Source organism: Musca autumnalis, unplaced genomic scaffold, assembly GCF_047663935.1.
Source record: "Musca autumnalis isolate F117 unplaced genomic scaffold, ASM4766393v1 scaffold_4, whole genome shotgun sequence".
Classification (NCBI taxonomy): Eukaryota; Metazoa; Arthropoda; class Insecta; order Diptera; family Muscidae; genus Musca; species Musca autumnalis.
Window position 1 is genome coordinate 25,160,316 of NW_027411977.1, and position 72,089 is coordinate 25,232,404.

The 72,089-nt window shown below is 36.5% G+C and overlaps 2 protein-coding genes across 3 annotated transcripts in view; one reads left to right on the top strand and one right to left on the bottom strand.

Annotated features, from left to right (window-relative positions):
- Window positions 1-3,061: 3,061 nt before the first annotated feature.
- MFS9 (major facilitator superfamily transporter 9) lies at window positions 3,062-53,458 on the bottom strand. 2 transcript variants are annotated; one of them, XM_073982224.1, is made up of 7 exons: window positions 52,888-53,458; window positions 31,321-31,554; window positions 9,804-10,107; window positions 9,628-9,741; window positions 8,962-9,397; window positions 8,622-8,898; window positions 3,062-3,957 (listed from the first exon to the last, which is right to left on the bottom strand). In XM_073982224.1, the coding sequence occupies exons 2-7, from the start codon at window positions 31,371-31,373 to the stop codon at window positions 3,615-3,617; spliced, it is 1,527 nt and encodes a 508-aa protein (XP_073838325.1). In that variant the 5' UTR covers window positions 31,374-31,554; window positions 52,888-53,458; the 3' UTR covers window positions 3,062-3,614. The 2 variants fall into 2 exon arrangements, with proteins under 2 accessions (XP_073838325.1, XP_073838326.1); XM_073982225.1 differs by having other exon boundaries at window positions 53,121-53,406.
- Window positions 53,459-71,132: 17,674 nt separating this feature from the next.
- The window catches only part of LOC141401237 (dynein regulatory complex subunit 2), a 14,285-nt gene continuing 13,328 nt past the window's right edge, over window positions 71,133-72,089 (top strand). The window contains exons 1-4 of the mRNA XM_073981308.1: window positions 71,133-71,360; window positions 71,420-71,533; window positions 71,593-71,731; window positions 71,842-72,089. The exon at window positions 71,842-72,089 is cut by the window's right edge and continues 375 nt beyond it. Coding sequence (XP_073837409.1) covers window positions 71,208-71,360; window positions 71,420-71,533; window positions 71,593-71,731; window positions 71,842-72,089 — 654 coding nt within the window. The 5' untranslated portion in view covers window positions 71,133-71,207. The remainder of the gene's footprint in view (window positions 71,361-71,419; window positions 71,534-71,592; window positions 71,732-71,841) is intronic.

The following is a 72,089-nucleotide window of genomic DNA, read 5'->3' on the forward strand; positions in this document are numbered from 1 at the left end:
TGATCAAAAAAGTGGCTGGTGTTATCGTGCCAACCTTAAGAAAGAACCTTTGCATGTTGTAATATTTCTCTCAAACTTAAATCATGTTCGAAGATGGACTATATCGGATAACAAGTTGCATAGTTAAGGCAGCTGAGTTTAAGGTAAGTAACGAGCGGTTGAAGGTGTGATGATATCCCAGAAAAATCTTTCACCTACCAGCAGAATCGAACAGGTCTATGATGGTTGAATCTTCCCATGATTCAGCAGAGTACGGCGATCTCAGATTATAAACTCGGACTAGGAGGAATCTGCCAACATGGAGGAATCTGCGACCGTCACTTCGTGCTTGAACTTTTGTGAGGGAGATACCGGAAGTGATGTGATATCTTTTACCACATTTGCGAGCTATCGTGCTAATCAACCACCCTGAAAGCCACACAAATGATTTCTACACTGTCTGAAGAAGATTTGGCCTTAATATAAATATGAAGAAGGTCTTCTTAGAAGATCTTATGCTCATAGAAGGCCTCTAGAAGGTCTTCTACCCATTGAAGACTTTTATACCCATAGAAGACCTTTAGAAAGTCATCTGCCTATAGAATACCTTTATAAGTTCATTTACCCATATAAGACTGTAGGACTGTCTTCTACCCACAGACCTAAAGAAAGTCCTCTGCACATAGAAAATCTTTACAAACCCCTCTGCCCATAGAATATCTTTAAAAGGTCTTCTACCCACAGAAGACCTTTAGAAGGTCTTCTACCCACAAAGGAATATTCAACGGAAGACCTACATTTGAGGCTTCTATAGTATGGAGGACCTCCGTGGGAGACTTGTATAGAATAAAGGTTCTCCAAAGGAGGTTTCTATAGAATAGGAAAAAAGAACCTAAGAAGGAGTCTTCTGAAAAGTGTAGGACCTTCTATAGAAGAAAGGAGCTCCCCATGTTGCTTCAGTAAAATGGAAAACCTCCGTAGAAGGAGATCTGCTTAGACTTCTAAAGGAATAGAAGATTCCGTAGAACAGAAACCTTCTATGGAGACCTTCTATTTCTTAAAGGTCTTCCTTTGTATAGAAGTCTCCTACGGAGCTCTTCTATTCTATAGAAGTCTCCTGCTGATGTCTTCTATTCTGTAGAAGTCCCCTACGGAGGTCTTTTTTTGTATGGAAGTCTCCTAAGGAGGTCTTCTATTCCACAGAATTCTCCTACGGAGGTCATCTATTCTATAGAAGTCTCCTGCTGATGTCTTCTATTCTATAGAAGTCTCCTACGGAGGTCTCCTATTCTATATAAGTCTCCTACGGAGATCTTCTATTCTATAGAAGTCTCCTACGGAGGTCTTCTATTCTATAGAAGTCTCCTACGGAGGTCTTCTATTCTATAGAAGTCTCCTACGGAGGTCTTCTATTCTATAGAAGAAGTCTCCTACGGAGGTCTTTTATTCTATAGAAGTCTCCTACGGAGGTCGTCTATTCGACATAAGTCTCCCAAGGAGGTCTTCTATTCCATGGAAGTCTCCTACGGAGGTCTTCTATTCTATAAAAGTATCCAACGGAGGACTTAAATTCTATAGAAGTCTCCTACGGAGGTCTTCTATTCTATAGAAGTCTCCTACGGAGGTCTTCTATTCTATAAAAGTATCCAACGGGGGACTTAAATTCTATAGAAGTCTCCTACGGAGGTCTTCTATTCTATAGAAGTCTCCTACGGAGTTCTTCTATTCTATAGAAGTATCCTACGGAGGTCTTCTATTCTGTAAAATTCTCCTACGGAGGACTTCTATTCTGTAAAATTCTCCTACGGAGGACTTCTATTCTATAGAAGTCTCCTACAGAGGTCTTCTATTCTATAGAAGTCTCCTACGAAGGACTTCTATTCTATAAAAGTATCCTACGGAGGACTTATAGAAGTCTCCTACGGAGGTCTTCTATTTTATAGAAGTTTCCTACGGAGGTCTTCTATTCTATAAAAGTTTCCTACGGAGGTCTTCTATTCTATAGAAGTTTCCTACGGAGGTCTTCTATTCTATAGAAGTCTCCTACGGAGGTCTTCTATTCAATAGAAGTTTCCTACGGAGGTCTTCTATTCAATAGAAGTTTCCTACGGAGGTCTTCTATTCTATAGAAGTCTCCTACGGAGGTCTTCTATTCAATAGAAGTCTCCTACGGAGGTCTTCTATTCAATAGAAGTCTCCTACGGAGGTCTTCTATTCTATAGAAGTCTCCTACGTAGGTCTACTATTCTATAGAAGTCTCCTACGGAGGTCTTCTATGTATACTATAGAAGTCTCGTACGGAGGTCTTCTATGTATACTATAGAAGTCTCCTACGGAGGTCTTCTATACTATAGAAGTCTCGTACGGAGTTCTTCTATACTATAGAAGTCTCCTACGGAGGTCTTCTATACTATAGAAGTCTCCTACGGAGGTCTTCTATACTATCGAAGTCTCCTACGGAGGTCTTCTATACTATCGAAGTCTCCTACGGAGGTCTTCTATACTATAGAAGTCTCCTACGGAGGTCTTCTATACTATAGAAGTCTCCTACGGAGGTCTTCTATACTATAGAAGTCTCCTACGGAGGTCTTCTATACTAAAGAAGTCTCCTACGGAGGTCTTAAAATGACATTTAGATGACCTACAGAAGGTATTCTACCCACAGAAGCTCCTCAGTCCATAGAAGACTTTTAGAATATCTTGTACCCATAGAAGACCTGAAGAAAGTCCTCTGCATATAGAAGACTTTTACAGGCTCCTCTGCCCATAAATGAAATTTAGAAAGCTTTAGAAGGTTATCTACTTATATAAAACCTTAAAAAAGTCCTCTGCATACAGAAGACCTTTAGAAGCTCCGCTGTCCATAGAAGACCTTTATAAGATATTCTACCTATAAATTACCTTAAGAAGGTGTTCTATACATAGAAGACCTTTAAAAGGTCTTTGACCCATAGAAGACCTTTAGAAACTCTTCTGCAGATAGGTCCTTCAGAAGACCTTCAACCTCAAAACCTCAGAGACACCATCCAAATTTGTTTAATTTTGTTGCCCAGTGTAATCACCCCCCAAAAAAGTATATTAATTCTCGTACTTAGCTAATGTTTTATTTATTCATTATTATTTATTTGTTTTGGTCTAATAACAAATTGAGCAACATCTGACTACGATGGCAGACAGTGTATTGCCCCAAAACACAAGCGGCGAAATGTGCCATAACAACAAACATTGAAATTTTTGTACATTATATTTTAGCACAAAGGCCGATGGACAAACGATACACTATAGAGAATACAGACAGACATTGAACAAACATATATATGTACATCTACATATATATTTTAATATCCTATGTTTTGTTCTTATTCTCGCGGCTCATACAATAAGCGGAATGTGATTAAATAAATATTTACAAAATAGAAGAGTTCAAGCGAATAATACAATATGTGATAGTGGTTGTAATAGGCAATAATAATATTAATAATAAAAACGAAATAACACTGCCCGGCCCATTAGTTGTTTTAATCCGTAATGGTTTTACAGCAGACTTCTTGAGGAATGTGTGTGTATGTGTTGGTTGTACTTCTTTAACATTTCTCCAGATGTTGTTGACACTGGTGTGGTGACCAATGATCGCCTCACTTCATGTCTTCTTTGACATCCAATGCTTCATTGACGTAGGCAGAATTGCTGTTGGCATGATTGTTGCCATTCTCTTTGTGGGTCATTTCGAGGGCTTTCATTTCATCGGTCTTGGCCCATTCTTGCAATTCTCCCGAAGCCCACATCCAATAGATAACACAACCGATCAAATAAACACCAGCCGAAATAAAGAAGACAGTTTTCCATTCTTCACTGGTTTGATCCACCACCAAGTAACCAGTCAACATGGGACTGACAATACCGGGAATGGTGGCGAAGGTATTACCAATACCCATTAGGACACTGGCGTGTTGTGGAGCGATATCCAAGTGATTGACACTGCAATGAAAACAACAAAAAATTATTGGAGAAATTAAATAAAAATATTAAATAAAGTAATTCAAAATTAATTAAAAGAAGTAAAAAAGCCCGGCGAAATTTGTATACCCTCCACCATGAAACACATATTATTTAATTTTTCTTCCTGTCCACATTTTTGAATAGAGATATTTTGTGACCACAGAAACTCAAATGCCTATATAAGGTCAGAAAATGTATCAAAAATGAATTCTATCGGGCGGCAACTTATCATGGGGGCTATATCAAAGTGTGGACCTATGTTGACAATTTTTGGTGGAGACATTTTGTGACCACTCGAAACCTCATATGTCAAATTACAGATAGTTCGGTTAAAAAAAAGTTGCTAAAACTCTCAAAATACCGAAAATAGGGAGGCACCGCTACTCGTATATGGGATCCATACCGAAACATGTACCTATGTTGACACTTTTTGGTGGAGATGTTTTGTGACTTCTGGCAACTTGAAACGTTAAATTAGAGCTGGTCGGGTAAACATTTTAGCCAAAATCCTCAAAATACCGAAAATGGGGAGGTACTGTTATATGGGGGCTATACCAAAACATGGACTGGTGTTATCATTTTTTGTGGAGACGTGTTGTGAGCGCTAAGAACCTCAAATGTCAAATTATGTTTACGATATTAAGTGACGAAGTTTCGTCACCACTGAGAACCTCAAATGTCAAATTACAGATAGTTCGGTTAAAAATGTTGATGAAACCCTCAAAATAACGAAAATCGGGAGGTGCCGTTATCTGAAGACTATACCAAAACACTGACCTATGTCGACAATTTTTGTCAGAGACGTTTTGTGACTTCTGGGAACCTTAAACGTCAAATTACGGGTAGTTTGACCAAATAATGTTGATAAAACCCTCAAAATACCAAAAATCGTGAGGTACCATTATATGGGGGAGCTATACCAAAACATAGACCTATTTTTAAAATTTTTGGTGGAGATGTTTTGTAAACTTGGGAACCTCAAACGTCAAATTACAGGTAGTTCGGTCACAAAATATTGCTAAAACCCTCAAAAGGGAGGGACCGTTATATAGGGTCCATACCGAAACATGGACCTATGTGGAACATTTTTGGTGGAGATGTTGTGTGAACCTTGGGAACCTCAAGCGTCGAATTACTGGTAGTTCGGTCAAAAATGTTCGTATACCCCTCAAAATACCGAAAATAGGGAGGTACCATTATATGGGGGCTATACCAAAACATAGACCTATGTGGAAAATTTTTGGTGGAGATGTTTTGTGAACCTTGGGAACCTCAAACGTCGAATTATAGGTAGTTCGGTCAAAAAATGTTCGTATACCCCTCAAAATACCGAAAATGGGGAGGTACCGTTATATGGGGATATACCGAAATATGGACCTATGTTGAACATTTTTTGTGGAGATATTTTGTGACCTCGGAGAACCTTATTCGTCAAATTACAGGTAGTTCGGTCAAACAATTTTGCTAAAACCCTCAAAATACCGAAAATAGGGAGGTAACCTATATGGGGGCTATACCGAAATATGGATCAATGTCGACACATTTTGGTAGAGACATTTTGTGACTTCTGCGAACTTCAAACGTCAAATTATAGGTAGTTCAATCAAAAAATGTTACTAAAACCCTCAAAATACCGAAAATCGGGAGTTACCCTTATATGGGGGCTATACCGAAATATGGACCAATGTCAACAAATTTTTTGTGGAAATGTTTTGTGACTTCTGGGAACCTCAAACGTTAAATTACAGGTAGTTCGGTAAAACACATGTTGCTAAAACCTTAAAAATACCAAATATCGGGCGGTACCGTTATATGGATGCTATACCAAAACCTGGACCTATGTCTACAATTTTTGGTAGAGACGTTTTGTGACCTCTGGGAACCTCAAACGTCGAATTACAGATTGTTCGATCAAAAAATGTTGCTAAAGCCCTCAATATACAAAAAAGCGGGTGGTATAGTTATATGGGGCCTATACAAAAAGGTGGAACTTGTAACGTGACGTTATAATCATGTGCATATTACAACAAATACTATCGAGTAGCCCTTACACTAATGGGGAAGATCGTATTGACAACATTATCCAACATACATTACCTCTACCTGATGCTAGTACAATATCATGCCACACAATGGGAATTCTTACTCCAGTGTATTTTGGCAACCATCGTCGGCGCTACTTAAGGCGAATAATTCCCATTCACTTATACTACCGATTACTTATATATTTCAGAAATGGTTGCTGAAGGCGAGCTTACTACTGCAGGGAGTTTGCTACACGGGTTTGGAACAAAAGACTATTTTAAATCCGCCAACTTACACCTGGTGAAACAGTGTTGGAAATTATTTTTGGAAGCTACCACATTAAGTTGTGGTGGTTGATGCATTTTACAGGGCTTTCGTGCCAGCTGTTCCACAGGACATTTGTGCAAGCTGTTCCACAGGGCCTTCGGGTCAGCTGTTCCATAGGGCCTTCGAGTCAGCTGTTCCACAGGGCATTCGTGCCAGCTGTTCCACAGGGCCTTCGGATCAGCTGTTCCACAGGGCATCCGTGCCAGCTGTTCCACAGGGTGTTCGTGCCAGCTGTTCCACAGGGCCTTCAGGTCAGCTGTTCCACAGGGCATTTGTGCCAGCTGTTCCACAGGGCATTCGTGTCAGCTGTTCCACAGGGCCTTCGGGTCAGCTGTTTCGTACTTAGCACACAGCAGCGCATGGTAGATATTAGATCGTAGCCTAAACTAACTCCCGAACATCTGCAGTCGAACTCCGAATACATCGTATTCCCGAACATCAACAGCCGAAGCCGACATCCATCGTATACCGAACATCAACAGTCGAGCGCCGAAGCCGACATTCATCGTATTCCCGAACATCAACAGCCGAGCTCCGAAGCCGACATCCATCGTATTCAAGAACATCAACATCCGAGCACCGAAGCCGATATCCATCGCATTCCCGAATACCATATCCAACCGGGTTGTCAACAGACCGTCATCCCGGTGGTCCTCGACTGTCAGCCCGAATAACCACAAACCGTCACTCCGATTATCTAACGCAACCCGACTATCTTCCGATTTTCGACAAACCGTCATCCTGATAACCCACGACCGTCATCCTGATTATCTACGACCGTCAACCCGATTATCAACAAACCGTCATCCCGATTATCTACGACCGTCAACCCGATTGCCAACAAACCGTCATCCAGATTATCTACGACCGTCAACCCGATTAGCAACAAACCGTCATCCGATTATCTACGACGCTCACCCGACCGTCGTCCCGACCACCTTCAACCCGATTAGCTACGAACCACCAGCGAAAACCGCCCAGCAATCATCGTACCCGACGAGGCAACTGGTCACGCCGACTCATCCACCACGAGATTCCAGCCGCAAACACCTATCCAGTCTTTCTCTACCACCTTAACACCAAAGCTCGAATAGTAATCCATACCCATTGAACATTTTCTTATCGTATTTAATCCGAGTAGATTGTGAATTAATTTTTAAATCAATAAAAAACTAATTAAACCCCTAAGAAAGGTAGAATACAAGTCTTCTCATTTCATAAGGTTTAGTGGACCCTTATGGACGCCCTGCACGCGACTGAGCTTACCCCAGGCGACGAGAAAACTACGTTACAAACTATCTAGACCATCTTCGAACTTGACCTGCTTCCGGAAAAAAGATACTCGGGTGCAAAAAATTAGCTCTATAACTCAATTTTTGCGGACGCTAGAGTGATTACAACAGACAGACGGATATGGGCAGATCGAATCAGAATTTTATCCTGATCAAGAATATATATACTTTATAGGGTCGCAAATGATTATTTCAATGCGATACAAACGGGAAAGCAAACTTAATATACCATCCATACTATGGTGGAGGGTAGTGCATACTCCCTGCCATAATGACCCGAAAGCACTAAAAATCCTTCTGTGATCGACTGAAACTCCTGATGGGCGCGGTAACCATCTAAAGAAATGACTCCAAACGTAGATAAAAGTCCAAGGTAGACAGTTTGGCACATTTTTTCAGGTATATCCACCGTGCAATTGTATGTACACCCGCCTTGCACTCTGTAGGTTGTTCAATTCCCCGGTCAGGCAACGTCAAATTGTCAATGGTGGCAAAATACCTCTCAGTACTGTTGGCGACATTTTCTGAGTAATGCAGTCATGTAAAACTTCTCTCCACGTGGTGTCTTAGGACACGTCGTTTGGACTCGCTGATAAACTGTAGGTCCCATATCATTGAGCTGATGTGAATTGGGGATGCACTCATTGATATGAGAGAAGTCTCCCTTGTCCCTTCTGGGATGTTTGTGGAACAATTATTTAATGTATCTCTTCCACTCTTTTGTGCTCACATTCTGTTTACGGCCACTTTTCGGATTGTATTGAACATTTATAGGCGGTAGTAGTTGTGGGAATCCAACACTTCCCAACATATGGGCCTCGATATGTCCCAATATTTAACGCCATTCCATTACAAACAATCCGAAGGTTTTTGTTTTTACTGCCAAAAACCTTGCCAAATGGTGTTCTTGTAACAATTTCGAACAAGTCCACAAGTTTAAATGCACCGAAAATGATTTTTATATTTCTTAGAATAACAAATTATCAAGCTAACACTTACGCAAATCCAGACCAAGCAAAGGCGCCCAAACCCACAGCAATGGTAATACAAACGACCGACCATGTGGGATCCAACAGATAGGCGGTGAGTATCATGAAAACAGTTTGGGCCAAGAAGGCACCACAATTAAAGTTGCGTCTAACTTGGGTAGTGGTCCAAATGCCCTTGACTTGCAGCCAATCAGCCAAGTAACCAGAGACACCCAATAAAATACCCATGGCAAGATAAGGCACAGCAGACAAGAAGCCAGTTTTGTCCAAATTAAAGTTAAGGGAATCTGCAAAAAATACGAAAACGACATTAAAAATAAATTTTGAAAAATAATTTCAAATAAACTTACCCTTCAAGAACGAAGGCAATTGTGTCAGCAGAGTATAGAAACCCCAATTTTCCGAGAAATGAGATGCAATGATGGCATAAAATGGCAATGATGTGAAAATGGCCTTCCATGGATGTTTGATGTTGTGATGACTGTTGGAAGTATCGACACCAATGGATTTCATAATATAATCACGTTCATTTTGTGAACAGAAACGATCCTGATCAGGGCCGGAGCGAACAATCAACAACCATAGAACCAACCACAAACAACCAATAGCTCCGAAGACATAGAAAACACTTTCCCAACCATAAGCCGTTGCGAGGAGACCGGAAGAAGGCATAGCAATGACGGTACCAGCATAATTACCAGCAAAGGCTATGGAGGCCATGCGTGATCTTTCAAGGGGTGGCGACCAGCGCGACCATACAGCATGGATACAGGGGAAGGTTACGCCCTAAAAATAGGAAAAATTATTTTAGAGATTTTAGTCAATAATAAAGGAAAGAACAGTCGAGCTTCTCTATTACATGGCTGCAGGGTACAAAGAATTACAACGTTATAGAAAAAATTCGTTATAAGGAGACTATTTTGTGTAAGAAGGCCTATTTTTGGTTCTTTTTACATTACGTTTTAGGGATGTTCGTCATAGAGAAGTTTGACCGCGAATTGATTTTGAAGACTTACCTCGAAAAAGCCCTCAATAATGCGCACAGCCAACAACACCTCCAAACTTGTTTTGGCAGCCATCGGTGTGAAAAGGGTCAATATGGCGGTGGCTCCAATGCCCATACCAAAGACCTACAAGAAAATAATTTTTTCAATATTTTGAGATTCTATTAAAATGTGTTTTTTCCACTTACCAGATTACCACCAATTTTCGCCCCAATAAATCCACCCAGAAATTGTGTCAAAATATAACCATAGAAAAAGGAACTCAATATGAGACCTTTCTGTTTCGAGTCCCAGGGAAAATCTTGCTCCCATGATTCGTTGCCATTTTCATCGATAATTGTGCGATTTTCTGTCATCGCCACAATGGCCACACTCAAATTGACACGCAACGAATAGACATTGAAGAAACCAAAGAAAGCCATCAAGACCACAATGTAACGACGTTTCCGCCAAAATCTCCATGTTAGTGGTTCATCTTCGACAACCTCGGCGCTGGAAATAAAGTTGAAAAGAGGTGGAGAAAGGAGGAAATTAATTACAAAAAAAAACAAATATTGAATAAAATATGAAAGTGGTGGTGGTGGCTAAACTTTAAAGCAAAATGTTTAATAAGCAAAACCGCTCTTCCTTCCTTTGTTTTTTTTTTTCATTTAACAAATGTATGGGGTTTTCTTTCTTTTGTTTGGTCTCTATTTTCCTTTTATGGTGTGGTTTGTTTTAGCCATGTTTTCGCTAATATTAATAACAAGGTCAAATTACCCATTCACAGACCGTTGATTAATGTCTATAACACCACAAACATCATCCTTTTGCGTAAACTAACTACAGTTGTCAAACACTTCTCACTGTGAATCACTGCACAATGGGCTGTGAGTATATAGAAGAAAATTTTTCTTTTTTATACGATGGAGGGTATATTAAGTTTGTTTTGGCGTTTGTAACGCTAGGGCGCTATATTTTTGCACCCTAGTATATTTTGCCATAGGCAGGTTCGAAGATGGACTATATCGGCCCATGTTCTGGTATAACTTCCGATTTTCGGTATTTTGATTATTTTAGCTAAAATTTTTAATGGAACCAGCTGTAATTTGTCAACATAGGTCCGTGTTTAGGTATAGCCCACATATAGCGGTACTTCCCGATTTTCGGTATTATGAGAGTTTTAGTGACCCTCATATACTTTTTATCGAAATAATGGCTTTGGACGCCAATTATTTTTTTACAAAATCCATTTTAGACAATTTGGAGTCAATTTTGTCTTTCCGTCCGTCTGGGTGCAGGAGGTATCCCAAGGAGTGAGCCTATAAGACCCATCTTCGATTTTGGTCTTAGACTGGATAAAATTCTACGAGGTACAAAGTTTGGACCAAATCGGACCAATAATGTTGTCGCTAAGTACCAACAGTAGCGGTAGTCTAATCGAAATAATGGTTTTAGACTCTAAGTATGTTTGGGCGAAATCCGTTTCAGATAATTTGGAGTCGATTTAGCAATGTCCGTCCGTCTGTCTATCTGGCTGGCTGGTGCGCACGATAACTTTCGAACGATTCGAACTAAATATTGTGTATCGTAATATTTTGCCTAAACTTAGTTTAAGTACCGTCCACTCCTTCGGGTACCTCCCCTACAAAAGTTCGAAAATGTTTGAAAAATTTATGCGGACGATAACTCTTGAAGGGAGTTACCGATTTAGTCTATACTTTACACATCCTGAAATTTCTATCAGACTTAGACGAGGTTCCAATATGGACTCAATCGGGGCACTCCTTCGGGTACCTCCCACACAAAATTTCGGAAAAGTTCAGTTTAGGACCAGCTCTCGAATCTCTTTGATTTTTGTTGTAACAACTTGTATTCAATGACCCCCCATACGAGTCGTATGATACGATAGTACAAGTTTCATCAGGGGCAAGTAAATACTTCCTGAAAAAATAACCTGAAATTTGCAAAAAAAAACAAGTGAGCAAAGGCTATAGTCGGGACGGGGCCGACCATGTGATACCCTACACCACTACCCCTGTGCATAAACTTTTCACTGGTAAACATTTCTTTTAGGAAATATAATTCGACTACCACCAAAAATAATATGCCTCTTTCTCTCTGGGACCCCCATAAGCAACCAAAATTTCGTGGCCATCCGATCAAAATTACGACCTGTAGCTTGATTGCAAAAAATGGAAGAATTGGATGCATTACCGACTGCTTTACACCAATGTGAAGGTAATATTTTCTTCTTCCATTGACAGGCTTTGCCGTTGGAATACCCCTACTAGAAGCCGATATATTCACAAAGAATAAAACTTTGAATTTGTCTCCAAATGAGTTTTTCCCCATTCCGACCCCTAAATATTATCTGACTATCACCAAAATCAATAGGCTTCTTCCTCTGTGGGGCCCCCATCTACCCCCAAAAATTTCGTCACTATCCGATCAAAATTCCAACTTGTAGCGTGATTACAAAAAATGGAAATATTGGGTATACTACTGAATTTTGCAATATCTCGGTTTGCTCTCTTACGCCAACATACTTTGCATCAATATAAACGAGATTTTTTCTTCTTCCATTGACGGGTATTCCTTTTGGAATACTCCAACCAGAAGCGGAGATATTCGCTTAAAAGCGTTGACTTTTTTCCACATAAGCTTTTCGCTTAGTCCGACTCCTGAATATTATCCGACCATCACCAAACAAAATAGGCTTCTTCCTCTGTGGGACCCGCATCAACTCCCAAAAAATTCGTGACGATCCAATCAAAATTGCGACCTGTAGCGTGATTACAAAAAAATCGGAAAATGGGATGCATTATCGACTATTGCCATATCTCTGCTATTTGACCACCTACGACAACCTATTTTACATCCTTGTAAAGGTGATATTTTCTACTTTCCTTGCCAGGTTTTGCTTTAGATATACCTCTTAAAGAAACAGAGATATTGGCTTTGAAATAAGACGTTGACCTTTCTCCAAATAAGTGTTTGCCCATTCCGACCCCTGAATATTATCCGACCATCATCAAAATCAATAGGCTTCTTTCTCTTTGGGACCCCCATTAACCCCCAAAATTTCGTGACGATCAGATCAAAATTGCGACCTGTAGCGTGATTACAAAAAAATCGGAAAATGGGATGCATTATCGACTATTGCCATATCTCTGCTATTTGACCACCTACGACAACCTACTTTACATCCTTGTAAAGGTGATATTTTCTACTTTCCTTGCCATGTTTTGCTTTTGATAGACCTCTTAAAGAGACAGAGATATTGGCTTTAAAATAAAATGTTGACTTTTCTCCAAATAAGTGTTTGCCCAGTCCGACCCCTAATTATTATCCGACCATCACCAAAATCAATAGCCTTCTTCATCTATGAGACCCCCATTAACCCTCAAATCTTCGTGACGATCCGATCAAAATTGCGACCTGTAGCGTGATTTCCAGAAAAATAGAAAAATGGGATATATTACCGACTATTGCGATATCTCCGTTATTTGGTTACCAACGCCTAGTTTGCATCATTGTAAAGAGGGGATCTTCTACTTTCAGAGTCAGACTTTGCTTTTGGAAAGCTTTCAACCGAAGCCGTGATATTCGTCAATATAATTAAAATCGCAAAAATGAAAATTTGGGTTTTATTTGCTTCTATTGTGATATCTTCGTTGTTTGATCACCTACGAGCACCTGCTTTACATCATTACAAAGGTGATATTTTCTACTTTCATTGTCAGGTTTTGCTTTTGGTATACCCCATATAGATGCTGAAATATTCACTTTGAAAAAAACGTTGTCATTTTATCCACCTAAGTTTTTTGCCCTTTCCTACCCCTAAATATTATCCGATCATCACCAAAATCAATAGGCTTCTTCCCCTCCGGGACCCCTATCAACATGCAAAATTTCGTGACGATCCGATCAAAATTGCGACCTGTAGCGTGATTACAAGGTTTAGATGGACAGACGGACAGACGGACAGACGGACGGACGGACGGACTGACGGACGGACACACATAGCCAGATCGACTCAGCTCGTCGAGACATTCATTTTGGTATATATAAGTATGGGTCTGCGACCATTATTTCGATGCGTTACAAACTTTTTGGCCAAAACCAACTTATAATACCCTCCCCACATAGTGGTGTAGGGTATAAAAACCCTATGACACCGTGTGTAGTTGTTTTGCGTTTTAATTTTACAGATTTTTGTCGGTAACCAAAAAATAATTTACAGAATTCCACTACAGGTTCCCATACAAAATTTCAAAATTTGGCCCGAAACTGCGAACAACTCCGACGGTGTGCTAACTAAAATAGCTGGTTGCCACGATAACTATCGAAGAAATTTAATACCAAAGTTTCAAGATGGACCATGTCGGTTTATTACTTCAGGTACCTTCTCCCCCAAAAAAACAACACTATTGCGCTATAATCCAGGTTAATGCCGCTTCTCAGATCGTGTTGACATTTTAATAGAGGGTAGTCATTGTGTTTTGACAGGGGAGCATATAATTCCTGAGATTTGTGCCAAAAACATCCTTGAAGGGACAAGAGAAACATCTCTCTTATCAATGCATGAACCACGATTCATATTAGATCAAAGATATGGGATCTACGGTTTAACGCCGAGTCATAACTGCGGGTCTTAAGGCACCACTTTAAGAGAACCTCTACATGGCTAAAATAAATAGGAAATGTCACCAACATTACACAGGCAGGTATTTTGCCGCCGTTATAAATGTTATTTTGCCTGGCCTGGGAATCGAACCCGGGTATATAGCGTGCAAGGTGGCTGCTATCATTGCACCACGGTGACACACTCCTGTTACTATTTTTTGGGCTTCCATAGTCAGATAGAATTTTACGTTTTTTCCTTTTACGCATCTTAGAAGCATCTTCCCATGTAAGAAGGTTGTTTAAATTTAGATCTTGGATTATTGCTCATTGCCAGGTGTTTTTTGGTCCATCTCGATTCCGTATTTGATCTGGTATCGTAATGTTTTTTTACTGGTGTTAATTTCTATAGTTTTAGTTGTCTCTAGTCCAACATTGCAATCGAGCCTCTCCAGTTCTTCTACTGTGGAATGCATTTTGGATATTTTGTGTGCGAGAAGTCACATATCATTCGCATGGTCTAAGTCTTCGAGTTGTCGTGAAAGACTCCAGTTATACCTTCTCTGTGAGCAGTCTTCATTCCGTTCATTCAAAGGAAAAAATAATTATTGCCTTACGATTTTTTTATTATTTTACTAACCAGTTTCAATTAACAAAATTAATTTTATTTTAAATTTAAAATATTTTTTTAAAATAAAATAGGTATGTAAATTTTATTTACGACAACACGCATCTGTTTACATTTCTACTAACTAACCTATCCCAATGTGTTTTATTTTGTTCGTCCAACTGAGCTCATGGATGAATGGGTAGTTAACTCATAGTCGGTTAAGTCCGTTCGTCGTGTCAGTCATTCACTTTCGCTTTCACAATACGACGTCGGTTGCTGTTTGAATGTTGCATGGAAAAATATACTCTATGCGCGCTGGTTAGTTGTGTGTGGGATACTCTGTGACCGCAAACAAACGCTCTGTTGTGTTGGACAGCTGTTGTGCCATAGTCTACTCACTGTCTAAGTTCGAACACACGTGCCGGCTGTATGATAGCTACACTCAGAGAATATGTTCAGTTGAAATTTGAAAATAATTGAAGCAGTGACTAAAGCTAATATAAACGAACCTGAATAGCAATTCAACATAAACAAAAATGCTTTTGTATCTCACTAAGTTTTGTTTTTGTAGCTATGTGAACCATGATTTAAAAAACAAAATAAGAACAAGTAAAAAAGCGTTAAGTTCGGCCGGGCCGAACTTTTCATACCCTCCACCATAAAATATTCTGAACTAAAATGGAATAATTAGTTTTCATATTTTAATATGTCAGATAATGTACATAAAATGTTTCATTCGGTATGTATGTTGACAATTTGTGGGAGGTACCGTTATATAGGGGTTATAATAAAACATGGACCTATGTTGACAGTTTTTGATGGAAGCCTTTAATGTGAAATAACTCCTAATTCGGTTAAAAATTGTAGCTAGAATCCTCCAAATACCGAAAATCGGTACATAACGTGGGAACTTCAAATGTCATTAACAGCTAGTTCGGAGGTATGTGGGCTATACGAAAATATGAACTTAAATGAACAATTTTTGTTGGCTTTCAAATATCAAATTACATAAAGTTCGTCCAAAAATAAAGCTAAGGTGCGGAAAATCGGGAGGTTTGTTTTGGGGCTATACCAAAACATGGACCTACGTTCGGTTAAACATTTTAAGTAAAATCCTCAAAGTACCGAAAATCGGGAAGTATCGTTATATTGGGGCTATGTTGAAAATTGTTGATGCAGACGTGTGGTGACCACTACAACCTTCAAATGTCAAATTACAGTTAGTTCGGTTAAAAATTTTAGCTAAAATTGCCAATTACTGAAAATTGGGAGGCACCGTTATATTGGAGCTATATCCGAACATGGACCTATGTTGACAATTTTTTATGGAGAGGTGTTGTGACCACTAAGAACTTCAAATGTCAAATTACTGCTATTTCGGTTTAATATTGTAGTTAAAATCATCAAATTACAGAAAATCGGGAGGTACTTTTATATGGGAGCTTTATCAACACATCGACTTTTCTTGACCATTTTTGGTGGAGCGATGTGCTGACCACTAAGAAGTTCAAATATGAAATGTTCAAATTACAGATAATTCGGTTAAAACTTGTAGGTAACATTCTCAAAATACAGAAAATCCGTTATATGGGGATACCGAAATCCGTTATACCGAGGTACCGTTATATGGGGCTATACCAAAACATGTACCTATGTTCATAATTTTTTCGAATATAAGTTTTTTGGTCACTAAGAACCCTAAATATCAAATTATAGATAATTCGGTCTAGAAATGCGACTTCAACCGTCAAAATACCTGAAATCGTTTTGTTATATAAGTTTATTGACACTTAAAAACCCTAAATGTCAAATTATAGCTAAATCGAATATGGACCACACAACATTTGGGACAAGTTCAGTTTTTTTTCAAGGCAAGTCCATACTTCTTGAGAAAACAGCCCAAAAGGTGTAAAAGACCAAATTTAGTTTAACTAATGAAATAGCCCATAGCAGTCCTTTCTTTAGGGTACCTCCCCCATAAAAGTTCAACATTTGTGTCTATGTGCAGTTTAGGGTCTGTTCGAAGATCCTTTGGAAATGTATACCGATACTGTTCGTTGTGGTTCTGTTTACAGCGACATTATATTTTCGGTGGACAGGTCCATGCTACCTGGCATACTGGTCCAACAGTTATACGATGACCCACTAAAGTGACTAGTGGGCGCGATATCTATCGAAAAGATATGACTCTCAAAATAAGATCGACTTGCATAATGGACTATGTCGGTCCATTTATTTAATTACCTCCTCCACAACACTTTTGAACTTTAATCCTAATCCAAATTTTTTCGGCTAGTGCAAATGTCCAAGAAGGGCTACAAAATTCTGAAATTATCCTAAATACATTCGATCTATGAAAGTTTCAATTCACATAGGCTGAGGGTATATCTCTGTCCGCAAAGCCGACTGATACTTTTTTACTTGTTATCACAAAAAATAATGTCACCTGACTTTTTAAATCATCTGTTACACATACACAGATGTTCAAAAATAATTAATTTAAGAAAACAATAAAAATGAATGAATTCTCAGTGATGTGTGTCGGCAACTAATTAAGCTTATTCGTTTGATCTGTTAATAACCGAAGTGTCTGGGAGACAATTTTCACCAGACTATTATATAAAAATGCAAAAATTCATGTATGTATATACAAAGTATATATTATATTAAGCAATTTGTTTATAAAATAAATCATGTTTGCCTAAAGCTTAACGCCTTTTATGGCTGTCATCTGTCAAATTATATAAATACTCAAATGATAATGATAAATAGACAATAAAATAAATAGGTTGCTATTTTATTATGTTGAAATGGGTACTTAATTGATTTCAATTTTTAATGACAGTAAAACCTTTGATTATTCGGCAAATATTTTCTAACAAACACATCTACATATTGGTTTGCATATTAAAAAAACATCTATAAACTTGTAGCCTTTCAAGCTACATCCCTTTCCTTGCTTCCTACCAATCTTCAACTGACTTCACTGTACTTTATTTCGATTTTTTATGTATTTTTTCAATTATTTTTTTAATTTTTAAACATTCCCATGTCTTTTTGCATCACCAATTTAATGAAATGTTTGTTGTTGTTTGTTTTGTGGGTGATAATTTTGTTGTTTCTTTGCATCAGCTGTTCAATGATATCGGTTGTATCTCAACCTCTTTAACGGCTTGTCGTTGATTACTGTAATAACCAAAAATACAGGTTTTATTTTGTCTCCACAACCAGCTGCACAAAACAGCTTTTTCGTTTTGATTAATGAACTCCGACAAACCCAAACCGATGAGTTGTCGGCATTTTCTGGTATAAGAAGCAATACAAATGTTTCTTGTTTTGTACACTCAAAAAATATTAAAAGTGGAATAGTATTATAGCGAACTGTGATTATGTTGTAAAAAATACGTTAATATTAATTTACAAAACTAAGCTGAGATGGATGATTTTGGGAAAAACTTGCATGATTATGATCCCAATAAAGTAAAGACGAAGCATTGCCAATAGAGTTGTTTTAAATTTAAAACAAAATACACTACATTAAATATGTGTCATTTATATTGGTAATGAACTTAAAAATTTTCTACACATGTTTATAAACCCGTACATATTTACATATGTTTATGTACATGCATACCTATTGCAGCAGATGAACGTGAGCGAATTTTTGAATCTATGAACTGAGAAACCGATATGAAAGTTAAATTACTTAATGGTATTTTACAAGGTTTGACGAACTTAGGTTTTAATAGCAGTACCACCGACGAATAGCTTATTTGATCGTGTTTGGCCCAAAATATTGTAGTGCATTGATTGATATTATTACAGTTAATGTCTCGACATATTTTAAAACGTTTTGTAGGTCCATTCAGCAAAATCCTGTAGGGAAACTAGTAGAGCGATTTCGTTACGTATTATTTGGTTACCGATAAAATTAAAGGGCAAAATTATGAATGAAAAGTATAAATAAAAGTTGACATCACCCAGCAACAAAAAAAACTCTCAAAATAATTTATAGGGAAATTTGGATCCGTTAGTCATTAGTTAGTTAGTCATTACAACCCAGCAAAATAAATTGGAAGTAGTGCAATGTGGACTAGTTCTGTCACGGCATGTTTTGATGCAGTTCAACTGGAGTCGTGAAAAAGGCACTCCAGTCCTCACATTTTAACCGCATTTGGATGCAATCCAAAGAATCACATCCACTTGTCACATTTTAACAACATCCGGATGCAGTTCAACGGAGTCGTGAAAAGGCACTCCATTTCCTCACAATTTAACAGCATCCGGATGCAGTCCAAGCGGAGTCGTGAAAAAGGCACTCCGTTCGCTACATTTTATTAGCAGTTTATAGAGATCCCTATATGTACATAAATCAGATTGTACATCTCTACAGGCAGCGGCTTACATTTTCCAAAAAGAGATAAGCGTGTTAACATGTCCAAACATTTGTTAATACAAACTAAATAATATTTAATATTTAAATAATATTTAATTTGTGAACATTTTTCCGGCAACTCAGGAGAAGAAAATTTCCGAATGGAGTGCTGTTGGAGTACGTGTCGAAATCTTAACTGGTGATGGGAAGACAATATCAAACCCATTTAGCAGATAAAGCAAGAACAGTTCAGCTTGGATTAAATGGAGAGCGGAGGAAACACGCGTGGTCGCGTTGAATTCAGTGGAGAATTTTCATCTTCTTCTTTATTGCTTATTCGATTTTCGAATGTTAGCGATCATATTACAATTGTCAAAAAAATTACATGTTTATGTGTTTATAAATTATTAACAAAATAGGAAAATATATCTCTATTTCTCGCTATGCTTATTAAATTTTCGGCGTTCTGGAATTCTGTCCATTGTTGGATATTTTGTATCCATGACGTCTCTTTTCTTCCTCTGGTACGTCTTCCTTCTATGTTTGCTTGTAGTATTTCCTGGAGAATGATGTATTTACGGTTTCGCATAATGTGCCCTAGATATGCCGTTTTCCGTTTCTTTATGTTGTTTAATAATTCTCTTGTTGTATTCATTCTTCGCAATACTTCAGTATTTGATACATGCAGGACCCATGGTATTTTTAGTGCTCGACGGTACACCCACATCTCAAATGCTTCGAGTCGTTTGATATCTGCCGCTTTTAACGTCCACACTTCGACTGAATATAACAAGACTGGCCATATATACGCTTTTATTAAACGAGATTTTGTTGCAACATTTATATCATGGCTTATTAGAACTTTTTTATATTTATGAAATGCATCTCTTGCCATTTCTATGCGACATTTGATTTCTTTTGAGTAGTCCCATTGATCATTTAGCAAAACTCCCAGATATTTGAAACTTTGTACCCTCTCAATATGGAAATTTTGTATTTTTAAAATCAACTCGTTGTGAGCGTTGTTCTTACTTATTATCATAAATTTTGTTTTGAGGGTGTTTATTTTTAGACCATACAACTCACTACTTGATGTTAGTCTATCAACAAGATTTTGTAGGCCTGATATGCTGTCGGATATTAATGTAGTGTCATCAGCATATCTGATATTATTTATGTAATTGTTGTTTATCAATATACCTTCTTGGATGCCATCTACTGCTTCGTGAAAAATTTGTTGGGAGTAAATATTGAAGAGTAGTGGGGATAAAATGCATCCTTGTCGAACTCCTTTAGATATTGCTACATCTTCAGATAAATCTCCATTTATGTTGACTTGGGCAGTCTGGTGCCAGTACAAGCTTTTAATACACCTTATCTCTTTCTCATCGATTCCAATTGCTGTGAGAATTTCCATGAGCTTATCATGCTGCACAGTGTCGAATGCTTTTTCGTAATCTATAAAGCATAAAAATACGTCTTTGTGGACATTTCTACATTTTTGAACGAGTATTTGTATGCAGAATAAAGCCTCACGGGTTCCCTTTCCTTCCTTAAAACCAAATTGAGTTTCTCCCATTTCCTTTTCACATTTCTCATATATTCTCTTATGGATAATTTTAAGAAAAAAAAAGAATTTTCATAATTTGTGTTAATGTAATAAAGTTGTTAATATTTTTGTTTTACGCAAATAATAAATGCATTTTATTTGTTCTGGCATATTTTGTAATGGCTTGCACAATTTCCGCAGAATGCCTGTATCAAAACACGTGCTTTGGACTGCCTCCTATTCTACCCCAAAGGGTTAGTTAAAATGCTATGCCAAAGGGTCAGTTAAAATGCAGTGCCAGAGCGTCAGTTAAAATGCAGTGCCAAAGGGTCAGTTAAAATGCAGTGCAATGGAGTGCCTCTTTCCGCAGTCACGCTCTTGTAAAAATCATGAGTGAAAATGCATAATTTGATGCACTTCCAGATCACTTGTACATATCGTTTAACTGCCTCTTTGGAGGCAAACTTTTTGCTGGGAAAGTAATGTAAACAAAAATAACTACTTATATTACTCCTTACTAAGGTATGAGTACGGCGGCACGGAGCGTGGCCGTCCGACTACAAATCCTAGGGTTGTGTGTTCAACGCTCTTTTGTTGACAAAATAAAGAACAGATGATGGTGCACGTGTTAGCGTTTAAACAACCCTTAATATTTGTACGCGTGACCTAGTGTGTAGTGTGCGGCTACAAATCAGAAGTTCGCATGATCAAATCCAGCCGAGAGCAAATAAAATAATAATATGAAGTATGTTGAAATTGAGAACAAATTCCACCTCAACTGTGCTTAAAATAGAAATTTGTTTAGCTTATTTTTATACCCTCAGCATTTATGCTAACGAAAGTATATAAACTTTTATACTGGCAAAATGTGCCTCATCGAAATAATGGTTTTAGACCCCAAGTATGTTTGGACGAAATGTGTTTCAGACAATTTGGAGTCGATTGAGCAATGTCCGTCCGTCTGTCTGCCTGGCTGGCTAGAGCGCACGATAACTCTCGAACGGATGAACCGTTTCGGTTCAAATTTTGGCTTTCGTAATATTTTGCCCAAACTTAGTTTAAGTTCGAAGATGGGCTATATCGGTCCACTCCTTCCGGTACCTCCCACACAAAAGATCGAAAATGTTCTGAAAATTTGTGCGCACGATAACTCTTGAAGGGAGTTACCGATTTGGTTCATACTTTGCACATCCGGAAATGTGTACCAGACTTAGATAAGGTTTCAATATGGACGCAATCGGTGCACTCCTTCGGGTAGCTTCCACACAAAATTTCGGAAAAGTTTAGTTTAGGGCCATCTCTCGAATCGCTTCGATTTTGGTTTTAGCTACTTGTATTTACGGCCCCCAATACGACGGTACAAGCTTCATTAGGGGCAAGTCCATACTCCCTGAGAAAATAGCATGAAAGTTGCAAAAAAAAACGCCTATGACACCGAGTGAGGTGGTTGGAGCGCAAGATAACTCTAGAACGGATCTGCCGTTTCGGTCGAACATTTAGCTTTAGTAATATTTTGTCAAAACATAGTTTAAGTTCGAAGATAAGCCATATCGGTCCACTCCTTCAGGTACCTCCCCCACAAAAGTTCAAAAATGTTCGGAAAAATTGTTCCTACGGTAACTCTTGAAGGGAGTGGCCGAATTGGTCTATACTTTACACATCCTAATATATTTACCAGATATAGATCAGGTTCAAATATGGACTATATTTGTCCACTCCATCCGGTACCTCCCACTCAAAATTTCGGATACATGTTCACTTTAAGACCTGCTTTCGAATCACTTTGATTTTTGTTGAAGCAACTTGCATTCGCTGCCTCAATTGCGATGGTAAAAGTTGTTTCAGGGGCAAGTTCATACTTCTTGAGCAAACATCCCTGAAGTTCTAAAAAGCCCTTATGGTACCATATATAGTGGCTGGAGATCCATTCTTTTTAGTATCTCCTCGGCAAAACTTTTGATATTAAATCCTAATCAACATTTTTGTCAGTTCAAACGCCCAAAATTCTTAAAACTCCCTAAATACATGCGTTTTTTTGGAAAAAAATTGTTTCAATATACACAGGCTGAGGGTATATCTCTGTCGGCAAAGCCGACTGATACTTTTTTACTTGTTTTAAAGGCCTTTTGCTAAGCTACAGGCGTTTTTAAAGGAATATTGCTAACCCAGCAAAATGTTCGATGCCTAAGATGCCATTAAATCATGGGTGCATGCGATCTGGCATGTCATATTTTTAGCATCTTCATCGATGAGTTTTATATGAGCGTGTACCCCAAAAGATGCTATTCGTTTTTTGATCCAAAGCATGTCATTGACACCAATGCCTTGACATGTCATTTTCACCAATGCTTTGGCATATCATTTCCACCAATGCTTTGGCATGTCATTTTCACCAAACCTTTGCAATGACATTATCATTACGTTGTGATTTCGAGTCTCCGACAACATCAAGCCTATTGTAAATAATTAATCTTATATATTTAGAAAAATGTGTATAAATAAAAACACAAAATTCATCTCTATTGGATCGATGGAATGGGTTCAAATGCTGATGAAAATATCGGATCTTTCACGACTTCCTTTGCAGTGCTTCAAATGCTGATGAAAAGATCGGATCTTTCACGACTTTGTTTGAACCAATGCAAAAGATGCCATGAAATCACGTCATCGCATGGAACCCCTTCCTTCAAATTTTGCTGGGTAAGCTACATGCGTGGATTTATAATAATATTTTTAAAGGCCTATTGCTAAGCTACAGGCGTGGCCATAGAATAACTAGTAATTCAGTGCGACATGCCCTTGTTAAAATAATGGGTTATTAGGGGGTTTTGTAAATGGTTGCGACTCTCAAAAGTACTCTAAACACCAATTATTTAGAAATGATTTCTTTACTGAGAGCCCCCACTAAAGAAGGTTTTAGCCTTGTACTGGTCCACGTTTTAATATTGCATACATAGAACGGCACCGTCCGATTTTCGGTATTGTCAGTGTTTAGCTTCATTATCACACATCGAAATAACTGAAATTTAGTATTTAGTCTTCTTTAGGGCTATGAAACTTTTCCCTAGAAATATGCCTGTACAGGTCTACGTTTTAATACAGCCCCCATAGAACGATATTTTAAAGGTTTGAGTTTCATAATCTAACCGAACTGGCAGAAAATTGTTATTTAATCATCGATATGGGAATAAAACATTCCCACAAAAAATTGGGTGTATAGATGCAAGTATTAATATATGTATCTCCCATACAAGGGGTACCCCCATTTTCGGCATTTTTTACCCTCACTACAGAGGGTAAAGGTTAATGGAGTGCACGATAATTCTCGAACCATCTGTTAGAACCGGTTTAGTCTAATATTTGACACTCGTAATATTTTGTCCGAACTTAGTTGAAGTTCGGTCAACCCTTCTGGTACCTCCAATACATAAGTTCAAAACTTTTCGTTAAAATTGTGCGCACGATAACTCTCGAAGGCAGTTACCGAATTGGTCCATACACATCATTAAAGTTCTATCATGTTAAGATCAAAGTACTGTTCCTGGTACCTCCCACACAACATTTCGGAAAAGTGCAACAAGTTGTCCTCGGAGCACCTATTACGACGGTTTTTCAAGGCGCAAGTTTATTGTTCCTGCAAAATATTCCGAAAGCTGTAATAACACCTACGGCTATCATGAGTAGTGGTTGGAGCGCACGATAACTCTCGAACGTATCAACCGAGTTGGTCCAAAATTTGGCCCTCGGAATATATTTTCCAAACTTAGTTAAAGTTCGAATACGGGTCCAATATAGGTCCACACCTTTCGGTACCTCCCCCTCCAAGTACAAAAACTGTCGCTATCACTAAAATGGTACGCGCGATATATCTTGAACAGAGTAACCAAATTGGTCTAAACTTTGGATCTCCTAATATTTTGTCCAAATTTAGTTTAACGTCTAAAACGGTCTATATCGATCTTCTCTTTATGGTACCTCCCGCATAAAAGTTCAACAGTTTTTTGAGTGCAGTTTTAAGGTTTGTTCGAAGATCCTTTGGAAATTTAATCCGATGCTACTCCTTGTGTTCCTGATTACATCGATATTTTGTTTTTCGTGGGCAAGTCTATTCTTGCTGGCATAGTGATCCAAAAGCTCTAGTTTATATGGTGACCAACTGAAATGACTGACTGGTGGGCGCGATATCTGTCGAAAAAAAAATTACTTCCACAGTTAGATGCACTTCCAAAATAGACTATGTCGATCCATTCCTTCAGGTATCTCCTCCGCAACACTTTTGAGGTTTAATCGTAATCCAAATTTTTCTCGGCAAGTTCAAATGACTAAAAAGGCCACAAAATTCTAAAGTCCCTCTAAATACATAATTTTTAGGAAAAATAATTTTGGTTGTGTAGCCGGTTTCAATTCACAAGGGATGAGGGCAAAGCTAACTGATACTTTTTTACTTATTCACATAAACGTACATATATCATATCATTGCACTGACCTAAATAGCCCACGAGTTCTTAATTCTATGTTAAATCCCTAGCTAGGAGAATATTGGAAGGTATTAAAGTCATAGAAAAATAAGTGTGTGATAATTCCATATATATTTATGTATAAATGAATATGTACAATGCATTGCCTATTAGATTAAGTTAATTTTCACTTGCAGATTCATGTGGGTTTCCCCAGCATTATGACGTCGCCGGTACTTCCATTACTTTGCTTAACTAGATCTAATTTAATAAAATGCCACATGCCAATAATGACAATGACCGAGAAAATGGCTTTATTTGCGGCTCGTGTTGTATTAATCTAAACAAATAAACGCACTTTCCCAGCAGCCACCTACGTAAACTTTAAGCTACCGCTTCCTAATCTATCTGTTATGCTGATGATGACATTTCATAAAAACACAACAAAACATTATATGTTAAATCTTTTTTAAATTAAGTAATTGAATGTCAGTCACTCACTCATTAACTTACAGAGGAGAAGATAAGTGTTGTGATGAGTTATCGTAAATTCTGTAGCAGAAAAAGCTTGTGGGAGGGGGTTTGGCAGCGTGAACATAAATGTTATTTAGATTGCCTCCAATGAAAGTAGTATTTTATATATTTTGGAAGCGGAAAGCGGAAAAGTTGTTTTTTGTTATTCTTCACTAAAAAACACTTTAAGATAGTGGATGTAATCTAAAATCTACAACATTCCCCCCTTACATTACCCTCACCACACCTCTTTTGTTTACAGATAACATTTGTACGAAAATGCAAATTGCTATAAAAACTGTTGCTGTTGTTGTGGACTAATTGTGTTTATCTCCCTGCCAATGTGCCGTAACAAATGAAATTATTTTATTTTTCTTACGAATAATTTTCTTGTTTTTGTTAAACGCTTTGTTTCCTAGTTCTTAATTGACTGAATCAGTAAAGAAAAATGTAGTTCTTTTGTTGTTGCTGTTTATTTATTACTTAAGACAAGAGGCTTGGCCGAAAATACCATGTGCTGTGAATGTAAACCGGATTGCCATGTAATTTTTGTGCAAATGATTAAAGAATGTTGTTGCTATAATTCTCGTAAGGAAATGTCAAAAGTAGTTCTACGTATCACAGAAAAAGGCACATTTATAAAAGGAAGATGCATGATGCATGTTATTGAAAATTAATGTCAAAGAAACAAGTAAAAAAGTGTCAGTCGGCTTTGCCGACAGATATATACCCTCAGCCAATGTGAAGCGAAACTTTCACCTCCGGACAGATCGAATGTATTTAAGGTCTCTTCAGAATTGTGTGGCCCTTTCTAGACATTTGAACTTGCCGACAAAAACGTGGATTAGGAATTAACTACACTAATACACAAATGTTGAACTTTTGTAGGGCAGGTACCCTTAGGAAGGACCGATTAGAAGTTAAACTAAATTTTGATAAAATATTAGGAGACCCAAAGTTTGGACCAAATTGGTTGCCCCATTCAAGTGATATCGTCCTAGCATTTTAGTGAAATTTTTTAAACATTGGGGAGAAGTACCGAAAGTTGTGGACCGGTATTGCCCATGAAACTAAGTTTGGATATAATATGACTTAGACCAAATGTTGGACCAAATCGGTTCAACAGTTCGAGAGTTATAGTGCTCTCCGACCGCCACATATGGTGACATAGGGGTTTTTTATGCCTTTCGGGCTGTTTTCCCAAGAAATATGGACTTGCCCCTGAAAAAACTTTTACAGCCGTAATGGAGGTAGCGTATGCAAATATCTTCAACAAAAATCAAAGTTATTCGAGAGCAAGTCTTAAAGTGAACTTATCCGAAATTTTGAGTTGGAAGTAGCCGATGGAATTTTGTGTGAGAGATACCAGAAGGAGTAGACAAATATATTCCATATTCGAACCTGATCTATATCTGGTAGATATATTAGGATGTGCAAAGTATATATTTCATCGGTCACTCCCTTCAAGAGTTATCGGCCGCAAAATTTTTCCGAACATTTTTGAAGTTTTGTGGGAGAGGAGTGGACCAATATAGCCCATATTCGAATTTAAACTATGTTTTGATAAAATATTACGAAGGCCAAATTTTAGACCGAATCGACAGATCCGTTCGAGAGTTATCTTGCGCTCCAGCCACTACACAAGGTGTCATAGAAGCTTTTTGCATCTTTCCGGCCATTTTCTCAGGAAGTATGGACTAGCCTCTGATGAAACCTGTACCGTCGTATGGGGGAAGTGAATACAAGTTGCTACAAACAAAAACGAAGCGCTTCAAGAACAGGTCCTAAACTGAACTTCTCCGAAATTTTGCGTGGGAGCTACCCGAAGAAGGGGACCGATTGAGTCCATATTGGAACATCATCTAAGTCTGTTAGGAATTTCACGATGTGCAAAGTATGGACTAAATCGGTTACTCCCTTCAAGAGTTATCATGCCCACAAAATTTCCGAACATTTTGGAACTTTTGTGGGGGAGTTACCGACAGGAGTGGACCGATATAGCTCATCTTCAAACTTGAACTAAGTTTGGACAATAGATTACGAAAGCCAAAATTTTAACCGAATCGGTTCATCCGATCGAGAGTTATCGTGCACACCAGCCAGCCATACAGACAGACGGACATTGCTAAATCAACTCCAAATTGTCTGAAACACATTTCGTCCAAATATACTTTATACATTATTTCGATAAGGCACATTTTACCCCTATGAATGTGTATATGGCGAATAACAAAATTCCTTTACAATTCCATTTGAAAAAAATTAAAAATTTTTTTTACGAGCACATCTACGATTTTTGGTACAGAGGTAAAGGAAAAAAATCCGGTTTCAAATCTGCTCGCGTTCACGAAATTGGCCAATGCGCACAAAAGTTATAGCGGTTTTTATTCTCATATAAAGAAAAAATATTTAAAAATATCTTTTTTTTTGTTATGAGAAAATGTATGCATAAATCGTTAACAGCAGTCCATATCTATTCGTAGATGTTTAAATAGTTATTAAATTTATTATTATTTTCGCGGAAACTCAAAAAATAATAAAAATATTTGAAGTAAATCCAAATTATCCTGTCCCAGTATCCGTACAAACCCTCAAAAAATAAATTAAAGAATATATGCGGAATCTAGACAATGCGTAGACAAATATGATACCAATTTATAGAGATTGGGTACATAAATTGCATATTATAGCAACAACAAAAGAGAAAAAACTTATTGTTGGATAATATTGTTGCAAATATTTTTTTGGTTTGATTCTAAAAATTAGAAAAAAATATTTGGGAGTTCTCCAACTATTTTGCTAAAATCCCATAGAATAATGAACCTATACTGTTAAAACTTCATCAAAACATATGGTTTACCATCGCGAGAGTTTAACTGATTACTGTGATAACTTATAAGGGTAGGAAATTAAGAGTAATATTGAAATTACAATCATTCAAAAAATGTGTAAATTAAAAAGCCTATTATTCGCGAATAAGTTAAAATCAGTTGATGCGCATCCGTTTTTGGATACAGCGAATCAATCTCTGTCAAAATTTATGCATATTTCGATGTTTCACTCAGGGGCCATTGTGTGCCACCAGTTGCATCATACACTGCAAAAAACCTTAAAGTTGGTAAAAGTCGCGCAATGTGCATACGATTTTGATGCGCATCCGGTTTCGTCAGCGCCTATCAAAAATACGTCCAAATATACCAATTTTAATTAGATTCTTCAAGAACCGCGGATGTGCCTCCACATTCTATTTTTGGTGAAAAACCCATATTACACGCGAATCTCTGTAATTTATGACACGCGTTTTCGCAAATATTATAATCGCGTATAAAGGATTCCATTTACGTAAAATAATTTCAAGAAAATCGCGGTTTAGTACGCGGATTTGTCGAAATAATATTTTGCTGATTTTCCTATTTTCAGGGTATCTATATCCGCGGTTTTAGTGGATGGATTCGATCGCGGAAGGTCTCATTAGATCCGTCGCGTAAAAAAACTAAATTCACGCGGGGTACAAAGGAAATTGAATGGCACTTGTAAATTTTAAACGCAAAAAATAGGTTTTTTAAAAAAAATCACACATCAAATATTGGCCTTTAGACTCCAATTACTAGGATGCTGTAAGGAGCACACTCATGAGATATGCATTAAACGACGTAGAATCACGAGTTTTATAATCCTAATGTGAGTTTTGAATATTATCTTGTTGCGCGTCCGAATTATTAAAACAATTCAAAAAACCCCGAAATTCCGGCTTCAAAATGTCAGCATCAATTTTAGGTGGATGCAGTGGATATATCGAAAAATGATACACTAGTATCATATTGCCCATGAAGTATTCTTTGAGTCTTTCTTTGGGCATATGTCTATAAAATGTAAGGTTAAGCCTAAAATCGGAAGGGAGCATACAAAAACTTGTTGGCTTCAACCCATTTTTACCTATTTTTCTACATTGATGCCAACACAGCTTCCACGTAAATTAATTTTAATGGTCGACCTTATGGGATTCCTCCTAAAACACTTCAGTTTAAAGAATGTATATCATACTATATAGAATATGTTAACAGTTCGCGAATTCTAAAAGGGTGAAACTCGGATTCATCGATTGTAAAAAATTTTTGTTTTTCGCCATATACCCTCGTTAGCATAAATGCTGAGGGTATAATGACTAGACAGCGGAATCCTATGCAAATGCATATATGGTTAGGATGGTCGTAGAGAAAATCTGATTAGACAGAAACTCGTTTTATTATAAAATAGAACGAATTAGGCCCAGAAATTTTTACATATTTTGCATATCGTGCATATTTTGACATATCTGCATAAAATTAGCATATATTCAAGGATTTATGGTCTAAATATCCTACCGAAATGGCTGAAATATGGTATAAAATCTTCGTTAGGGGTATGCAACTTTACAACTGAAATCTGTCCGCATAGGTCCTCGTCTTCATATAGCCCCCATAGAACGGTACCTACCGATATTCGGTATTTTGAAAGTTGTAGCCTCAATATCCCACCGAAATGACTGAAAACTGGTATTAAGTCTTCCTTGGGGGTATAAAACATTCCACCTGAAATTTGTCGGCACAGGTCCACGTCTTCATATAGCCCCCCATAGAACGGTACCTCCGGATTTCTGGTATTTTGAAGGTTGTGCCCTCAATACCCCACCGAAATGACTAAAATTTTGTAGTAAGTCTTTGTTGGGGGTATAAAACATTCCGTCTGAAATTTGTCGGCACATGTCCACGTCTTCATATAGCTCCCATAGAATGGCACCTCCTGATTTTCGGTATTTTGAAAGTTGTGGCCTCAATATCCCACCGAAATGACTGAAATTTGGCAATTTGTCTTCGCTGTGGGTATAAAACTTTCCACCTGAAAGATGTCGGTATAGGTCCACGTCTTCATATAGCCCCCATAGAACGGTACCTCCGGATTTCTGGTATTTTGAAGGTTGTGCCCTCAATATCCCTCCGAAATGGCTGAAATTTGGTATTAAGTCTTCGTTGGGGGTATACAACTTTCCACCTGAAATGTATCGGTAAAGGTCTACGTCTTCATATAGACCCCACAGAATGGTACCTCCCGATTTTCGGTATTTTGCAGGTTGTGGCCACAATATCCCATGTGTGTACCTATTATTGAAATATTTGTTGCATAAGAAAATTAGAGTTGGGCAATCTCGTTCAATTGAACGATCCGGATCACTGTCCCTGTTCAAAGACGAATGAGTAACATCATAAAAACCAACGTGTGAAATTAAGTATACGCAGTTTTGTCAAAGAAATGACCCGTGCCCATTGAACGAGATAGTGATCCGGATCGTTCAATTGAACTAGATTAGCCAACTCTAAAGAAAATATGTAAAATGCATAAATTTTGCATATGCAAAAAATCATGCATTTTGCATACTTTTCCATATGTCATATGTTTCGATTGCAATGTAATCAGAAGCCAAAAATATGCCCAATCCCAAAATTTGACATAAATCGGACCAAAAATAGGGGTTGCATAAAATTTCGCTGTCTAAAAATGACCTACGACAAGTTTTGGAAATACAGAATTTAAAAATAAAAATTTCTCAAATACTTACGGATTATATGTTGATGCCTCCAATTGATGCTGATGATTATTTTCCTTTTCCATGTTTAGTTTTTATTTTGTTTATTTGTTGTTGTTGCTTTATACCATAAATTACACTAGTAAACAAGTGAATCTACCATGCAAACAAAATCAAAAACACCCCGGGACACGCACACTCGTCGGGACGGTTGGACGGACGGTAGAATGAATTTGATGATGTGGTCAAACGAATGCAGCAATTGATCTGTAATGAATGAACAAAAAAACAAATAACATTAACTTTAAAATTATTTAAAACATGAACTGTATTAACAACACGCAAACTAGCAGCAATCATTTTCAATGATTGATGTTTTGTTGCAAGTACATACGTATTTTGTAAATAAAATTAAATTAAATTTTGCTAATCTCTAAGAGAAAATTGCAATAGAAAAGTGGTCAAAAAATGTGATTACTGAAAAGTTAAAAATTAAAAATATTTAAAAAGTTTAGTTACATTGTTTTATTATAAATGCTCTTAAAAGTAGAAAATAATGCTTCATGATGGAATCCCTCAAATAAAACGCTTGCCGTTTAATATTGTCACACTTTTTAATTCGAATGCAAGCGTTTTATTTGAGAGATTCCATCACGAAAAATTATTTTCTAGTTTTAAGTGTATTTATAAATTAAACACTGTAATTTAATTTCTTTAATTATTTTTTATTTTTAATCTTTCTGTAATCAAATTTGTTGACCACAGAGAACCGTATAACAAAATTATAGCCAATTTAAGACGAAAATGCAGATAAAAACTTTAGAATGCCTCAAATCGTGTGCTACCGTTATATAAGGGCTGTACCACAACCTGGACTTATGTCCAACATTTTTGGAGGAATTCTTAAAATACTTTAAACCGGGTGGTAAAAATAGTTTAAACCGTGGGGGCTATAAGAAAAAATGGACCCATATTGGTTTTGGTTTCATACTCATGTAATGTCATCAAAATCTGAAAAGTGTGCAAAATTGGGTGCCACCGTGGTGCAATGGTATGCACGCCCGCCTTGCACGCAGAAGGTCGGGGGTTCGATTCCCCGGCCAGGCAACATCAACATTTTTCAACGGTGGCAAAATACCCCTCAGTAATGTTGGCGACATTTCCTGAGTATTTCAGCCTTGAAAAAACTTCTCCATAAGTGGTGTCTTAAGACACGCCGTTCGGACTCGGCGATAAACAGTAGGTCCCGTATCATTGAGCTAAATGTGAATCGGGGTGCACTCATTGATATGAGAGAAGTCTCCCTTGTCCCGTATGGGATGTTGTGGAACAATGTTTTTTTGTTGTTTTGTTTTGTGCAAAATTTAGTTCGATTGGTCAACTCCAACTATGTGAAAAATGAGTAACTAGATTTGAACTAAACGGACACCAAAGCAAGTTAACTTTTGTAGAGGAGATACCCTAATGAGAAAATCGATATCGGCCATTTTAGAAGTTAAACTAAATTTGGATAAAATATTAGAAGATCCAAAGTTTGGACCAAATTGGTTTTCCCGTTAAAGAGATATCGTGCATACCAAAATATTTGGGGGAAGTATCGGAAGTTGTTGCCCATCTTCGAACTGAAACTAAGTTTGCACAAAATATGACGAAGGCCAAATTTTGGACCAAATCGGTTGATCAGTTCGACAGTTATCGTGCTTTGCAGCGACAACATTTGGTGCCGTAGGGGTTTTTACACCTTTCGGGATGTTTTCTCAAGAAGTATGGACTAGCCCCTGAAAAAACTTTTACCGTAACAATGGAGGCATCTTCAACAGAAATCAAAGTGATTGGAGAGCAGGTCTTAAAGTGAACTTATCCGAAATTTTGTGTGGGAGGTACCCGAAGGAGTGGACAATAAAAGTAAACCACATATGACATTGTTATTTTCGATAATGAGCTAAAATTTTGTACTCTTTAAAACTGTCAAGATAGATTATTAAGAAAGAATGTTTTAATTTTTCAATTAAGCGCCGTTTTTTCAGATTTTAACCCTACATGCGACGTGGCCGTCTATGCGATATCACACCCATTTGTTTTTTACGACCAACCCAATTTTTGTATCCCGATATGTTTAACTAAACTGATGTCGTTGTATAGAAGATACAGCTCGTCGTCGATATTCACCGCATTGACGGCAGGGACGTACGCAGGGGGGGGGGGGCACATGGGGCCCGGGCCCCCCCCCGAAATGGTTTGGTCAGACAAAAATTTTTGAGCTACCTTAAAGAATTATTACGATTTTTTCTCTAAAATAACTTTGTTTTTGAAATTTCAAATGAAAACTTATATTGTTCTGAAGGTTCTGTATTGAAAATGTACTTTATTAACAATTTGTCTAACAAATATTTTTTTTCTTTTTGAGAGAAACTTCCAGTAAAACTGAATTCCTTCTTTATGTCATGCCAGTGTTTTTGGAATTCTGTAATGAATATAAAGCTCTAGAGGCTTTAAACTTATTTTGTATTCAAAAAGATTACAAGTTCAGTATTGTGCGGATTAGAAGTTTGTACATAAAATGAAATGTCGACTGGCCAATATGTACGACATAGCAAGGGTTCTCCGTGGAGTATATCTCGAAATCCAATTAGAAAATTGTTTTAATGCCTTAATTAAAATTTTGTATTCCCATTTTATATTAACTTTTTGCTAAATAGTAGGAGAAAATAATGGAAAAAAATTATTGTTATGCATCATAAATTTATAATATCTGCTATAAATAGCAAGTCCATCTGAATATTTTCCTATCAGTAACTACAAATTTGTTACTGATAGAAAAATATTGAAAACAAGCGTAAACAAAATTAATGCTCAAACTTTGGTTCTTTGGTATTAAATGTTATTTGTATTGTATATCACGGTGCTCTTGTACCATATTTAATTGGTGTTCATAGATGGTTCATAGATGAGAAAAATAAAAAAAAATCTCCGGAGCGCTTGTTAAATAAGCGGTTCACATTTTTAGGGTTTTTAGGTTTTGACGGATTTTCTGGGAAACCACAAACCCTGGTTCAAACTAAGAAAATGAAAGTGAAAATTCTCTACAATATTGTCCTTCATGATATTTTGTAGGTTTTATCATTTTTGAGAAATAAAGGTTCAAATTGGGACAATTCACTGACAGTATCGTCTCCTTATAAAACAATGTCACGACTACAATTTCCCAACTTATATATCTCAAAAATGGTTCAACCGAGGAAAAATTACGTAACCCAATTTTGTAGAGAATTTTCACAGCTATAAGATTTTGTGTAGTCCCATTTCGATAAGACTTATTGTTTTGAGGCAAATCATGGAAACCTATCAAAAAACCTAAAAATGTGACCTGAACTTCTATATCTAAAAAATGCTAAAACCTAGGAACAAATTAAACAATTTTTCAGAGCTACAAAATCCCTCCAACGATTTTTTTTATTTTTCTCATCTACGAACATTGCTGTTTCAGAATGCAGAAGAACTAGTTGAAAGCTTCTTCTATTTAACGTTGATTCAAGAGCACCGTGATATTGTACCCTCAGCCGTTAGTCTAACGATAAAAATATACCTCATCGAAATAATGTTCTTAGACTAATCATATGTTTTGACGAAACCGCGTCAAAAAATTTAGAGTCGATTTATCCCAGTTAATCCGCCTGTCTGTCTGGCTCGAACAGATCAACATATTTGGCCAAATTTTGGATTTGGCCATATTTTGTTCAAACTTCCTTTGGAAACTTTTTGAGCACAACATAAGCATGTATTCGTAACGCCAACAATAGGCCGGGGCGATTTGAAAACCTTAATGAGCCCTTCGCGTTTCTGATTCCTGGGATTGAACTGAGCAAAAAAGTCCACTAGACCATAGGTCTACCGCGAAAATCGAGCCTCCCGATTTTGACTTTAAGTTTTTTATCCACGTTTTTTTGGACAGTTTAGCATATAACTGCCAAACCATTGAGATTTTCGATCCAATACAAATACAAAAATTGTAGCCAAGACAGTGATTAAGAACTCTCTAACACATCGCAAAAGCATTGGAACGCTCCTTCAGGCAGTTTTGGCCTTGAGAAGGTGCAAACTTTTCGGAAAATGTCGATAAATGGCACTGTGCTACAAAAGTAGACCAGAAAAATATTCAAGCGTTCTGATGCAAAATTCTATCGGGTTGGGATCCATGGACAACGAAAATGCCTTTAGTTTGTTTGGGTCACTTCGTTTTATTTTTTATAACGGTAAAAGTAGTGAAAATCTGGGTTTCTTACATTTTCACAATTTAAACGGGCCTATCTTCTTTTTTTCACAACGGATTTCTTCTATTGATCCTTCTTCCTTTTAAAGGAGTGAATAATATCTTTCGAACAAGTTATTATTTTTTAATCGGTTCACTTCGTGGCTAGACAATTTATAGAAAAAAATTTCGATTAGTCTATATATAAAATTCTCAACTCACACAGGCTGAGAGTATATCTCTGTCGGCAAACCCGACTATTACTTTTTACTACTTTTCCAGAAAACAAAAGTTACGAATTTTCATAAGTTTGCCTCCGCTGTGCAGACAGTAATATCTATTCGGCATATTCGCGAATGTATTCTCTGTGTTCGAACGTGGATCTATTTTCACCACATTTGGAAAGAAGTTTTCCCATCAAAATGATTTCAAAATTCATATTACTGACGATATGTTTGAAAACTATGCTAATAACCTCGAAACATAGAAAATCTTTCGAAAACTATTCGCTGCGGGATTTAAAACACAAAATGCCAAATAAGAGCTAATTTGGTTGAAAATTCTGGGATACACCAAGACGTAAATCTATATGGGTAATATTCATGTGAAAGATTTTTTAGTTATTGCTTCAATCCTGTTGGATAATTTGGTTAAAAACTTTTGTATGGGACTATACCGAACGTGTTCTGATATGGTTCATTTTCAGTTCCAGTTCCAAATTTCATCTTGTATCTAAAATATTGTGATCTCTCTCTATTGAATGTATGTACTTTGTGTCAATATTGAATATACATAAAATCAACTAAAAAACCTTTAAAATAGCTTTACGTAACGATTAACAACATTTTTAATTTTCATGATTTTTGGTCAAGTTGGGCCCCCCCCCGAAATGAAATCCTGCGTACGTCCCTGATTGACGGTATTGGTATAGGCCCGTAAAGCTTTTGAAGAATTCATCTCTCAAACACACCAAGCGCTGCCTTATCTGCTTGCGCAAGTACCCATGCTTCGGAACCATACATTAACAAAGGTAGTAAAGTGTTACTTTTGGTTCTCGAGATGTGGCTTTGTTTTTAAGCGGTGGCACCCGGGCACCGTGGTGCAATGGTATGCACATCCGCCTTGCACGCTAAAGGTCGTGGGTTCGATTCCCCTGCCAGTCAACACCAAACACTTTTCAACGGTGGCAAAACACCCCTCAGTAATGTTGGCGACATTTTCTGAGTATTTCAGCCTTGTACAACTTCTCTACAAGTGGTGTCGTAGACACGCCGTTCGGACTCGGCGATAAACAGTAGATCCCATATCATTGACCTAATATGAATCGGGGTGCACTCATTGATATGAGAGAAGTCTCCCCTGTCCCGCCTGGGATGTTTGTGGAACAATTATTATTATTATTATATTTCATAGGCTAACCCAGTGTTTACACATGGCAGGACAGTGGACTTCATGTATTGATTGTCAAAATCCCAAAACTTGCCTGTGTGACGTAGGCGTCCAGACAACTGCAAAAACAGTTGTAAAATTATGAATGAAAATCATCGATTTCTTTTTGTTTTCCGTTCACATATTTGGTTTTTGTTCATGTTCTTTTGCTTTCAATACATTTCAATTATTATCTCACATGTCTTTACAAAAAATGTGAACAATTTGTTAACCCCACTGTCTGTGAAAAAATGATGGACAGCTGGAAGACAGCCGACAAATGTATGTATGTGTTAGTAAGTCAGAGTTGTATTTGAAGACAAACTGTCTGGTGTAAACGCCTAGTAAAGAAGCATTTGTTGGCCAACACAATTGTTCTTCTTATTTCATAACTGATGTTGTTTGTTGTGTTTATGGTGGTGCCAGGGTAGACGAAGTCTTTTACTACCTCAAAATTATAGGAGCCAACTTCCACAGTTTGTTCTAGCTCTATGAACGCATTGCGCGTCGACTCCACCATCTTGGTCTTGTCTTCGTTTACCGCCAGACGGAAGAAGACTTATGCCCTTGTAGTTAGAGCGTACAGTTTCAACTCCTTTCTTGTTGACGGGACACAGGATGCTCAGGTTCCAATCGATCTTTCTGTCAAATAGTGCTAACTAGCTAATGCATACACCTTTTCAGCGTTTCGCCTCCGGTGATGAACAGCTCGGCAGGTAGGCCATCTTCAGCCAGTTTTTGCTGTCTTAACCTCATCTTAGGCGGACGCTAAACATTCAATACCTTCATCTGAGATTAGATCTGTGTTATTTTCGTCGTCTACGCTAGTATTGGATACTAACAGTTTGGAAAAATGCTCTTTCTATATTTCTACAGGATGATGTCACTGTACCAAAGCCATCACTTTGATGTTTAACTCTTTGGTAGAATTTTTGGACTTCATTCTGGCTTCTGTACACCTCAACTTGTTCACTCTCCCGTTTTTCAATTTCTCTACTTTTCTTGCGGAAAAGACGTTTCTCCTGCAACCTTTTTTGCCCTCAGCATTTATGCTAACGAGGGTATACATATACACTTCCATACGGGCAAAATGTGCGCAATCGAAATAACGAGTTTGGACCCCAAGTATGTTTGGACGAAATTCGTTTCAGACTATTTGGAATCGATTTAGCCATGTCCGTCCGTCTGTCTAGCAGACTGGTGGAGCGAAAACTGAAAAAACCCCGCTATGGCACCATGTGTAGTGCACGATAACTCTCGAACGCATAAACCGATTTTGTCGAAAATTTAGCATTCATAATATTTTGCCCAAATTTATATAAAGTTCTACGATTTGTCATGTCGGTCCACTCCTGTGGGTACTTCCCCCACAAAAGTTCAACATTTTCCACAAAAATGGTGCGCACGGTTAGAATACGGACTATATATGTCAATTCCTTCGGGTACCTCCCACACAAAAGTTCGGAAAATGCGGTTTAGGACCTCCTCTCGAATAGTTTTGATATTTCTTGCAACAGCTTGCACTCAAGGCCTCCGTTTGAGTGGCAAGACCACACTCTTGAGACAATAATCCGAAAACGGTTAAAAAAACCCCAACGGCCGACATGTGGAGTGGTTAAAGCAGTCACCCTACCACGACAACTTTCGAACCGAATACTGCGTCGGTCCACATAGCGTAATATTTCTTCTGATATTACATGAAATTCGAAAGTTCTGCTTATAGATCCACTCCTTCTGGTACCTCCCCCACAAATGTTCGAAAATATTCGGTAAAATGGTACGCGCGTAGTCTCATAAACGGAGAAACTGATTTGGTCCAACATTGGACCTCGAAATATTTTGTCAAAACTTAATTTATGTTCAAAAATAGACCCTATCGGCCCGCTTCTTAGTTCCGTTCCACACGAGCGTGAATTTCAATAAAAAATTTCATGAAATTAGGCGTTCTTAAATCGAATTCCTCACTGCAGCAGTTTTAAGATTTTACTCTACTATGGAAGTCGATCTAGAGACGCATAATTTCATGAAATTTTTTCAATGAAATCACTCTAGTGTGGACCGGGACTTAGTGTACCACCCACACAAAATTTCACCATTTTTGATTAAGTGCGGTTAGGGAATGCTTCGAGGATCCTTCGGAAATTGTTACCGAAGGTACTCCTATTGGCCCTGTTTACAGCGATTTAATGTTTTTCGTGGGCAAGGCCATGTTTCCTGATATAATGGTCCAAAAGCCCAGCCGTTGGGTCTAAAGTGGAACTAGTTACTGTAACCATGAGAATCGACTAGTTTCCGATACCGAACTAGTTCATCTTGGTAGCGGGTATTATGTCCGCATCTTGAACGATTTGTATATATGTATGTAGTCATTATTTGTTTGTAAACATCATTAGTACAACTCAATTATTTTGTTTGTCAACAACACAAAAGACACCGTTTCCATTGTTAGCGTATACGTATTAGCTTTAATAATTAGCGAATTAAAAATTGCTACGAGAAACGTTTTATAAATGGATAAGTACATATAGAGGATTGAAGTATAGCACGCACGAAAATCTGAAGATATTATAAAATAACTGGAAAATAGAGATGGCAAGTTATTTTTAATAATTATTATCAATCGAGTACATACTGCTTTACATGGCCAAGGTGATTAAAATTTATTGATAACGGGCGCGGCTGGTTTTACCCTCAACATTTATGCTAACGAGGGTATATACACTTTAATACTGGCACAATGTGCCTCATCGAAATAAAGGTTTTATACTCCAATATGTTTGGACGAAATTCGTTTCAGACAATTTGAAGTTGATTTAGCCATGTCCGTCCATCAGTATGGCTGGCTGGAGCGCACGATAACTCTCGAACGGATCAACCGATTCGGTCCAAAATTTTGCTTTCGTAATATGTTGTCCAAACTTAGTTGAATGAAAATGGATTATGGAAAAGTTCGAAAATGTTCGGAAAGTTTGTTGCCACGACAACTCTTGAAGGGAGTAACCGATTTGGTCCATACTTTACACATCATGAAATCTCTACAAGACTTAGATGAGGTTCCAATATGGACTCAATCGGTCTACTCAGGTACCTCCCACACAAAATTTCGGAAGAGTTCAGTTTAGGACCCGCTCTTGAATCGCTTTGGTTTTTGCTGTAGGAATTTGTATTCACTTCCCCCCATACGACGGTACAAGTGTCATCAAGTTCAAGTCCATACTTCCTGATAAAATAGCCTGAAAGGTGCAAAAAACCCCTATGGCACCGTGTGTAGTGCATGGAGCGCAAGATAACTCTCGAGCGGATCTGCCGATTCGGTCCAAAAGTTCGCCTTCGTAATATTTTGAACAAACATAATTTAAGTTCGAAAATAAGTCATATCGGTCCATTCCTTCAGGTACCTCCCCCACAAAAATTCGAAAATGATCGGAAAAGTTGTGCGCACGATAACTCTTAAGGGGAATAACCGATTAGGCCCATATTTTGCATGTTGTAAAATTTCTACTAGACATATAAGAGGTGTCAATATGGAATCTATATGTCCACTCCTTTAGATACCTCCCACACAAAATTTGGAATAAGTTCAGCTGAAGACCTGCCCTCGAATCGCTTTGATTTGTGTTGTAATAACTTGTATTCGCTGCCACCATTAAGGCGGTACATGTTTTTTCATTGACTAGACCATACTTCCGGAGAAAATAGCACGAAAGTTGGAGCGTACTCTAACTCTTGAACTGATCAACTGATTTGGTCCAAAATTTGACCTTCGTATTATTTTTTCCAAACTTAGTTTATCTTCGAAAATGGACAATATCGAATAACGGCAATATCGGTCCACAACTTCCGGTACCTTCCCCCAAAAATTTAAGGGAGCAACCGATTTGGCCCAAACTTTGGATCTCTTAATATTTTGTCCAAGTTCAAAAGTGACCCATTGCGGTCTCCTCTTTGAGTTCCTCCCCCACCAAAGTACAAGATTTTTGCTTAAGTGCTCGAAGTGTTCGAAGATCCTTGAGAAATTTATACTGATGCTACTCGTTTTTTGTTTTAAGCGATCTTATGGCTTTCGTGGGTAAGTCCATGCTTGCTGACATAGTGGTCCAAAAGCTCTAAGTTATACGACGTCTAACTATCGAAAAGAAATGATTCCCAAAATAAGATCCACTTCCGCAACATTTTTGAGATTAATCGTAATCCACATTTTTGCCGGAAATATGAAATGTCTAAAAATGAGCGCAAAATTTTGAAACCCTCCTTAATCCATACTTTTTGGGGAAAAGCATTTTCGTTTTGTAGCCGGTATTCGGTACATCACTGTCGGAAAACCCGACTGATACTTTTTTACTTGTTTTCAACTCAGTCTGCCCCATAATTTCGACATATTGAGGGCAATCATGAATATATCCCTCGGAATTTTCTCAGTCAACTGTGCTGACGGAGATATACCCTAAACCGCTGACCAAAAAAAAAAAAAAAAACAAAAACAAAACCAAACCAAACACAATAATTTTGCGTATATAAAATATGTCGATTTTGAGTCAAGATTTTTCTTTAAAATCTGTAGGTACCGTAATGTTGGGCTATACCAAATCACTGACATATATCAAACAATTGTAGTAACCAAACTTCTTTATGAAGGACTCGAAATATTAAATTAGTTTTAGAGTTATCTTGAACAATAGTAATTTTTGTATGTGTCGGCAGGTTGTTGGAGATTTTAGACCATTATCTCAGGAAGTATTGACTTACTCCAGAAAAATTGTACCGTTGTAAATGAGGGAGGTAGAACAACCTACTGAAAAAAGAATCAAAACGATGCGAGAGGAGCTCTTAAAATTCCCTTTTTGAATTTTGTGTGGGAGGTACCCGAAGGAGTGGACCGATATAGCCCATACTCCAACCTGATACATGACTGGATGAAATAATATGATGTGCAAAATCTGCACCAATCAGAAACTCACTGCGAGAATTATCTTGCGGATTTGCCATTTTGGTTGGTGCCGTCAGGGTTACATGGAACCTTAAGGCCATTATCTCAGGAAGTATGGACTTGTGCAAGAAAAAAATTTTTTGTCATCTAAAGGGAGCCGCAAGGACACTCTGCTGAAAAAAAAATCCAAAATAATCCGAGAGGAGCTCTTAAACTTCACTTTATCCAAACTTTGTGTGCGAGGTACTTGAAAGAGTTGACCGATATAGTCCATATTCCAACCTGATACATGACTGGATGAAAAAATACGATGAACAAAGTCTGTACCAATGAGAAACTCACTGCGATAATTATCTTGCGGATTAGCCATTTTGGTTGATGCCGTCAGCGTTTCTTGGAGCTTTTAGGCCAATATCTCAGGAAGTATGGACTTGCACAAGAAAAAAAAATTACGTTCGTAAAGGAAGCCGCGGGGACAACCTACTGAAAAAAATTTAGATTGATCCGAGAGGAGTTCTTAAACTTTACTTTATCCGAATTTTGTGTGGGTGGTACCCGAAGGAGTGGACCGATTTAGTCCATTATTTGAACCCGATATATATCTGGAAGGAATAATACGATATGCGAAGTTGGGACCACGACTCCAAATAGTCTGAAACGAATTTCGCCCAAACATACTTGGGGTCTAAAACCGTTATTTCAATAAGGCACATTTTTCGTCGTATCAAAGGTGAAATTCTTTAAAAAAACAATATTTTATAATATGAAAAAATATTCCCTTTTGGACATAAATACGGATATAAACAAATTTTGAAATTGGTTAAAGGGAAAAAATTCCACACGAATTTTTTTTCATTATTGCCCTGACTATTTCAAGCTGATGTCAAAATTTAATGGATACTTTTTTATAGGATAAATGCATAATTGTCTTTTTGCAATATTAATGTGATATTACAAAATATATCCATCTATATAATTGCTTTATTTCAAAACACCCACAGCAAAATGCTGACCACATTTTCTAAAAACTAATAATAGACTAATAACTGTATCTATATATAAACTGGTGTCGTACTTTGTTTTATACATCGTCCGAACCCCGGATTGTACGTGGGAAATAGTTTTTGTGTTTTTGTTTAATTTATTTGCTTTAGTGGTTTAGTTTAAATAACTTTACAGTTATTGCAACATGTGTTTAGTAAAATCGATGTTAATTACTTTTATTGAAAGTAAAACTATGGCCAAGTTCTACTTTTATTTTTAGTTGCACTGCAAAGTAAACCATTCTATAATTAACTTCCTAAACACAAAGCAACTGGCAGTTAGAATAAACAAAATACGAAAGTTATGCACAATCAGTATAACCAGCAACTATAAAAAAAATCTTTACGACTTATTACAAAAAAATGTCATAAAGATAATCAAAGCAATTGACATTCTGGGAAATACGAATTAGAAATAAGACGACAAGATTTTTAAATAAATTATATTCCCCAAAGTTAAGCCCTCTTCGCTATACATCCGTGTAAATGGCAACTAAAAATTGTGTGTGTAGTTAGGGTAAAGGTTCTATAAAGATTAAGCGGGGTTATAATGAGAGGAAAACACAAATTCTTGTTTTATAATCCCCCACCAGCAAAATATTTATCTTTGGAAGAAAGTAAGTACAGGGGCAATTAACCAATTAAGATACACCTCCCCCAAACTATTTTCTATGGACGCCATACCCCACATAAACCATTTGATAGGCATCACGAGCTGTTAATTAAATAAAGAACAACAATTTATAATTGCATTTTTTATGTTTATGATAAGATTTGGTGATCTGATTCTATCAGAATATGGACTCCAGGAGGTATTTAGTACGTACGAATATATACATTGTTCAACAAACTTTAAAATAAATATTGTAACCCACGTATAAAACAAGTAAAAAAGTATCAGTCGACATTGCCGACAGAGATATACCCTCAGCCTGTGTGGCTTGAAATACATTTTTTCCAAAAAAAAACTTACGTATTTAGGGGGGTTTTCAAAACAATATGGATAGGATTAAAGCGCAAAAATTTGCGAGGATATCGATAGATAGGCCTTTTTTTAAACTGAGTTTCGACAATATTTAGAGTACCATTTTAGCGAATATTTTCGAACTTTTGTGGGTGAGATATCGGAAGTGCACTCCTTCCACCTTCGAATTTCATCTAATATTCGAAGAAATATTACGATATCCAAAGTGTGGACGAACGCAGTAGTCGGTTTGAGCTCTCCAGTCACTACAAATAGTACCATAGAAGGTTTTTTCAACTTTGGGTCTTTATTCTCAAGAAGTATGGACTTGCCCTTAAAAAACTTTTACTGTCGTTTATTGAAGCGGCGAATGCAAGTTGCTTCAACAAAAATCAAAGTGATCCGAGAGCCGATCCCGACGGAGTGGACAAATATGTATAGTCCATATTCGAACCTGACCTTTTCCTGGTAGATATATCAAGAGTTATCGTACGCACATTTTCTCCGAACATTTTTTAACTTTTGTGGGGGAGGTACCTGAAAGAGTGGACCGATATGGCTTATCATCGAACTTAAACTACGTTTGCACAAAATATTACTAAGGCCACATTTTGGACTGAAACGGCAGATCCGTTCGAGAGTTATCTTATGCCCCAACCACTACACACGGTGTCATAGGGGTTTTTTGCACCTTTCAGCCTATTTTCTCGGGAAGTATGGACTTGCTCCTGATGAAATTTAAACCGTCGTATGGGGGGCAGTGAATATAAGTTGCTACAACAAAAATCAAAGCTATTCGAGAACAGGCCCTAATCTGAACTTTTCCGAAATTTTGTGTGGGAGGTACCTGAAGGAGTAAACCGATTGAGTCCATTTTGGAACCTCATCTTAGTCTAGTAGAAATTTCACGATGTGCAAAGTATGGACCAAATCGGTTACTCCCTTCAAGTGTTATCGTGCGCACGAATTTTCCGAACATTTACGAACGTTTGTGGGGGAGGTATGGTCCGAACTTCAACTAAGTTTGGACAAAATATTACGATAGCCAATTTTTGAACCAAATCGGCTCATCCGTTCGAGAGTTATCGTGCGCACCAGACAGCCAGACAGACGGAAGGACATTGCTAAATCGACTCTAAATTATTTGAAACACATTTCGTCCAAACATACTTGTGGTCTAAAACCATTATTTCGATGAGGCACATTTTGCCCGTTGAGGGTACAAAAAACATAAAAATGCATTCAATCGGTAGGGAACCTTATATGAGGCTATATCAAAGTGACAATCGGGAGGTACAGTTATATAGAAGGCTATACCTAAACATGGCTATACCTATGTTGACGGTTTGTAGTGGATATACTTTGTGACCAGTAGGAACCCCGAACCTGAAATTACAGGTAGTTCGGTCAAAAAATGTAGTTAAAATCCACAAAATACTGAAAATCGGGAGGTACCGTTATATGGGGCTATACATGGATCTATGTTGGCAGTTTATGATGGAGATGGTTTGTGATTACTAGGAACCTCAACTGTCAAATTACTGGTAGTTCGTACAACACTTTTAGGTAATATCTTCAAAATATGGATAATCCGGAGTTATATGGTGGCTACACCAAAACATGGACCTATGGTGGAGAACCCCAAACGTGAAATTACAGGTAGTTCGGTCAAAAAATTTAGTTTAATGGGGGCTATACCAAGAGGTGTTCCGATATAGCCCATCTTCGAACTTGACCTGCCTATGAAAGGCGAAAGACGACCGACAAAAAGACGCTCGGGTGCAACAATTTAGCGCTCTAGCTCAATTATTGCGAACGCTAGAGTGATTACAACAGACGGACATTGCTTGATCGTCTTAGAATTTTATCCTGATCAAGAATATATATACTTTATATGGTCGCAAATGATTAGTTCGATGTGTTATAATTGTTCCACAAACATCCCAGGCGGGACAGGGGAGACTTCTCTCATATCAATGAGTGCACCCCGATTCATATTAGCTCAATGATATGGGACCTACTGTTTATCGCCGAGTCCGAACGGCGTGTCTAAGACACCACTTGTACAGAAGATGTACAAGGCTGAAATGAAATACTCAGAAAATGTCGCTAACATTACTGAGGGCTATTTTGCCACCGTTGAAAAGTGTTTGAAGTTGACTGGCCGGGGAATCGAACCCACAACCTTTAGCGTGCAAGACGGGTGTGCATACCATTGCACCACGGTGGCACACAGTTCGATGCGTTACAAACAGAAAAATAAACTTAATATACCCTCCATACTATGCTGGAGGGTATAAAAAGAGGGAATATCGGCTTTGCCGACAGGGATGTACACTCAGACTATGTGAATTGAGATTTTCATCTACACCTTTTTCAGATGTAATTCGTAACGTTTTATTTTTAATTCGCGAATTCCATTTGTAATTCGAATTATTCTATTTGTAATTTAAATTATTCCATTTAAATTCGAATTATTTCATTTGTAATTCGAATTACTCCATTTGTCATTCGAATTATTCCATTTGTAATTACAAATACACCTTTATTTGTAATTCGAATTATTTCATTTGTAATATGAATTATTCTATTTGAAATTCGAATTATTTCATTTGTATTTAGAATTATTCTATTTGAAATTCGAGTTATTTCATTTGTAATTCGAAATACTCCATTTAAATTCGAATTATGCCATTTGTAATACGAATGATTTCATGTGTAATTTCAAATAAAATAACTCGAATTACAAATGGAATAATTTGAATTTCAAATGGAATAATTCGAATTTCAAATGGAATAATTCGAATTTCAAATGGAATAATTCGAATTACAAATGAATGAAATCGAATTACAAATAGAATAATCCGAATTACAAATGGAATATTTCCAATTACAAATGGAATATTTCCAATTACAAATAGAATAATTCGAATTACAAATGAAATTACAAATTACAAATGAAATGTAACGAATTACAAACAGAATTCTCGAATTACAATTGAAATGTTACGAATTACAACTAAACTGTTTCGAATTACATTTTAAAAAGGTGTAGAATAATTCGAATTACAAATAAAATAATTCGAATAACAAATGGAATAATTTGAATTGCAAGTGGAACAATTCGAATTACAAATGGAAATCTCGAATCACAAATGAAATGTTACGAATTACAAATAGAATTATTGAATTACAATTACAATAATTCGAATTACATCTGAAAAAGGTGTAGATCGAATATCAGCTACACAGACGAAATGTTTTTCTCCTCAAACATTATTTATTTGGGGGTTTTGTGACCTTTTTGGACGTACCAAGTAAAAACGCTCATTACAAATGTAATTACTAACACATTATTTCATCATAGGCATGTCGTCAGAAATATATAGTTATTGTTAGTCAGTAAACGTAGACGAATAAATTGTTGAAAACTTAGTTGCTGTCTTCAGTTAAATATCTATTTTAGTGGTCAAAAATTAATACTTCCTTTTTACAAGATAATGCTTATCATGTACATAGAAGTGCGGACCATGTTTGATAAAACTATTTTGAATCCCTTCAAAATTAACTTTTTACTAGTACAAGTTTTACAAAATTTAAATGTACCTCCAAATGGGATCTATAACAAAACATTGACCTACATTTATAATTGTTTGCAACTTTTCTTAAGCACTCTGAACTATAAATTTTACTTTATAGAAAATATGGCATACCACCCAAATGCTCACTTGAATTAATATTCCCCATTTGGGAATTTCACGCCACTGTGCACCGGACAGAAACCAAACTTTTTAAGGAACATCATAGAAATTGTATCTAGAATGTGCGAACATTATACCCATTAAAATCTAACAAAATATCCCCTGAAAATCCATTGATTAAAAAGTTTATTAACTCAAAGAAATTAAAGTGATTATAATGTTTCTTATCAGCAAAACAAATCACAAACAAACATTGAACCTATAACTGAAAAATAATCGATATTAATAGCGGCAATTTTTTTATGAGATGTTATAACACTTGATTTATGAGAAATAATATCTTAATGTGCACACACCTCTTTTATTATGTGGACCAAAAATAGATACGACATACATATATCAAGTCAGTACGTACGTATTTTTCTTGGAAAACGTATAACAGTTTTGATAAACTCAACATAGAAATTCTTCAAATTATTCTGATATAAACCATTGAACTGAAGATAGAAATCAGAAACGTTTACAAAATAATCTATATTAATAAAAGAGTAAAGTGATTGACTGACTGCCTTACTGACAGATTGATTCATACACGCCCAGACGAAACGGCTGATGCTAGAATTTTGAAATTTTGGATGTGGATCACTCTTGGTGGGTTTTTGGAAATTCGAACTAGAAGGGTACGAAAAGTACTAAATATGGTACCCTTTATATTAGGCAAACGGGAAGAGCTAGAATTCTGAAATTTGGAATGATGGTCGCTGGTAGGGAGTTAAGGCCTCGACACATAAGAAGTAATCGCATTCTTGCATAAAGTACAGTACACATTGTCAGTTTTGAATGACGATTTTTTGCAATTATCGATAACTGTCCAACCGTCCAGCAACCACAAAATATTTTGTGGTTGCATGATGAATGACAAAAATGAACGGCCACACTAGCAAGCACCAACAAAGCTGTCATTCAAAACTGACAATGTGTACCCAGCTTAAGTCATATCCGATAAAAGACTAAGGACCAAGTTCGACCTAATAAAAAGATTTCAGAATCACATATGAATTAGGTCGAACTTGGTCTTTAGTTATTTACCAGATATGACTTAAGCAAGAATGTGTCGAGGCCTTCAGAAAGATGTACCAAAGTGTTTTTGAAAATTCGACATATAAGTGTACGAGAAGTACTAAAAGTTACTAAATTGAGTACCAATTGTATATTTTCAACGGATATAGCTAGAATCTTGAAATTTGGTATGGGAATAAAGGATGGAAAGTTATGCTGATATAAGAAAATTGTTTTGAAAATTCGTACTTATGTGTACGAAAAGTACTAAATAGTACTAAATTTGGTACAATTTTGATTCGGATAAACGGATTGAAATTTGAATTTAAGATTACTGTTGGAGTGTAAGATTGAGATATGAAGGCATTTTTGAAAATTCGTACATATGTGTACGAAAAGTGCTAAGTAGTACTAACTTTGGGATTTGGGTGAACGGATAGAGCTGGAAATCTGCAATTTGGAACTAAGATTCCTTTTGGAATGTTGAATTGAGATATATATGTTGTTTTGGAAATTCTTACTTATGTATGTGTACGAAATGTACTAAATGGTACTAAATTTTACACAACTTGGATTTGTGCAAACGGATAGAAATGCAATCCTGAAATTTGGATTTAAGGTTACTGTTGAAGTATAAGATTGAGATATGGATGTAGTTTTGAAAATTCGTACTTATATGTACAAGGGTACTAAATTGTACTAAATTTGGTAACATTTGGTATTATTTTAACTGATAGAGCTAAAAGCTTGACATTTGGAAGGTTGAAGAGTTAATACAAGTAGGAGGACCTATGTGTACTAAATTTGGTACAATTAGGATTTAAGCTAACCGGTGGAGTTGGGATCCTAAAATTTTGACATAAGATTACTGTTGGAGTGTAGGTTCGAGATATGGAGGCAGTTTTGAGAATTTGTACACATGGGTACGAAAAGAGCTAAATGGTACTGCTAATTTTGTACAAATTGGATTTGAGTGAACGAACAGAGCAGGAATCCGGAGATTTGGAATTACTATTGCTGTTAGAGTGTAGAACTGCGATAGTTATGGAAAATCGCACTCATGGGTACAAAAAGTACTAAATGGTACCATATTTGGTACAATTTGAATATGCGTAAACGAATAGAGCTGGAAACCATGGGATTTGGAATTAAGAATACTGTTGGAGTGTGGGATTGAAGTAGTTTTAGAAATTCATACTTATGGGTACTAAATGGCACCACATTAGGTCCAATTTGGATTTGGGTGAACGAATAAAGCTGACCCTTGCATTTGGAACTAAGACTGCTGCTGGAGTGGAGGATTAAGATAGTTTTGGAAATTCGTAGTTATGAGTATTTGTGTGAACGGATACAACTGGAATCCGGAAATTTAGAATTAACATTACTGTTAGAGTGTAGTATTGAGGTAGTTTTAGAAATTCGTACTTATGGATATGAAAAGCACTAAATTATACCAAATCTGGTACAATTTGGATTTGGGTGATCGGATAGAGCTGGAATTCTGAAATTTGGAAATGAGGCTACTGTTGGAGTGTATGATTAAGGCACTTTCGGAAATTCGTACTTATGTGGACGAAAAGTTCTACATGGTACTAAATTTGGTGCAATACGTATTTGGGTGAACGAAAAGAACTGGAATCCTGAGATTTGGAATTAGGGCTACTGTTGGATTGATGTAGTTTCAACATTCGTACTTATGTGTACGAAAAGTACTAAATGATATCAAATTTGGTACAATTTAGATTTCGGTGATTGGATACAGCTGGAATCGTGAAATTCGGAATTGAGATTACTGTTGGAGTGTAGCATTGGGGTAATTTTAAAAATTCGTACTTATGGGTATAAAAAGTAAAAAATCCTGAAAGTTGGAATTAAGATCACTGTTAGAGTGTAGGATAGACATATGGAGTCACTTTTGGAAATGTGTACTTATCTATTCGAAAAGTGCCAAGTGAAACTATATTGTGCACCTTTGGTATTTGCTAAAATATGGAACTGGAATTCTGAATTTTACTATTAGGATCACTATTGGTATGTAAAATTAAAATAATAAAGAGAATTCGAAAATTAGTGCTTTTGTGTATGACATTGGCCTTAGGAATAAGTTATAGATGCGGTTATGGAAATACGTATCATAAATATGGTGAAGGGTTTTTAGAAATTTGAAAAGTACGAAAGTCCTAAAAGGTACTAAATATGGTACCACTTGTATTTGGCGAACCGGCAGAGTTAGAATTCTTAAATTTGGAATGAGGTCACTGATGGAATATAAGATAAATGTACCGAACGGCTTTCAAAAATTCGAAGTACAAGTGTACGAAAAGTAAAAAATGTACTATATATGGTATCACTTGGTATTATCTGAACGTATGGAGCTAGAAGCTTGAAATTTGAAATGAGAAATGTTATAAGGAGATGGTTTTGGAAATGAGTACTCATTTGTACGAAAAGTACTGAATGGTACTAAATTTGGTACAATAGGGATTTGGGTGAAAGGATAGAGCTTGATTCCTCAACTGTTCCCCACTCTGTTGGAGTGTAGGATTGTGGTAGTTTTGGAAATTCGCACTTATGGGCACGAAATATACAAAATGGTACAATTTGGATTTGAGTGCACCGATAGCGCTGGAATCAGGTTGTTTTGGAATTAAGGTTACTGTTGCAGTGAATGAATGATTGAGGTAGTTTTGGAAAATCGTACTAATGGGTAAGAGTACTTAATGACACTCAATTTGTTGTTGGGTGTAGGGACAGTGCTGGAATCTGTATTTTTTGGATTTAGGCTGAGTATTGGTGAGCAACGTTGGTCTCGCTGTTAATATGTAAGGGTGAGATACGGCTGATCTCTTTGAAAATCGAAGTATTGATTAAAATTGGTATAAGTGTGTATAGTAGGATATCTGATAGATATATGTATGGACCAAATCGGTCACTCCCTTCAAGAGTTATCGTGCGCACAATATTTCCGATCATATTTGAACTTTTGTCAGGGAGATATCTGAAGGAGTGGACCGATATGGGTTATCTTCAAACTTAAAGTAAGTTTGAACAAAATATTACGAAATAAGGATCGAATCGGCAGATCCGTTCGAGAGTTATATTGTGCTCCAAACACTACACGGTGTGTAGACATGTCACAAAAGGCACACTTGAGAAAATTTTTAAAATGTTGTGTCCAAATATTTGAACATGATTTAAATGTGATAGATATATTACGATGCGATGTTTGGGCCAATGTCAATCACTCCTTTCGATGGTTATCGTGCCCACATTGTGTCAGGTAACACCCCCACGAAAAACATTATATCGCTGAAAACAGGACCACAGTAAGTACTTTCGGTAAAAAATTGTAAACGATCCTCGAATCCTCGAACAGCCTTTAAAATACACATAAGCAAAAATGTTGTACTATTGTGAGGGAGGTACTCGAAGATGTTTTCCAATATAAACTTCCTAGAACTTGATATAAAATTTACGATGTGAAAAATTTCGTCAAAATCGGTTACTCAATACTCAGTCCGAACTGTTATCATAGCTGAAGCGGAGCAAGAAAGCCACCCGGCGAGGCTTATCCAGGCCTTTAGTTTTTTTTTTTTTGAGAGTAAATACCATGTTCCCAGTTAAGATTGGTTTATCATTCCAAATCTTATTGGCTGCTAAATACAATAAACATTTAGAGGATTGGCCATTAAAAGTTTAATTTACTTCAACAAATTCTAAAAATGCAAAAAAGGAATCATTTTTTGGCAGTAATATCAAATTAGCACTAAAACGATTGGCACCTAAAGCAAAACAACGGTTTATGCTTGTCAATGTTCTCTTTCTCCTGTCCCTTGATCCAACTTTAAAAGATCGTAGAACAGGATTTCAAACATGAATTGTTTTTAAAGATATCACTCATGTTTTTTTGTCATGCGCTTTTCATTAGAAGTACAAGAATGTCAGCATTAAGACAACAACTTAACTGCTTCTAATTACGCTAATTTGGCAACCATTCTAATTATATTAATGTTTGCCAATTAATTTGTAAGATGCAAGACACGCTTCAAACCAGCCTTTTTTGCAAATGCTAATATATTTATATGATTTTTACTATTCAAACTTGTTCACTTAATTTAGTTTATTTTTATTTTCTATAAGGAAATCACCACTAAAAGTTGTTTACTTTACACAGTAACTGGCTCTGATGATGGCTGGTTGTGGTGCATTTTGTTATGTTTCTTGTTTACCTTGAAAGAGTGCTACTGCTGCTGGCTGCAATTCTTCTATTAGTGCGAGGGGATTGTTATTACTGAGCTGATACAAGTTCCTGAACAACACTTTCTCGAAACTTATAGTTGTCGGTGGTTTCTTGCTTTTTTTTGATTTAACGGAATGTTTGAGCACAAACCACTTGAATTTTTCTAAGTATTTCTTGTGTTGGTCGGTTGGGTTGGTTGGTTTGTTTAGCTCCAACACTTACTTGTTGAATTCACACGTTATTAACCGCTATTCGCTTAAAATGCCGTCCTAAGCTTTCGAGTCACCGTCAACGACTGAAACTTAAGGTGCGTTGCTGGTTCGCACTGACTGACTGGATGTCTGATGGTTGACTGGCTGACTGAATATACAAATGTTTAACGTTTATTGCAAGAGTTTGACGCCGCAATTGTATTGCCATTAACAGAGCAGCGATGCTTGCCGAAATCGGCGCAACAACAATAAACCGTATCTTAACGCTGGCGCTACAGCTAATCGTTTTCAAACTCTACAACAATCTACATACAGCTGTTACTGCAGCTGTTTTCGAAACCCAACTACAACAGAGTCGTAGATCATCATTACAAAAGTAACGTTAAACTGTCGTCGTCGACGGCAAGCTTATCGTACGACAATTTTACTGCTACCGGTGTAGGTTTTTCTTTTACTCTGTCTGTCTCTGAGCGGACTTTCCTTGTCGTTTGTCGCCGCTGTCAATGGAATTGAGGTTTTTCTTTGCTCCACTATTGTGTTTGGTGAGGTTTTATGATCGTCTTGTGGTTTATCTTTTGTTGGGTGTTTTTGTTGTAGTGCTACTATTGTTTTTTTAGCTTATAAAACAGTAGCAATTAAATGAAAATACAAATTTTCGATTTAACACCGATTAGGCGACATTGATCGGTTATTTAGTTTTTTATGGGCTATGTATTATCGCAAACAAAAAAAAAAAACGATTAATGGATTGATTTTTGCTTACCCAGTGAACGGTTACAATAACACAAGCCTATAGCGCTTCTTCTTTCATCTTAAACGGAACCTATTGGACAATAGACTCTATGGAATGGTTCTAATCGCCTGAAATAAAGTAATGTAAATGATTATTGTTAGTTCAACTTGTGCGTAATGGCTCTCTTCCCTAGGCGCCACCATAAAGCGCTACTTTTAACACACTTTTTAGACAGTGAGGTAACGGGTGTATTAAGGCTTCGCACTGGGTTCGAAATCACATACCGAGAAAGGCTAAATTAATAACCTCCAAACGCATTGACATGCATACCCAGCAAAAATCCTCATTACAAACCTCCTTTCCCACCCATTATTTAAACAAGGACATGTCGCGCGACATATTTGGTTATTTTGTAACCACTGAACAAAGTACATTGGAACCACTGAAATAAGTAGATACTGAGTAGATTCTGACTACTTATTTCAGTGGTTACAAAATAACCAGATATTTCGCGCGACATGCCCTTGTTAAAATAATGGGTGGGAAAGGAGGTTTGTAATGAGGATTTTTGCTGGGTATGTTCACTTGACCAAATATGTCTTTTGGAAGCAAAATATTCACAAATTGTAGAAACATTTACATTCGTGGATGGGGAGGTGTTTGTGTACCGGGAGGGGGGGGGTGTTTGTGTACCGGGGAAGGTGTTTGTGTACCATGCTTAGACTAAACTTCCGACCACTGAGCATGCGATCCTTTAGCAAAATGTTGTTTATCAGTTGATGCATGCTCCCTATCACCATGTCGCCACCGGTCATAAATAGTTCGCCTGAATTGCTCCCTTGACCCCAATTTGGCTCCGGGGCATTTTCATCGCCCCCAATATTTGTAAGCAGAAGCTAAATCAAGAATGCATTCCCTTTTTCTCAGCACGCTTTCAGAATGAGTTACCACATTCCGTTCAGCATAACTGCAGAAGGATGTCCCTGCTACATGGCCTTCAGTTTGGTGATTTACCTACTAGAAAATTTTTCGGACTTCATTCCGACAGGAGTCTCCAGTTTTTAGCGATCATGTTTTTTCTTACGTGCAAAATGTGTCTCATCGAAATAATGGTTTTAGGTTTCAGATGATTTAGAGTTGATTTTGCCAAGTCCGTCCGTCTGTCTGGCTGGTTGGAGCGCACGATAACTCTCAAACAGATCAGCCAATTCGGTCCAAAACTTGGCCTTCGTAATATTTTGACCAAACATAGTTTAAGTTCGAAGATGAACCATATCGGTCCACTCCTTCAGGTAACTCCCCCACAAAAATTCGAAAATGTTCGGAAAAATTGTGCACAAGATAGCTCTTGAGGGGACTAACCGACATGGTCCATACTTTGCACATCGGAATATTTCTACCAGATATAAATAAGGTTCCAATATGGAATCTATCTGTCCATTCCTTCGGATACCTTCCACACAAAATTTCGGAAAAGTGTAGTTTAGGGTCTGCTCTCGAATCACTTTGGTTTTTTTCTGTAACAACTTGTATTCGCTGTCCCCATTACGACGGTACGAGTTTTTTCAGGGAAAAGACCATATGTCCTGAGAATATAGACCGAAAGTTGTAAAAACACCTATGGCGCCATGTGTAGTAGCTAGAGCGCACGATAACTCTCGAGCGGATTAGCCGAATCGGACCAAAATTTGGACTTCGAATCCCTTTGGTTTTTATTGTAACAACTTGTATTCGCTTTTCCCATTACGACGGTACAAGGTTTTTCAGGGGCAAGTCCATACTTTGTGAGAAAACAGTCCGAAAGTTGTAAAAACCCCGTGTGGCACCATATGTAGTGGCTGCAGAGCATTATAACTCTCGAACTGTTCACCCATTTTGGTCAAATGTGGGATTCGTCATATTTTCTCCAAACTAAGTTTCAGTTCGAAGATGGGTATTACTGGTCCACAACTTACGGTACTCTCCCCACAAAAGGTCAACATTTGTGTCTAAGTGCAGTTTAGGATCTGTTCGAAGATCCTTTGGAAATGTATACCGATGCCTTTCGATGTGGTCCTGCTTACATGGATATTATGTTTTCCGCGAACGGGTCCATGCTTCCCGGCACACTGGTCCAAAAGTTATACGATGAACCACTGAAATGACTAGTGGGCGCGATACCTATCTAAAATATATGACCCCCAAAATAAGATCCACTTCCATAATGGACTATGGCGGTCCATTCCTCCGCAACACTTTTGAACCATAATCCTAATCCACATTTTTGTTTGCAAGTTCAAATGTGCAAAAAGGGCTACGAAAGACCCAAAATATATTCGATCTGTCCGTAGGTGAAAGTTTCAATTCACATACCATAGTCATTACTTGGTAATTAAGTTTTTTGCCGGGTTATAATATTAAACATAAGGTACATACCTAAATACCCACGTATTCCCAAAGCGGTTTTGACCACAACAATAGAATGTATTCTTATGAAACTACCGAAATACGTCGAACTATACGCTAGACGCTCAGAGACCGTTGTTGTGGTAGGAAGGTGACTATTTTTATAGGTCCCGTCGTGAGTTAGGCATAGCTTTAATATCGGACTGTTATTCTATATTTTATTTTATTTTATTTTATTTAAGGGGTTGTCAAACAAAGTGTTGGTAAAGTGTCATTCCACGGTGTTAGTTCATATGCTATGTATCTGAAAATTATTAGGACCTTTTAAGGGTCACGCTCTTGTAAAAATAATATTCGAACATGCTAAACAGATGAGATTACAAATTATCATATCACCCATGCTTGCGTTGCATCAAACATTTTGTGGGGACCATGGTGGCGAAACAAGGAGTACCTTCAGTAAAAAAATCAAAACTACACTAATACCTTGATTTGCGTTAATGAGTAGTTCCTCAAACTTCAACGCAAATCGAAACACATGTTTCCACGTTCTTGTGTAAAGCATTTTTAATTGGTTCCAATTTTTTTTAGATTTTTTTCTAAATGTTGCACTAAAAATTTAAGCGAATGTGGTTTCTAATATTTAATGATACATGTGCTACATAAATAGTATTATTATTATTAGCATGTAAAGAACATCAAAATCAGTCCATTTACGAAAAACTTAACTAAAATATTATAAAAATATTTTTCATTAAACAATCGTCACATTATGCGATTTGCAGCATTTTTTCTCTGAGAGAAGCTGTTTTATTTTGGGAAGAAATAAAAAAAAAAACTTTTTTTTTTTTTTTGCCTTATTAAGGCGAAGGTCATTTTTAGAGTGATATTTGAATTAATTCTCTTTCGAGTTGAGCTATTTAGACCTAATAGGTACATTGAAAAATTAGGAATCCACCGAAGTCCCACACATTCAACCACTATGCTACGTTTCACGGGTGGTTAGACCGATCATCAGGCATATTGAATGGTGTTTTTTAGTGGGTGGACGAAGGCTAAGCTTGGAGACTAGCATTTATATCACAAATCATTCGAAATTTGTATATTCGAATTATTTATTTATTTTAATGTTAGTCATTTAATTCCAAACCTTTCCTATAGTCCGACTTGGCTGGTAACCCTATTTTTCAATGCTTTATTACAAATACTAAGGCAGCTTTTTTCCACCTTTATTTTATTTGTTCTTCTGTATCAGAAGATTTTGATCATCAATATTTGTCATCGGAATCTTTGACAAGTTGATGGTGGCTTAGAACGCTAAGACGCGTTCTTATATAATATTTCTTTATAACAATTAATTTTATCTTTTGTAAATTCCCGCTGCTATTTTCTAAATCTTTGGCCACAAACACTTCAATTGCTTTGGTTTTAAGTTTCTGATATCTGAGTAAATTTTAAAAATATTTTTCTGCGGTAATTAGATTGTCCCTCTTATGCATGTTCCGAGTCAATGCAAAATAAAAAATCGTTACTAATAGTCTTGTCGTATGACGACAAGACATTTCAAAGCCAAATACATATGGGGATTTCTGAGTGAAATCGGACAGTATTTCAAGATGAGGGTTTTGATTTCCTTTATTTTTTGCTGTGGTGATGCTGCTGATTAGCAAAACATTTTAGTATATTTTTTTGGCTAACGGTTCCAGAGATATCGTGCCTTGAAAAAGTCAAATTCTGCAAAAACTACATGCAAAGAAATACTCATAACTTCTTTAATATTGGTCCAATTTGAAAAAAATATTTTTTGTATGGTTTGTTGTTTTATCAGCTATTAAGTAAAAAATAGCAAAAACAATTGTACAGTGGGCTTGGAAGCTATTTTTGCGATTTAATAATTAAAATCAATTTTGAAGGATGTTCGACCCCTCCGATTTTCTTTGCATTTTTTTGTATTAAACTTCGTTCAATTACAAAAATTTTAAGTCCTATGTGGTAGTGGGATTCGGACGATTACTATTTTTTCTGAATTTTTTAAAATTTGTCAATACAATTTTTCCTTAATACCTTTGTCCAAAATCATTTATCATTTATATTTATCATTATATCTATATATATAAAAATGGTGTAAAAATAAATAGTAATTCATAAAATGAGAACGGAAAATTTTTTGTCAGTTATTCGTATTTTCGAGGAGAAGGTCTTTATCTCTGGAAAAGTCGGAAAATTGGAAAAATCGAAAATTGAGTTTTTGTATGAAATTTTATTCCTTAATAGCGAGACGAAGTTCGCCGGGTCCGCTAGTATTGTATATTTATCTTAAAAAATAGAAAAAATGCACAGTGGGCTTTAATGGAATTTTCGCTGATGCAGTTTCAAAATCGAAAAATGACGCAGTTTTTAAGATGTTTGAGATAAATTCATAAATACAAAATCAAAACAAATATTTATAAATGAAACTTTTAATTTTTTTAATAAAATAATAAATTTTGAACAAAGGTATAAAGGAAAAATTGAATTGATAAATTTTAAAAAATTCGGAAAAAATAGTAATCCTCCGAATCGCATTACCACATAGGACTTAAATTTTTGTAATTGAACGTAGTTTAATACAAAAAAAATGTAAAGAAAATCGAATGGGTCGAACATCCTTAAAAATTTCTTTTAAATATTAAATCGCGAAAATAGCTTCCAAGCACACTGTGCAATTTTTTTATTTTTTTTTTTACATAATAGCTGATAAAACAACAAAACATACAAAAAAAGATTTTTTCAAATTGGACCAATATTGAAGAAGTTATGAGTATTTCTTTGCATGTAGTTTCTACAGAATTTGACTTTTTCAAGGCACGATATCTCTGGAACCGTTAGTCAAAAAAATCTGAAAATATACTAAAATGTTAAGCTAATGAGCAGCATCACAACAGCAAAAAATAAAGGAAATTAAAAACCTCATCTTGAAAAAGTGTCCAATTTCACTCAGAAACCCAATTTTGGTATAGCGCCCATATAACGGCAACTCCCAATTTTCGGTATTTTGAGTATTTTAGCTACAATTTTGACCGAATTACCTATAATTTAACATTTAATGTTCCCAATGGCCACAAAACCTCTCCACAAATAATTGTTAACATAGGTACACATTTTAGTATAGCCCCCATACAACACTACCTCCCAATTTACGGTATTTTGAGGATTTTAGCTACAGCTTTTGACCGAAGTAACTGTAATTTGACGGTTGAGTTTCCTAGTGATCACAAAACATCTTCACCAAAAAGTGTCAACGTAGGTCTAAATTTTGGTATAGCGCCCATATAACGGTACCTCCCAATTTTCGGTATTTTGAGGATTTTAGCTACAATTTTGACCGAATTACTTGTAATTTAACATTTAATGTTCCCAATGGCCACAAAACCTCTCCACAAATAATTGTTAGCATAGGTACACATTTTGGTATAGCCCCCATACAACCCTACCTCCTAATTTTAAGGATTTTAGCTAAATTTTTTGACCGAATTACCTGTAATTTAATATCTGACATTCCCTATAGCCACAAAACATATCCACCAATTTTCAATATAGGTCCAAATTAGAGTTGTACAATCTAGTTAATTTGAAAGATCTAGTTCAATAGTCTATCTATTTCATAGTTCACTATCCAGTTCAATCATTCGGATCAGAATCGTTCACCGGCTCTTAATCGTTCTCTTGATGAAAACGGATACATACACCGAATAGGAACAAACAATGGAATAATATAATTTAAAATATATTTATATATTTGTATTACATTCATAAAGAGAAATTAAGTAAGTATTAATTTAAGAAAAAACGTCCTTAGTTCACTGGCAAACAAAATCTTATATTAGGTCTGTCTGGTTACTTTCCCAGCAAGAACTTTCTCATAGAGTAAAGAGTTTTTATTCGCTTTTACAAGAAAATTGTAAAAAGTAAACAGACACCTTCCCAGCAAAAACCAGCAAGCAATCAGTTGACTTGCCAAAACAGAACAATTTGTCCGCCAATAAAGGAAGCAAAAATGTATACAACATTTAAAATAAAAAAGAAAATTACCCAAAAAAGGTATTTCTCCACATTCCAACTTTGTTCTCCGAAAAAAAACAATACAATTAGGCTTGCTATTTCCAAAATAAAATTTTTAATTTTCACAAACATAAACACCGAATAACTAAAAACAGCTGATTGATTGTTTTCATGAAGAAGAAGAGTTACAGGTGCTTGCTAGAAGAAATTTGTCCAGCAATAATTTGCAAACTCTCAGTAAAAGAACTGTCAACATGTCTCTCTTTTTGTGTTAACAGACGACTTCCAGCAACATTGGTACAAGTTGTTGCAAGTTTTAGGGTAACCAGACAGACCTAATTTGTGTGTATAAATTTTCATTGCAAAAAAAGCTTTGTGTGTGTTTCTTTTTATTTTTTCCTTCTTTCTATTCAACATAAGGCACATTGAATAGGTAATGGATTCCACATATTGGAATGTGTTGTCTTTATGTCTTCGAACAGCTATTCCATGTACCTTGATCCAAAACCTATAAAAACACATCACACTACGAAGCCATCACATAACACAGACGACGGCGTCACTTTATGCATTTGTGAGGGACATATTGAACCAGATTGTGAATCGTTCGTTCGTTGATCGTACGGTCACCGATTGATTCTAGTTCAGTGGACTATTGAACTTATCAAGCGATCTAGCTCTTTTCAATGAATCGTTCAATTGAACTAGTTCGTTCATGAACTATACAACTCTAGTCCAAATGTTGGTATAGCCGCCATACAACACTACCTCCCGATTTTCGGTATTTTAAGGTTTTCCGCTATATTTTTATACCCTCAACCATAGGATATTAAGTTTGTCATTCCGTTTGTAACTACTCGAAATAATCATTATAGACCCCACAAACTATATATATTCTTGATCAGCGTGCAATTCTACATCGATATAGTCATGTCCGTCTGTGGAAATCACTCTAGCGTCCGAACGGATTGAAGTAGGGGGATGAAATTTTTGTAAAATCTATTATATGTACGTAGGACTTTTGGGATTGAAAGCGTGGACCTAGTTTTCGAATAGCCCCCATACAAAATGACGCGTGACGCGTCTTCGTTTTAAGGAATTTTTAAGATATTTGTCCCATTTTACCACCGAATTGGTTGTAATTTGGTATTTTGTGTCTCCAGAGGCCAAAAAACATGTCTACCAAAGTTTGTTTATATGGTTCCACGTTTTGGTATAGCCCCCATATAACGCCCCATATAAAATACGCGTCACTTTAATATTTTTGAATGTATTAGTCCCATTTGACCACAGAATCGGTTGTAACTTTGTATTTTGTGTTTCCAGAGACTAAGCAACATTTCTACCATAAAATGTTTATATAGGTCCACGTCTTGATATAGCCCCCATAGGACCATATCTCCCGATTTTCGGTATTTTGAAGGTTTTAGCGTCATTATCAAATTGAAATGGCTGAAATTTGGTATTTAGTGTTCGTTGGGGGTATAAAACTTTCCCCCAGAAAGTTGTAGTTATAGGTCCACGCCATCATATAGCCCCCATAGAACGGTACCTTCCGATTTTCGGTATTTTGAAGGTTGTGGCCACATTAATCCACCGAAATGGCTGAGGGTATAAAAAGTTCGGCCCGACCGAACTTAACACTTTTCCTACTTGTTCAATGAATGTTACTTGTTTTGTATTCAAATCGAGGTATTACTGTATCTTCAATAGGGTTATGACTTTTTACAACCTCGTATCTCTGGATGATATTTTAATGAGTTTTTAACTAAGATTACATATAATATTTATTGTAAAGTGATTCGATAAAAAAAACTTCCACACAAAAAGCTTTTAAAGTTTTTATTTTTCAGAACTTTTGAAAAAATGTTGAAGTCACTGTTAGCCGATATTTAACTAAAAACAAGGTATAGGGGCACACGACATAATCAAAATGACCTAACCGTTTGTTTCGCACTAATTTTATCATCGTACTTTTACATATATATTATTTTATATTATATATAACATTATTTCATATATCATAAAAAATTATAAGTGGTTTGTTCGGGACCTTTTTCAATATTTAAATAGAATAAAAGTTATTTTAGTCATTAATAGGCCAAAGGTCATTCATTCGTGCAACAGGAAATACTTTTTTTGAGAAAAAAATTTCATTTCATAGAATTTTTTCAAAAAAAAAAAAAAAAAAAAAATTCAAAGCCGAACCTATTTTATAATAAAATGGAATGAGTGTTATTTTAGGCATTAATAGGCCAAAGTTCATTCATTCTCACTACAGGAAATCATTTTTGAGAAAAAATGTCAAAAAGTCATAACCCTAATCATCAAACAGCCCTTAAACATCACATAAGCGAAAAATGTGAACTTTTGTTAAGCAGATAACTGAAGATCTTGTTCCCTATAGAGGTTCTTGATTTACTACGTTTGGAAGACATTTTGGGAAAAAAAATGTTGCGTAGTAAAAATTAGTAGCATCTTGCAGGTTCTGGAACAGTGCAATTATAAAACATCCAAATTTCACTGCGTAAAAATATTTTTGTCTGCAATAATTTCCGAAACGAAAAAATTTCGGCTTTCAAGACGCAGTATGTTTCATGCATATTTTTATTCCCCGAAGCCAAGCAACCTTTTTTTATTTTATGGTGGGCATAAAATTAAATCACTAATACTCAACGACAACTTTTTATTACACGCAATTGTTCTTATCTTGTGGATATAAACTGTTGATATAATATTTTATTTGTTGTAAATTCTATACAATGTCAATTATTGTTAATATCTCAAATACCGGATGAAGGTAGATTGACCTTAAAAAAGTGACGAAATTCTTTGTGTGTGTGTGCAGTTAAACAAATAAATGTTAATTGTAAAAATGGTTGTTCTTAATTGAAAGAAAGCTTCTTGCAACGATAGAAAGGCATAGATTTTCTTAAATTCTAATAGATTAACGACTTTGCCTAGGATGTTCATTTTTAAGTGGAAAATTGAGGTGGTTACACGTGGTTTCCAAATTTAATAAAGATTGACTGTTTTTTCGGTCTTGTTTTATTAATTTAAATTTAAATAAAGATAATGTCAGAAAGTAGGCACCAAATAACTCGATCATTAAATTACATATTAATGATTGAACCACGCGTTCCTTTGTATTACATTAGCACCGCTGGACTAGAGTTATTTATTAACAAATAAAAAATGTACTTTACGTAAATGTAACTTGCAACAGAATTATTTAATAATTAATTTATTAAAAATAAAAATACACCTTGTTATCAACACGACAAGGTCTATCTGATTTAAAGAAATCAACACAATCCGAAAAGTGGTCTTAAGCTGCAAATGAGCTAAAATTTTTGAATTTAGACTATCTTCGAATTTAACGGAAGAAATGGACCTTTTACTAGCAATATATATTTAGCGACGAAAAAAGAATTAGGACCACAAGAACTTGGGTTAGGTTAGGTTGAAAAGAGGGGTGATGCATGATCACCACATGTCCGTGTGGACATACACTTAAGCCATACGAAGGGGTAATTTGGGATCAGGATGAGGTTGTATATAAGATTATAAGAATTTATTTGCTAAATCCTGATTATTTGTTGACGTTGGTCTAGGATTTCTGTTCTGTTGACGTAGTCTCTTAAGTTTTTGAAATCGATTGTCTTAAATTGGTCGAGTCCTTGTATTATGTCGCTCCCTAGTAGCTGGGTTCTCAGGTTTGTGAAGGCGTGCTCCACATTCACTATTTTCTACACAACCTATTTTGTGCAGGTGCGCTTGTAGCCCCAGCTGTCCTGTAAGGATGCCTGTCAGTCTACTGATGTTTTTTTACTTAGTAAAAGTAGTTCCTTTGTTTTGTCCTCGTATCTTCACTACTCCAGAGGGATATATGTACATTTTTTGCCCATAACTTTAGCTCTAGCCGCGTCGTTTTTAAAGGCTTTGCGTTATCTAGACTTACTGTAGGTTGCTCCATGGCTTGTTTTGCCAAGGAGTTTGCCCTTTCATTACCCCTAATCCTCATATGCCCTGGTACCATGTTGGAAGTACTTGTTTATATATTGTATACATTCCAATACAGTTATAGATTTCACTGTCTTGGTTGTTATAACCGCAGTGGCTGCTTTACTGCCCGTAAGGATGTTTGCAGTGGTAGGCTTTGTGTGAATGTCAAACGAGTTCAGACACTCTGTTATAACTTTTGGATCAGGAAACATGGACTTGTCCACGGAAAACATAATATCGCTTTAAACAGGACCACAACGAACCACATCGGTATACATTTCCAAAGGATCTTCGAACACTGCACTTTTGTGGGGGAGGTGCCCTAAGGAGATGACCGACATGGACCATTTTAGAAGTTAAACAAGATTTGGACATAATATTAGTAGATTCAAAGTTTGGACCAAATTTTAGTCCCGTTTAAGAGATATCGTGCTTACCATTTTAGTGGATTTTTTTAAAATATTGGGGGGAAGTACCGGAAGTTGTGGACCGGTATTGCCAATCTTCGAACTGAAATTTGGAAAAAATATGACGAAGGCTAAATTTTGGACCAAATCGGTTGATCAGTTCGTCAGTTACCCTGCTCTCCAGCCACTCCACATGGTACCATAGGGGTGTTTACACCTTTTGGGCTGTTTCCAAAAGAAGTGAGGACTAGCCCCTGAAAAATTTTTACTGTCGTTATTGAAGCAGCGAACGCAAGTTGTTTCCAAAAAATCAAAGTGATTCAAGGGCAGGTCTCAAAGTGAAGTTATCCGAAATTTTGTGTGGGAGGTACCCAAAGGAGTGGACAAATATGGTCCATATTCGAACCTGATTTATATTAGGATGTGTAAAGTATGGAGTCTGTCTGGCTGGAGTGGACGATAACTCTCGAATGGATCAACCGATTATGTCAAAAATTTGGCTTTCGTAATATTTTGTCCAAACTTAGTTTAAGTTTGAAGATGGGATACATGGCCCATTCCTTCCGGTACTTCCTCTACAAAAGTTCGAAAATGTTCGGAAAATTTGTGCACACGATAACTCTTGAACGGAGTAACCGATTTAATCCATACTTTGCACATTGTGACATTTCTAGATGAGGTTCCAATATGGACTCAATCAGTCCACTCCTTCGGGAAGTACCCACACAATATTTCGCTTTGAGTTTTGCTGTAGCAAACTGTATTCACAGCCCCCCGCACGACGGTACAAGTTTCATCGGGAGTAAGTCCACACTTCCTGAGAAAATAGCCTGAAAGTTGCAAAAAACCTCCATGAGACCGTGTGTAGTGGTTGGAGCGCAAGATAACTCTCGAACGGATCTGCCGATTCTGTCCAAAAATTGGCCTCGTAATATTTTGTCCAAACTTAATTTAAGTTCAATGATAAGCTATATCGGTTCACTCCTTCATGTACCTCCCCCACAAAAGTTCAAAAATATTCGAAAAAATTGTGCGCACGATAACTCTTGAATGAAATGACCGATTTGGTCCATACTTTACACACCCTTTCGGGATAAAAATCACTTTAAGGTCCGCTCTCGAATCAATTTGATTTCTGTTGAAGCAACTTGCATACGCTGCGTCCTTAAAGGCCTGCATACATAAGCTGCTCTGCCTGAAGGCCTGCGTACATATGCTGCCTTGCCTGATTGCCTTGCTTTCCTGCTTCATTTCTGACATAATAACAAGTAAAAAAGTATCAGTCGGCTTTGCCGACAGAGATATACCCTCAGCCTGTGCAAATTGAAACACTTTTTTCACAAAAACGTATGTATTTAGGGAGTTTCAAAATTTTGGTCGTATGAACCCACAAAAATGTTGATTAGGATTAAAGTTCAAAAATTTTGCGGAAAAGGTAGTTAAAGGAATGGACCGACATAGACAATGGTGGTGCAATAGGGGGTTTTTACAACCTTCGGGCTATTTTTTCAGGAAGTATGTACTTCCCCCTGAGGAAACTTGTACCTTCGTATAGGGGACAGTGAATACAAGATGTTACGACAAAAACCAAGGCGATTCGAGAGAAGGTCCTAAACTGAACTTTTCCGAAATTTTGTGTGGGAGGTACTCGAATGAGTTTACCGATTGACTCCATGTTGTAACCTCATCTAAGTCTGGTAGAAATTTCATAATGTGCAAAGTATGGAACAAAACGGTTACTTCCTTCAAGAGTTATCGTACTCACAAATTTTCCGAACATTTTCGAACTTTTGTGGGGGAGGTACCGGAAGGAGTGGACCGATATAATCCATCTTTGAACTTGAACTAAGTTTGGGCAAAATATTACGAAAGCCAAATTTTGGACCGAATCGGCAGATCCGTTCGAGAGTTATATTGCGCTCCAACCTCTACACACAGTGTTATAGGGTTTTTTGTAACTTTCAGGCTATTTTCTCTGGAAGTATGGACTTGCCCCTAATGAAACTTACAGCGTCGTATAGAGGACAGCGAATACAACTTGCGTAAAGAAAAAACAAAGCGATTCGAGACCAGGTCCTAAACTGAACTTTTCCGAAATTTTGTGTGGGAGGTACCCGAAGTAGTGGACCGATTGAGTCCATATTGGAACCTCATTTAAGTTTGGTAGAAATTACACGATGTGCAAAGTATGGACCAAATCGGTTATTCCCTACAAGAGTTATCGTGCGCACAAGTTTTGCGACAATTTTTGAACCGAACCGATTGATCCGTTTGAGAGTTATCGTGAGCACCAGCCAGCCAGACAGACAGACAGACGGACGGACATTGCTAGATCTACTCAAAATTGTCTGAAACGGATATCGTACAAACATACTTGGGGTCTAAAACCATTATTTCGATGAGGCACATTTTTGGTCGTATCAAAGTGTAAATAACCTCTTTAGCCTAAAGGCTGAGGGTATAAAAATAAAAGAATAAAGTAGGCCGAGCAAATTTCGAACTGGGTTGCCCTTTTCTTTTTTATTCTTTTATCAGAAGCAAGCAAGGTAAGCAGGCAAGGCAGCTTATGTACTCACCCCTTGATTGCCTTGCTTTCCTGCTTCATTTCTGACATAATAAAAATAAAAGAATAAAGAAGGTCGAGCAAATTTCGAACTGGGTTGCCCTTTAAGGCCTGTGTACATAAACTGCCTTGCCTGCTTACCTTGCTTACTTCTGATAAAAGAATAAAAAAGAAAAGGGCAACCCAGTTCGAAATTTCCTCGGCCTTCTTTATTCTTTTATTTTTATTATGTCAAAAATGAAGCAGAAAAGCAAGGCAATCAGGCAGAGCAGCTTATGTACGCAGGCCTTTACGTCGCAAGAGTTTTTCAGAGGCAAGTCCATACTTCTTGAGAAAATAGCCTGAAAGGTGTAAAAAACCCCTATGACACCGTGTGTAGTGGTTAGATCGCAAGATAACTCTCGAACGGATCAACCGCTTTGGTCCAAAATTTGGTCTTCGACATATTTTGTCCAAACTTAGTTTCACTTCGAAGATGGACAATATCGGAATTTTCCCCAATATTTAAAAAAAAATCACTAAAATGGAATGAACGATATATCTTGAACGGGACAACTATATTGGTCCAAACTTTTAATTTTCTAATATTTTGTCCACATTTAGTTTAACTTCTAAAATGGTTTATATCGTTCCTCTCCTTAGGGCACCTCCCCCACAAAAGTTCAACATTTATGTCCGAAAATATCCCGAAAATAAGATCAACTTCCATAATGGACTATATCGGTGCATTCCTTCAAGCATCTCCTCCGAAACATTTTGAACTTTAATCTTGATCCACATTTTTGTCGGCAAGTTGAAATGTCCAGTAAGAGTCACAAAATTCTGTAGGTAGGTAAAAGTTTCCATTCATATACACGCAAAGAAAAAATATTTTTCGCTTTTGTTGGAACAAAAATATATGTTTTGGTTCCAAAAATGTATTTGTTTTGTTTAAACATTGTAATCCAAATCCAAAAATACCATCTTTTGTTCCAAACATAGAAAACAAAAACAACTTTCGAATTTCCGCAATATTGTAAAAATCGTTAACAATATCGATTGTAGGAACTATCATAATCTAATTTTGTTTACAAAAAGTATTGTCAACCCAGAAAACCAGCCCAGAAATTTTTGATTTGAGTGTATATACTTCTCATATACACTTTTCGCAAAACTTGGATATAAACGTCGCGTATAATATTGCAATCATTGATGAACACAATACATGGTTTGCTGCATTGGCTCACAACAAAGACAAACAAAAAGCAACAAGCACCCACCACCACATAAGGAATAATTAAACACCATAACAAGCTCCGGTATAACACCAAACCTCAAAGCACAATGAAGATAGAAGAATGAAACAAAACAGAAACAAATAAAAACAAGAGTCTCCTTGTTGGGTATACATACACACAAAAACAAAGATAAAGGCATCATGTCATACAAACAAAACTCACCATAATTGTTTTTTTCAACACGGCATCGAATAGCGAGAGAAGAGAAAAAATTGTCGAAGAAAAGAGAGAACTATTGTCCAGTTGACAAAAACAATTTTTGGATTTAACAAAACCCAATTGTTGGAATCACAATACTACATTTGGAATTTAACAATATCTTTACAATACATATTTTGCTCTTCGAATATTGTTGGATCAATCATATTTTTTTCTCTGCGTGTAGGCTGAGGTTATATCTCTGTCGGCAAAGCCAACTGATACTTTTTTACTTGTTTTTGATTAAAAATATGTTTTGACAGCAAATGAAGACATCAGTTGGTATTATTGTATCACCTTCTTTCACCATGGTTGAGGGTATAAAAATAATAAATTTACATTTGGCCTGTTCATACGCCAACCGTACCAGTTGCTGATATTTTCGAATGTTCCGCACAACTGTCGAATTTTTGGAAAATGTTTTTCGTGTGTACACAAGCATGTTTGTTCTTTTGTTCGTCAAAAGTTCGAAAACGATATAGTTTTCGAACATATGGTGAATGTTTTTTCTTCACAAGAAAATTTTTTTCGAGAAACTTATGCTCTGTTCCAGAACCTGCAAGAAGCTACTATTTTTTACTACGATAACATTTTTTCCTTTATGTTATCGAAAAAATAGTAAAAATTAGCAGATTCTTGCAGTACTGGAACAGACCAATTTTTTTACTTTGAAATTTGTTTGTTTCAAAAAATATTTTTATGTCGTTCGTATAAAATTCCCGTATTTTCGATATAAATACTACGTATAATATAAACAATAAGTGTTGATAAAGACAAAATATCGTCTATTGTCACCTCACTGCATTACCAGTAACCACCTAATTCGATAGTCGTCTGAAAGCAATTGTCTCTTCATTGCATTACCAGTAACCAGCCAATTCGATTGTCTTCGGAAAGCCACTTGTCCTTTCATTGCATTACCAGTAACCAGTCAATTCGGTAGTCAGAAATTATAGCCAAACTTACTAGTAAGTTGAAGTCAGATAAATGGGTAAATGCATATACATATGTATGCATTCGCTAGACTTTATTTTATTGCATGGTGTGCAAACATTTTACAAATGACAATATAATCTTGTATACTTATAGATATGAAAAGTACATCTTGATCCTTGATACTGGAACAAGAGCGTTACTACTTGAAACAGTGACTTATGTTTATTTGGTCCTTGGACGGTTTTTCTCGTATGTCCTTCAGATCATTCAAAAGTTTCTGAAGAAAGTTTCCGTCGAGATAGATATCAATACTTACCACAGATATATTATAAATATGCTTCTTAAATTGCTCGCCCTTTCATCAAGCGCATCAAAATACGTTTCTTTTTAATTATGAATAAACAGTATGACAGAAGATTTTTTTTATATTTTTAAAAAAAAAAAGAAATAATGTTGAAAAGAGATCACAAGAGAAAAACATTGTCGATTACACTATCCATCGGTAGTCTATAAAATAGTCAATATATTACACGCCGCATTACCTGTAACTAGTGAATTGACATGATAGGCAGGAAAGTTCATTTCCAGTGGCAAAAGCAGGCTATAGCATATTGTGTATGCAATTTTTGGGTGTAAAGTAACTAGGATCAATGAGTAATTAGTGACATAACTATGCCAAAGTAGACAGTTGCTATTTATTGAACAACTGGGAAGCTGTCTTTTTTAATTGTGTGAGTCATGGTAGAACAAACAAGGTAAAGTAAATACCACAACAAATACAATTCAACAACAACCACATAGAACTTTGTTTTTGTGTGTAATGTTAGTGTCATCGGTAAACTCGTTAGATTTTCAATTTGAATGTGTCCATATCATTTCACTAAATGCATAATTTCTCGCAAGAATTAGAATTCTTGCAAATAGGTTTGAGGTAGCTGGAAATTCATTAAAAAAGAAGAAGCTGTTTAAATCTTTTGTTTTTGAAATAAAAAAAAATTTTTTTTTCAAACTTATCAAAATACCCAGGTAGTGGTATCACACCAGCTGTTCGAATATTCAAAATTTTACGATGCCACTACTTTGATAATTGTGTACACCCTGACAGCACTTGGGACCCCAAATGAGCGCTGCTAATCATGGCACAATCGTAAAATTTTGAATATGTTATGTCAAAACTTTCTTTATGTTGTTGGAGAAATTACACCAAAAATAGTTTTTTATAAAGGGATTTGATTTTTCATATTCGATCAGCTGGTGTAATACCACTAACTGGTAGTTCTGCCATGCTGCTAATATATGGTCTGTTCCAGAACTGCAAGAATCTACTAATTTTTACTATTTTTCCCGATAACATTAAGGAAAACATGTTATCGTAGTAAAAAATAGTAAATTCTTGCAGGTTCTGGAACAAAGCAAATAATTATCAATTATTTGTTTACATTCGTTTCCACTTAATGTCAATAACAAATAAAAATTTTCAAAAAGCAATACTATCATATTCATTACAAATAATTTCGCATTAATATACAGTTATTACCTAGCCTACGCGAACATGGCAATTTCAAAACCATCTGTAACTTATGTGGACTACTTAATAGATGAAGAACCGCCTCCACCAATACCTAAAAAGAATCGCCTTACAAAGGCAGAAAAGAAGGAGCGAAAACGTCAAGCTGAAATAGAGTTTAAAAAATTGGAAATGATTGTAAGTCGTTGGATGCGAGTAATAATGATAAATAATGCCAATGTTATATCCTCTTCAAGGACCATTTTAAACGCGAATTAGCTTTGGCCAAAAAAAGTTCATTGCGTGGTCAAGAGAAGTGGTTGGACATGTGTAGACAAATTAAACTGGTCCAAATGAGAGAGGAACTAAAGGTAAGAACATCAAGGTTTCATTTATGGTGGATCGTAATAACATATCCCTGCTTTTCTAGTCTTGGGAAGTAAAAACCAATCGAGTCCTTACCCAAAAAGATGAAAAAATCGCCTTAATTCTTGAGGAAATAAGCGAAACTGAGGAGATGCATAAACGTAACTTTGCCAATCAATTAAGGATAATGGATTATTTATCGGGTATGGAGGAAATTTGCTATAAAAAGAGAGTTCGTAGTTTAGCTCTTTAAATGCGTGTTGCTACAATTCAAACATCCTATCAAATGTTCTTTTTTCCATTCAACTCCCAGAGATTTTCAAAGTCTTTCAAAATGTCGCCAGGCTACGCTATGAAGATAAAGCGGCAGAATTACTTCATGACTTCTACAGTGAAACGGACGAACGAAAACAAATTGAAGATGGCTACCAACGAAATTGTGAAAATGTTATGCATGCCACAAATCTAATCACTGCCGAGACATTACGTGAAGATTTTGAGATCTTCCTCGATAAACGTGATGATCAGGTTAACAGTGAAATTGAAAAACGTTATATTTTA

Coding starts and splice junctions, on each gene's coding strand:
- MFS9 (XM_073982224.1), bottom strand. CDS start 31,373: ATGGAAAAGGAAAATAATCATCAGCATCAATTGGAGGCATCAACATAT. Junction 10,108..31,320: donor GAGGCATCAACATATAATCC/GTAAGTATTTGA, acceptor CTTTATTTCCAG/CGCCGAGGTTGTCGAAGATG. Junction 3,958..8,621: donor TTTGCTTGGTCTGGATTTGC/GTAAGTGTTAGC, acceptor TTTTCATTGCAG/TGTCAATCACTTGGATATCG.